The sequence below is a fragment of the Indicator indicator genome, chromosome 18, assembly GCF_027791375.1.
Source record: "Indicator indicator isolate 239-I01 chromosome 18, UM_Iind_1.1, whole genome shotgun sequence".
Taxonomy (NCBI): domain Eukaryota; kingdom Metazoa; phylum Chordata; class Aves; order Piciformes; family Indicatoridae; genus Indicator; species Indicator indicator.
In genome coordinates, this window is record NC_072027.1 from 3,689,677 (window position 1) to 3,750,769 (window position 61,093).

Consider the following 61,093-nt stretch of genomic DNA (forward strand, 5'->3'; position numbering starts at 1 on the left):
CACCTGGCCTGGCTGTGACCTTGGAGCACGCTGGCCCCAGGAGCACCCCTGCCTGTGCGTCAGTGTGTGCTGCCCAGCCTTCCCCAAAGGACCTGCCAGCCAAGAGCCGTCACCAGAGCACGCCTGTGCTCTCTGCAGGCACCTTCCTGACTTCCAATCAATATTGTCCACTGGCACCCAGCCCCACGGGTGCTGTGTGCTCCTGCTGAGGGCTGTCCTGGCAGACTGCAGGGAAGTGGAGGTTGACCATGGCTCAGCAAAGTCATCAAGGCATCAGGGAGGATGGATGCAGTCCAGTGGGAGCATCCTCAGGAGAGAGGGGAGCAGCTTCTGAAGGGATTTCTCCTGAGCTGTGATTTTATGGATGCTGCTTGGCAGAAGTGCTGGTTTGGGGCCTGGTTAGCACTTGGCAGGGCAGCCTGCACTCCCCAGAACAGCTGGTGGTTTTTCTGTGGTGAGGTGGTGCTACTCTCCTACCCACTTCAAATTCCCTGTAATGGGAAGCTGTCAAGGAAAGGGAGCAGCTGGCTGGTCCCATGGGGCTCACAGTGCAGTCGTGGCCAAATCCCACAGGGGAGAGTCGCTGCTGCCTCGCAGCTCTGCCTGATCCAGCATCACCCTCGTGCTCGTGGCAGGACCAGCACCTCTGCAAGGAAAATCTGGCCAAGCAAAGTGTTGGAAGGAGCAAAAGGTGGTGGTGAGGGGGTTTCAGTCAGGGTTTTTTTGGGTAGGAGTCCTGGTACGACCTGCTGGTGACAGCAGAGGCTGCTGCTTCAGCGAAATATAAAAATCACGTGAGATTGTTTTCCCTTTGTCCTTTTTCGTTTTTAAAATACTTGGAATTCAGGCCTTGCTTATCCAGAGAGGCCCTCTGGTGCTTGGAGAGCCACAGGAGTGGACATGGCACATCTCAAAGCAGGAAAACCCAATTCATTGAGTGGATTTCCTCCCCCCCCCCCCCCCCCCTCCGCCCCCTGCGAACCCACTTAAAATTCATGGAGAGTTTTGTCAGTAAGAACCTGTTTCAATTAACAGACAAAAGAAACTCTCCTCGTTAAGTGCCTCTTTCAATTAAGGTTTGGGAGAATTCCCCCAGCTCTGCTTCTGAGACTGTTCCCAAGGATTCAAGGGCAAAAAATACCCGGGAAGAGGAGCAACCTGTGAAGGGTTCCAGCCTTTTTTTTGAGAGGGGGAGTGGAGCAGCACAGCCTGAACCATAACCTGTGGTGTTGGGGTGTTTGGTTGGGACAGTGGCAGGGAGCATTGGTGCTGGAGGGTGGGCTGCTGAGCCTGGCATCCCTGGAGCACAGGAAAGCTAATAACTGCTGCTAATTGCTGGCCTAGTTTATGAAGGAGGCAGATTTTATGTGGGTGTTGGGAGGTGAGGCAGAGCACAAAGAAGCACTTTTCCAGAGCAAGGTGCTGAGGACAAGGCAGGTGGCAGCCAGCAGTGCCCAAGGATCAAAAATGGGGTGACCTCCCTGGTAGGTTCCTCTGTACAGCCTCGGTAGCAGGGGGACTGTGGCATCTTGGGGCTGGGAGCTGGGGGTTAGCAGAGACAAGGCCTGGGGAGTGGGGTTAAACCATGCTGGTCTTAAGATGGACAGGCTTGCCACCTGCTCTGCCATGGAAAAAAGTTTTAATCCTGTGTTTTCAGAAACCTCATTCAGTTCTTTGGGGATTTGTGTGCTTTTTTCATTTGTTGGTTTGTTTTTTTTCTCCCCTAAAAATTCCACAAATCTTTGCAGCAATTTGCTGTACACCAAACTTTGCCTTCCCATCCCTCTGCAGGGAAAGAATCATTTTCGTTCACACATCTCAAGTTCTTTCCCACAGGAGCAGGCAGGTGCTGGGCAGCCAGAGCTGGAGGAGAGGAAAGTGTTGAGGAGAAATTTAGTCCAGCAGCAGCAATCCAGTGGATGCTCTAACTGCTCATTCCTGATCAGGCTTTACAATCAGGTCTTAAAACAGAGCTGAGAAAAAGGGAGGAATTTTCTGCTGAAGTCCCCCACTCCAGGGTGCAAATGTTCCAGACATTGAATAAATCAGGGATAAATTTTCCCAATATTCCCCTGTGTTTGCTCCTACCCAGCCTGTGTTTGGATGGGGGAAGCTGAGCCAGGCAGGTTTGGTTGGGAGCAGCGCCGATGGCTGCCTGTCCCTACCTGTCCCGGGGGCAGCTGCCGAGGCTGCCATTGTCCTTCAATTTTGCACCTTTTGGGCAGCAGGGAAGCACGAGTGTCCCGAGGAGGGTGGTGCTGGGGCTGTCCCCCTGCCAGCAGCAGGGTTTTGTTCTCCCTGGCATGTTGTAAGTACTGTTTGCAAAGCGCTTAAGCAGCCTGTGTAATCTACCGCTAAGACTCTCCTTATCTGGCTTTACAAACCCGCAGCCTCGGCCCCAGTGGGCAGGCAGGACCAGCTCCTTGACTTACTGTGGGTTTCTCCTCTCTGCATCCCTCTCCCCTGCCCAGACACCCCTGTCTTTGCAGCCTGGCAGGAAGTGGCTGGATGCTCCTAAAGCTCATCCCTCCATCCATGTCTCTTTGGGTCCGTCCTAAAGGCTGGCAGTCAGTGGGGATCGCCAGGAAAATCTCCCACTGCATGGAATTGTAGAAAGGCTTGGGCTGGGCAGGAATTGCCTTCCACTAGACCACGTTGTTCAAGGCCCTGTCTAACCAGCTCTCAAGGAGGGGGCACCTGCAGCTTCTCTGGGCAACCTGTGCCAGTGTCGTACCACCCTCGCTGTAAAGAATATCTTCCTAATATCCTGTCTAAATCTCAAAGCCATTGCTCCTCATGCTGTCACAACAAGCCCTTGCAAAAAGTTCCTCCCCAGCTTTCTCGTAGGTCCCCTTCAGGTACTGGAAGGCTGCTCTAAGGTCTCCCTTGAGCCTTCTCTTCTCCAGGCTGCACAGCCCCAGTGCTCACAGCCTGTCCCCACAGGGAAGATGTTCCAGCCCTCTGATCATTTGTGTCTCTCCTCTGGACCCATGCCAGCAACTCAATGTTCTATGACATAAAAGCAGGTGAAGCTTTCATGCTGTGTTTTGCCTTTGTCCTGTCTGGTACAGGACTTCAATCCCTGCTCAAGGAGCACCTCAGAGGTGAGATGTGGCAGGAGCTGTGTGACCTGCTTCTTCCCACGCTTTGGTACTGGTGTGCATCATCACACCACCATGCACTGAAGCAAAAGAGTTCATCTCCTTCTGATGGTGCCTTCTTTTGGCCAGTGGATCCAGCCCTGGTCAGGGAGGGAGGTGATGGGGACAGGTACAGATGGTGGTCCTCTGCACATTGAGATGGCTCTTCCCCCATGCCAGTGCTCCCAGCTCTTTGCAGATATTTCTAGTTGCAGCTGCAGTCACTGCCATTCAGAGCTGATAAAGGCAGCAGTGCAGAGGTAGGTGTTTAAAGGCAGGCTTTTCACACCAGTTACCTTTTTGTTTTCAAAGCAAGCTCCCCTACCCTAAGCTCACCCTTGGATCTTGAATAATATGGTGGCATTAATCTCCTCTCTAAGGACATGCTTGGCTCAGTGGTTTTAGATCTTCAGCCCTCTAAATATTGCCAACAGAGTGAAAGGGATTCCCTCTAGAGGGATCTTAAACCTATTAACGATACTTTTGGCTGTCTTTTGTGCATCTCTTCCAAGTAGTCATGACTCCTGGGCCAGCTGCAGGGCACCATGCTGAGGATGCTGGTGCAAATGCATGAGGTGTGAGAGAGGTAACAGGTATGGTGAGCTGAGCACTGTCACCCTGCTGGGGACCAGGCTCCCAGCCTGTCTGAATTTAGACCTTCCAGTAGCCTTTTGCCATCCAACAACTGAGTGGCAAACAAAGCAGGGGCATCAGTGGGGTCAGGCAGTGATTGGATGTGTTGGAAGGGAAGTGTTGGAGCAAGCAGAGCCAACTGCAAACTGCTGAGCTGGGCACTGCAGTTTAGCATCCTGCCCCTAAATCCTCCTCCATCCAGGCTTAACCTGGAGAGGTGGAGGTGACACAGTGGTAACAAGGTGACAAGCCAGCGGCTGGCACGGTGGGACGTACCCCAGAGCGATGAGGAGTGAGGAGCAGGGGTGCCCACCTGAAGGGTGCTGCCAGGGGAGGACTGGGGTGACCCATCTGGCTGCAGTGTTCAGGATATGGCCCCATCTCTGTGGGCCAGGTGCTGGGGTTCTGTAAGATACTAAAGAGAGGGGTTGGGGTCCTTGCACATGCAAAGTCTTGGGGTCTGTTCTCTCTGAAGGTGGATACTTGGTCCCTGCCTTGCAGCCCTTTCCAAGGCAACGCAAGGGAGGTGCCTGAGCGATTTCTTGCCATGGTCACACCCGTGGTTTTGAGCTTACTTCCCATCGCTGGGCTCTGGGGTTGGGACAGTTTGATTTATCTGACAGCTGGGACTTGTGAACTGCCTCAACTTGCACCTGCAGCTGGACCTATTGCACCCCCTTCACCCCCCTAATAAATCAAATCCTGCTGTGGTTGTCTGCTGGGACAGCCCACCCCCACCCTCCCCCCTCCTCCAGATCTGCTTGCATTTCCTTGCTTATATTTAATCCTCCCATTGCAGCCCTGCAAAATCCCACCAGAGGTTAAAGGAAGAGCACTGCAAGCCACTAAGAGATGGTTTCATCTCCTCCAGTGCCCCTCTGCCTTTCCAGAGTAAGGTGGTACTACAAGGAGCATTTGTGGCCAGTAGCTCTGACCAAGGGGAAGCCACCACCCTCAAATCACACTGAGGGGGGGTTTAGAAAAGCTTTTCATTTTCCCTTTCCTCCAGCAGCTGTCTTAGATTTGAAGTGCTGATAGTGAAGGGCCCCTGTTGGGCTCCCTGCTTGCTCAAGGCTTGAATCCAGCTCCACAGGGTGCTCCAGGCTCCCAGCTGTGCTGGGGAAGCCGCTTGGATGCTGATTGTGTTTGTCAGGTCGGGTGGATTAAGAGTGCTGTGGCTAAGCTTCCTCACCCAGCCTCCTCTCCTGCAGAGCCTGGGCCAGTGCTTTGCTCAGAAACCTACCAGAAAAGAGCATTTTCCAAGGCTCTTTCTCCTGTGGTCCTTGATGTGTGGCAGTGGCTGAGCACCCGACTGTGCGATGGGAGCTTGCCAGCACTGTACAATGTTCCTGGAACCCTGAGGTCTGCCTGTGGGACTTCGGCTGACATTTCCAGCTGTTGCCTTTTAAATAACCACCACAGTTTTAAAAGGCACCTGAGCAGCTTCTAAAAATCAGGTTAAAAGGAAGTTTGACTTTGGTTGTCACCTTGCCAGCTCCTGTGGTTGGGTTTGTTTTACCATCGTGTTTCCCTTTTTGTTTTAGAAAAGCTCTTGATCTCGAGAACTTGTTTTGTGCTCTCAGACCTAAGCCTGCTTCCTTCTCCATTCTGGAGCTGTTTTCTCTGCCACTGCTGCCAGAGATGATAGAACCATAAAATATTTCAGTTGGAAAAGACCTCTAAGGTTATTGAGTTCAACTGTTAACCTAAGACCACCGTGGCCGTTAAATCATGTCCCGATGTGCCATGTCCACACGTTACGTGAACACCTCCAGGGATGGTGACTCCATCACTTCCCTGGGCAGCCTGTTCCAATGTCTGACCACTCTTTCTATAAAGAAGTTTTTCCTAACCTCCCCTGGCACCCTTTTTAGGCCATTTCCTCTCATTCTGTCACCTGATATTAGGGAGAAGAGACCAACCTCCACCTTACTACAACCTTCTTTCAGGGAGTTGTAGACAGCAATGAGGTCTGCCCTCAGCCTCCTTTTCTGCAGACGAAACAATCCCAGTTCCCTCAGGTGCTCCTCACCAGACCTGTTCTCCAGGCCCTTCCCCAGCTTTGCTGCCCTTCTCTGGACACGCTCCAGCAGCTTAATGTCCCTCCTGTAGTGAGTGGCCCAAAACTGAACACAGTATTCAAGGGGCGACCTCACCAGTGCTGAGTACAGCTGCACAAACTCCTGCTGGCCACACCACTGCTGGTAGAGGACAGGATGCTGCTGGCCTCCTTGGCCATCTGAGCATACTGCTGGCTCCTGTGTGCAGAGTTTTGCAGCCAGCAACCACTGGCATGGGGAGAACCCTGAGGCATTGCTCCGAGCCCCTCAGCATCCTCCCTGCAGAAGCGTTGCTCTGGCAGCCAACTGGCAGAGCAGGATTCCTGCCTGCTTCCTGCCTCTGTGGTGGCTTCCTGGGATGGGACGCTGCCTGTCCTGGGTCCTGGCCCACACCTGGCTGCTCCAGGGGTCCAGAGCTGGCTCCCTGCTCGGGCAGGTGTTGCCTTTGTGCTACAACGTGGTAGCCTCCCAGGGAGACTCAGCCAGTGTCTGCCTGGAGATGCTTTCTGCAAAGCCTGGTCATTAAGTGCTGTAATTAAAAACGCTTAGGAGAGGATGGGACTCAGGAAGTGCCCTTGGAAATGGCAGTGATGTAGGTGGGGGACCCTGTTCCCATGCACTCTGTGAGGATGGACACGATCCTGCCCGCCTGGCGTCAAACCCACTGGCTGTCACTTGCCTGCCCATCGCCATGGGAATGAGGCTGCCAATGCCCACTGCTTCCAAAAGATGAGCAAAGCAGGAGTGGGATGGCATGGCCAGGATGCTTGGTAATGTGGTCCTGGCTCTCTGCATCCCTAGGGATCGTACCCAGGGATCTTCCTCTGCATGGGAGCACATCCCTACAATTGACCTCCTCACATCCTTTTCCTTTCAGACCTGCCCCAAAACCCCAGTGAGAGTCTTCTCCTACGCTGAAGGTTTAGCGTAGCTGGAGGGGAGGAAGGAGAGAGGTGGGGCAGGGCACACTTCAGGGGGCTGCCTGGAGATCATCCATGTACACAAAGCTAAATGACAAAGCAATTAACAGAGGTGCTGTGCTGTGCCCAGGGTTGGGAAGTGGGGCCTGGAGTGGGGCTCAGTGCTGGGAAGGGCAGGGATGACAGGATTACCCTGCCAAGCCCCAGCCTCTAATCCATGGCACCGCTCAGCCAGCCACCTTTAATCCGGGTACGTACCCGGCTGGTGTCTGCAGGGTGGGCGCTCGGCTGCGGTGCCAGCAGGTTGCAGGGAGCTCTCCTCAGGCAGGAGCAGGGGCTCTTGCCCTTGTCCCCTGCTCTGGTGGCAAGTTTGGGGACAGTGCTGAGATGCACTGTGCCAACACTTTTATTTTTCCCTTAACATACAGAGTGTCCCATCCTGGGCAGCTTCATGTCCCGGCAAGCAGTGTCTACCCTTTGGTTTTCCTTTATTTTTCTATCAAGGCCTTTCACAGGGAAGGGAAAAATGTTCCCAAGGTCTCTACAGGTCCACATGGGAGCCCCCACGTGTGTGTCTTGGTGACCTTGGCTGGCAGCTTCTGGCTCAGCTTCGTGCTGGCCGTCTGCCCATGTTCCTCCCTGCCAGCTGGGAAGGGCAATGGGGGACTCAGACCCCCTACCTCCCTGTTCTCCTTGCCACAGCCTGGCTTCTGCTGGGCAAACAGGAGAAACAGGGCTGCTTCTCCACCTGCTTGGTGCAACAGAGACTATGGCAGGGCTGGAAGCTCCCCACTATAGCACCCTGGTGGTGCTGCCATGCCCTGGGCACACACAGCAGCTAGGATCCCATGGCGTATGTGTGTGCTGCACTCCCACCCCATAGCCAGCGCTGCTGGGAGCTCGTGGCACTCTCTTGGCAAGCCCTGGCATGCTCGCCAAGCTGCCAGGGCCATCATGCTGGCATAAACAAAAGCCTTGGTGTTGGTACCGATGCCAGCCTTCCCTGCTCATCCCGCCTCTCTCTCACAGGGCACCAAGTGGAGCTGGGGGACTGGGGCGCCCTGGGGAGCTGCCATGCCTGTGTGCCCGCCGCCAGCCGTGCCCAGGCCGCCCGCCGCCCCCTCGCCCCACTGAGGCCATGGGGCTGCTGCTGCTGCTGCTGCCACCGCTGCCAGCACCACGGGGATTCTGGCTCGGCAAGGAGACTCTGGGTGCCTCTGCCATGGTGACATGAAGCGGACAACGAGGGACGCCGGACTGCTGGAGGGGAGAGAGCCTGCAGAGGCAGCCTGCTAGACTTTTAATTTATTAGTAGTGTTCAACTTTCTTTTACCTGTTTTTGGTTCGTGGCTTGCTTGCTTCTTCCCCTCCCCAGGTCTCTCGAAGGGAGAGGGTGGGCAGGGGAGAGGGGCCCCACCTCACCCCACGGATGCAAGGATGACTGTGCTGGCCAGGGCTCGGCGGGGTATCCGGCAGCTCTCTCCGCAGGTGGTCTTGCTCCTGCTCTTTGCCTTCTGCCTGCTCAGTGTTTTCATCTCTGCATATTATTTATATGGGTGGAAAAGGGGCTTGGAGCCCTCCGGGGACGTGGTGGGGCTGGACTGCGATGAGCCCAAGGTGGCCCCTTCCCGCTTGCTGCCCTTGAAGACCCTGAAGGTGGCCGACTCCTCTCGCACGGACCCCTTGGTGCTGGTCTTTGTGGAGAGTCTCTACTCTCAGCTGGGCCAGGAGATTGTGGCCATTTTGGAGTCGAGCCGCTTCAAATACAGGACAGAGATCGCCCCGGGGAAGGGGGACATGCCCACGCTGACCGACAAGGATCGAGGACGCTTCGCACTCATCATCTACGAGAACATCCTCAAGTACGTCAACCTGGACGCCTGGAACCGCGAGCTGCTGGACAAGTACTGTGTGGAGTACGGCGTGGGCATCATTGGCTTCTTCAAGGTACAGGGGTGCATGGGGCAAGCCAAGACCCTGGGGCCAGGCTGGATGTGAGCAGAGGGCTCCAAGGTCCTGCTGCCCTGCAGAGACTCTGCCTTTCCCCTGGCTTTCTCCCAGCTGCCTGAGTTGGTGTGGAGCTTGGCATGGGGCACAGGCTACTAGCAGAGGGCACCATCTTAGCCCTCTCCCTGTGGAAGAGCTGGGCAGCTCTGGGATATTTGGGGGCGCTAAAAACACACCTCTGGGATGTCATCCGCTTGGTTTCAGCATCTGGTTTCCCAGCAGTGACCCTTGCTGGGGTTCACCAAAAGCATGATCAGGTATTTTACTTGGCAGCCCCCTCCCCTTCTCTGCACAGGGCTCACAGCCCCAGTGCTCTTTGCATGTTGAATGAGAATGTTCAAGGGGGACAAGGGCACCCCATGCTTAGGAGAGGAAGCAGGGAGACTGAGCACCCAGACCTCTGGAGGTGGTGAGCCACCTCCCCCCTTGCCATGGCTGTTGGTGCCCCTGGTGAGGCTCTGTCTGCACAGGCAATGTGGATGCTTGTCCCCAGTCTCCCGTCTCCTCTAAGCCTCCATTTCCCTCACACAGGCCAACGAGAACAGCCTGCTGAGTGCCCAGCTGAAGGGCTTCCCCCTCTTTCTCCACTCCAACCTGGCGCTGAAGGACTGCAGCATCAACCCCAAGTCTCCCCTCCTGTACATCACACGCCCCAGCGAGGTGGAGAAGGGCGTGCTCCCTGGTGAGGACTGGACTGTCTTCCAGTCCAACCACTCCACCTACGAGCCAGTCCTGCTGGCCAAGACCAAGTCGGCCGAGTCCATCCCGCACATGAGCGTGGACGCGGCGCTGCACACCACCGTCATGCAGGACCTGGGCCTCCACGACGGCATCCAGAGGGTGCTTTTCGGCAACAACCTCAACTTCTGGCTGCACAAGCTCGTCTTTGTGGACTCTGTCTCCTTCCTGACGGGCAAGAGGCTCTCCCTGCCCCTCGACCGCTACATCTTGGTGGACATCGATGACATCTTTGTGGGCAAAGAGGGCACGCGCATGAAGGTGGAAGATGTCAAGGTGGGGCTGTGATGTCCTGGCTGCGTGGACAGGGGATGTGTAGGGCTGTGCCTGCTCTGGAATGCTTCAGGGCTGAGCTTTCCTCTCCCAGAGCATCCCCTGGTGTGGTGGGTTGAAAATCCAACCCGCCCCGATGTTAAATTTACCAGACCAGCCCAGTTGGAAGCAAGTGAAGCTGTATTTACAGGCAAAACTGCAACCTACAATGAAATGCAGTTGAATATGTACAAAATATACAATATTTATAATGTTTACAGGTATTTACAATTGATAAACAGCACAAGAACCACCCCCCGGCCAAAACCCAGGGGAGTTGCTAATGGCTTCTCCCTTCCTCCCCCACTCCACACACCCCAGAGACATTAGAATTTAGCCAAAACAATGCTGCCAAGGTCAAACAGAAGCCAGCAGAAGCACAAAGTTAGTATCTCCCAGAGCAAAGAAGCCAAAAGAGAGAGAGACTGTTTTGTACAACTAGTTGAAGTCCCTTATCTCTCCAATGAGGTTGTTTAGAAATGTCATTATTTTCCTTTTTACACCCAAATAGTGATTTATTTACATTCTACCACTTCCTGTTCAAGATCTGTGGAAAATTTTAAAGGTACAGCCTAAAACTACCGCACCTGGCCACCTGGGATTCCCTCAGTGAAGCTCTCAGGGACACAAGTCCTTGGGCTGGTGTGGCAGCTGTCCCCACAGCCTTGTGCTGAGCACATCTTGCTTTGTCTCCTCCTCTCCCAGGCACTGTTTGACACGCAGAAGGAGCTGCGCACCCACATCCCCAACTTCACCTTCAACCTGGGATACTCAGGGAAATTCTTCCACACGGGTGAGGAGGGCAGGGGAATTGCTTTGCGTGTTGGTGCCATTCAGCTGGGGCACAAACCACTGCTCAAAGACACTGAGTCTGGGGCTGCAGAGGGTCCTCGGGCATCCCACCCTGCTGTCCCCATCAGCTGCTCATCAGGAGGGGCTGCTCCTCCCACTGTCCCAGCTACTGCCATGCAGCCATGCGCAGCTGGTGGTGACAGTGAGCATCATGCCCACAGGTACCGATGCTGAGGATGAAGGGGACGACTTGCTGCTGTCCTATGTGAAGGAGTTCTGGTGGTTCCCCCACATGTGGAGCCACATGCAGCCTCACCTCTTCCACAACCAGTCGGTTCTCGCTGAGCAGATGACCTTAAACAAGAAATTTGCTGTCGTGAGTAAGATGCTGCCTGTGGGGGTGCTTATGGTGGGGGAAGACAGGACAAGCAGGATGAAGAAACCTCCCCAGGAACCTGGGTGATGGTCTCTGCTAGCTGGGCTGCAGAGGTCCAATCCAGGGTAATGTGGGTTGGGTGCTCAGCCTGGTGTGGTGTGTTGCTGTGCTGGGCAATGGTGCTGGATCCTGGAGTGGTGGCCTGGTACCACGATCCTCTGGGTGATGGAAGCTCCTTCTGCAGGCTGAGCTGTCAGGGACAGGTTTGGTTTATAGAGGCAGGCTCTGACCTACAACTTGGTGATGGCTTGTTCATGCTCTTGGCATTTATATGGCCCTGATAAAGCCAACGTTGAGGCTTGGGGTGGGCAGCTGTCCAGCTCACAGTTCCCAGGCTGTTTTACATCTGCTGATACAAACCAATTTACAGTTCTGCACAGATGGGTCTCCTTGTTCTCCACAGAAGAGCTTTGCTGCTGATCCCTTGGTGACAGCAGCAATGGCAGGGGTGAGGATGGTCCATGTGAAACACAGCACCCAGCACATCTGCCTCTGGGCTCCCTCTTACAGAGACAGCCCTGGCTAGAGGAGGATGTGTGGGCACTGGCCCACACTGGCCTGGTTGCTCTCCAGAGGCATGAATGGACAATTCGTGGTTAGGAATGGGCACTCCCTTGGGGAGAGATGGGATTTAGCTGGAAGGTTGTGGGTTTGGTCACCCACTCCCCACTCTCTCTGCAGGAACATGGGATCCCCACTGACATGGGGTACGCTGTGGCCCCTCACCACTCGGGTGTGTACCCTGTCCACGTGCAGCTGTACGAGGCCTGGAAGCAGGTTTGGTCAATCAAGGTGACGAGCACGGAGGAGTATCCCCACCTGAAACCTGCTCGCTATCGCCGTGGCTTCATCCACAATGGCATCATGGTAGGTGGCCAGGTTTTATCTCGGGTGCTTCTCTGCTCTTGCCTCCTCCACCAAACCCCAGAGCCTCCAGGAGTGGTTTGTGGGCAGCTCTAAGTGCTTCTGGTTGTGGGGGTGGTGCCCTCTGCTCATCCTGTGTGGAGGGTGATTGTGTAAGGACAATTTTTGGCTTCTCCATCCCTTGTGGGTAGCAGGATTCAAGTAGAGGGTGATGAGAAGCAGTGGAGCTGGTCCTGGCCGCTGAGGGGTTGAGGACTCCCTTTTAGTTTGGCAGAAGGGGATGCTCCATCCATGTCTTTCTCCCAGGTACTCCCCCGTCAAACCTGTGGCCTCTTCACGCACACCATTTTCTACAACGAATACCCAGGGGGCTCCAGTGAGCTGGACAAAATCATCAACGGGGGTGAACTGTTCCTCACCGTGCTCCTCAACCCCGTGAGTACTGCTGCCTGCCTGCCTGCCTGCCTGCCCGCCCGGGGACAGAGGACAGGCACCTCCAGCACCACTGTGGGAGATGGCTCTGATCTCCTCAGCCAAGGTGGGAGCCCTTTGGATGGAACAGGTGCCAGGTGAGGCTCTGCTAACCCCTGCTGTGTCCTCTCTGCTTCAGATCAGCATCTTCATGACCCATCTGTCCAATTACGGCAACGACCGCCTGGGCTTGTACACCTTCAAGCACCTGGTTCGCTTCCTCAACTCCTGGACCAACTTGAAGCTCCAGACATTGCCACCCTTGCAGCTAGCACAGAAATACTTCCAGATCTTCTCTGAAGAGAAGGACCCGCTGTGGCAGGTACCCTTTGTGCATGCAATGGAGGAAATGGCAGGGGGGAGTGTTTCACCTCTTTATGGTGCTGTGAATGGTGCCAGGAAAGAGTTTGCCCCACAGATCTGCAGATAAGCCTAGTCCTTGCCCTACTTGCTGAGCAGTGTGGCCTCCCTGTGTGCCTGCTTTGGCTGGAGGGGCTGAGCATGGCGCCATCCAGGCTGTCCTGTCTGTTCCAGGATCCCTGTGAAGACAAAAGGCACAAAGATATTTGGTCCAAAGAGAAGACCTGTGACCGGTTCCCAAAGCTTCTCATCATCGGGCCTCAAAAAACAGGTGCCTGCCTTCACCCTTGGTGCCATGAGCATGTCAGGAAGCTTTGCCAGCTCCACCTGACACCCCCAAAGGGACTTCTTGCCCCGAAGGAGAGCTTGGAGGGAGGTTTGGCCCAAGTCAGCTCTTGCTTTTCTGTCTGTCTGAAGGAACGACTGCCCTCTATCTCTTCTTGGGGATGCACCCAGACCTGAGCAGCAACTACCCCAGCTCAGAGACCTTCGAGGAGATACAGTTCTTCAATGGACACAACTATCACAAGGGCATTGACTGGTAGGCCTCCCCATCCTGGGAGCTGAGCTGGGAGTGCCAATTCCTTTGGGAGCAGAAGCAGCAGTGTCATGGGCCTTCCCATCAGCCTTGCTGCCACCAGGCACTTTGCTGAGGGCACCTGGGTGCTGCAAGTGGGACAGATGCCCCTTCAGGCAATCACACCACTGTGGTTTATCCCTGAGATGTTGTTCTGCCCTTGGCAGAAGCCAGGCTTGTGTGCATCTGCTACCCCCTGGTTCTGGGGTCTGCTTGGGCAATCTGGTGAGGCCTGGTGCTCCAGAGTGGCTGGAGGGGATTGTGGAGCCCCAGGCAGCCTGTCAGACCTGGAGGGGCACAGCAGGCTTATTGCTTGGTACAGAATGACATGTCACTTGTGGGGAGGGGTGCTGGGGGCACCTCTTGCTGCCTGTCTGCCTACCTCACGCTGTGCCTCTCCCAGGTACATGGAGTTCTTCCCCATCCCCTCCAACACCACCTCTGACTTCTACTTCGAGAAAAGTGCCAACTACTTCGACTCAGAAGTGGCTCCCAGGCGAGCTGCAGCCCTGCTCTCCAAGGCCAAAGTCATCACCATCCTCATCAATCCTGCAGATCGAGCCTACTCCTGGTATCAGGTGAGCTGCCCACCCCTGCTTGAGGGGTGTAGTGGGTGGGTAAAGGGCTTCCCTCTCTCAGCTTGGTCTGGGAGGTGGGCTGGCAGGAGGAGATGGCAGGGGGGGTTGGACTCGATGATCTTCGGAGGTCCCTTCCAACCCCTAACATCCTGTGGTCCTGTGTGAGGGCCTGGGAGCCACCATGCCTCGTGGGCAGCCCAGGGTTTGGGCTGCCTCAGGAGCAAACCTGCCTTGCTCACTCCTGGCAGCACCAGCGAGCCCACGATGACCCTGTGGCCCTGAAGTACACCTTCCACGAGGTGATCACCGCGGGAGCCCAGGCCGCTCCGAAGCTGCGCACCCTGCAGAACCGCTGCCTGGTGCCGGGCTGGTATGCCACCCACATCGAGCGCTGGCTCAACAGCTACCATGCCAACCAGGTACAGTGCCAGCACCCCAGGGGAGCCTCCCTCACCTGGGCAAGGGTGTGAAGGGAAGAGGGTCCAGCTGTGAGAGTTGCTTTTCACAGGATCACAGAATCAACCAGCTTGGAAGAGACCTCCAAGATCATCAAGTCCAACCCATCACCCAGCCCTAACTAATCAACCAGACCATGGCACTAAATGCCTCATCCAGTCTCTTCTTAAACACTTCCAGGGATGTTGACCCCACCACCTCCCTGGGCAGCCCATTCCCATGGCCAATCTGTGAAAAACTTCTTTCTATGACCAAGCCTAAAGTTCCCCCGGCACAGCTTGAGACTGTGTCCTCTTGTGCTCTTGCTGATTGCGTGGGAGAAGAGGGCAGCCCCCACCTGGATACAATCACCCTTCAGGTAGCTGTAGATAGCAATAAGGTCTCCCCTGAGCCTCCTCCTCTCCAGGTTTTCTTACGCCCTGAAAACCATGGAAGGAAGAGTGAAGGTGCTTGGAGAACGGATAAAGGAGATACACTGTACAAGAAGGAAACCTTTGTAGTGTGAGGTTGGTGATGGGATGTGGGGCAGTGGTTTCAAACTAGAGAGGAGTAGGTTTAGATTGGATGTTAAGGACAAGTTATTTACCAGGAGGGTGGTGGAACACTGAAACAGGTTGCCAGGGAGGTAGATGAAGCTCTATCCCTGGAGATACTCAAGGTGAAGCTTGACAGGGCTCTGGGCAACCTGATCTAGTTAAGGATGTCCCTACTGACTGCGGAGGGAGTTGGACTAGATGATCTTTGGAGGTCCCTTCCAAACCAGACCATTCTATGATTCTATGGGTGATGCATGAAGATGTCCTTGTGCCAGTGCTCTGGCCAAGCAGGGTTGAAAGGGAGCTGTGGGGTGGAGGACTGCGGGTGGCTCTGCAGGGTCACCCACCACTCACCAGCCACTCTTGGCCACAGACTCCAGCAGGGCTGCCCTGTCTGATGTCACTGTGGCATTGAAGCAGGACAGAAATAGTGGGCAAAGCTGCCCATGGTTCGAGCTGCCTGCAGAGGAATGGAGCCTGTGAGTGAGTGAGGGGAATAAGCCAGCCCCACTGTGGCCTGCCCAGCAGAGCACTGCTGTGGTGCCTGGGCTCAGTCCCTGAATGATTTTTCCACCACCATTTAACCTTACAAAGTCTGTTAGTTGTCTGCTGCTGGGGTGATTGCTGTGATGTGCAGCTGGTGTCATGTGCAGTCCTGGCTGGCTGCGGGTTGGGTGGCCCTGAGCTGAAGCTCTGATGTTGTCCTGGATGGATCCTGGTCCTGCCTTTTATTTGCATTTAATTTTCTAACTCCCAGTATAAGTGAACCCTGGAGCACATTGGCATTCAAAAAGGGGACCCTGTGTGGGCCTGTGGCAGGTTTGGCTCCAAGACGGCAAAATCTATTGTTCCCCAGGAGAGCAGGGCTGGGAGCCAGCAGCACCTCACTGCCCTGCCTTGCTCCTTGCAGATCCTGGTCCTGGATGGCAAGCTGCTCCGAACAGAACCTGCCAAAGTGATGGAGACAGTCCAGAAGTTCCTGGGTGTGACCAACTTCATCGATTATCACAAGACCCTGGCGTGAGTCTTTCCCTGAGCTTCTCCTTCCTACAACCTGTCGTTGCTCCTGGTGCAGCAGGTTGCCCCTGGGGATGCCCAGTGCTGTCCTGGGATAGCCCCCAGCCCTGGGGCTCACCACAGAGCTGCTTTTGATCAGACCAGAGCTGTTTTGAATGATTTTTTTTTTTGCCCTGAGGCCAGAAGAGCAGCTCCTCATTGCTGTAGCCTGCACTGGGGTAGCTGCAAACAGAACTCGCATTCCACGAGCAGCCTGCAGGAGCACCGTGGTGGGACAGGGGTGTCACTCAAACAGCCCAGGAGCAGCTCTGAGCTCCTGGAGCAGAGTTCAGGGGTGTGTCCATGTTGTGTGGGACACCCCAGCTCCTCATGCACACACTACAGAGCAGCCCTTGCTGCTTGGCCATGTGGCACCTCTGTGAGTGTCACCTTCCTCTGAGCCTTCCAGACATTAAATCCCACTGGGGAAAGCAGGAACCTCCAGAGCTCCTACATAAATAACAATTTACCTCTGTGCAGGCCTTGCCCCTAAAGATGGCTGCTCTGAGTCTGCAGCTGGGTGCCATGGGGCTCGTGAGGGCATCCAAGACTGAAGGTGCCACAGAAAATACTAATTAAACCCAGAGGGAGCCTCTTGCCCCTTCAGCAGTGCTGCTGGCTGTGCAGCTGAACCTGTTGTACCAGGGGGGTGATAATGAGGTGCTAGCTGGGATGTGGGTTAAAAAGAGGTGGAAAAGTGCTCCTGTGCAGGGCTGGGCAGCAGTGGGGCTCGTTGGGCAGGGTGAGGTGGGGGATGAGAGGAGTGAAGCAGAGCTCTCACTTCACAGGTTTGATCCAAAGAAAGGATTCTGGTGTCAGCTTCTGGATGGAGGGAAAACGAAATGCCTGGGAAAGAGCAAAGGGAGGAAGTACCCTGAGATGGACTCAGATGTGAGTATGCAGAAGGTCTCCTGGGATGGTCTGGGGGCTGGGGGTTGGCCCCCCCTTGACCCTCCTCTCTGTTCTCTCTGCAGTCACGAGCCTTCCTGCGGGACTACTACAGGGACCATAACATAGAGCTCTCCAAGCTCCTCTACAAAATGGGGCAGACACTGCCCACCTGGCTGCGGGAGGAGCTGCAGAGCACCAGGTAGCTGCTGCCTGCTGCCCACCCAGCAATACCTGAGCAGGGGGGGACCCCTGCAGCTGGCAGGACCTCCCTCAGCAATACCTGGCCGTGGCCTTGGAGGGGACCCCCAGGAGTGGACACCAGTGCTGGAGGATGCCCCAGTGGCAGCCTGGCTGCGGTCCCTGTGCTGCTGCCTCCCTCCTGCCCCACCCCCTTCCTCTTTTGGTTCATTTTTCTCTTTCTCATTTCTGGGGTGAGGAGTTAAAGAGGTGAGGTCCCTTCCTGCCCTCCTCCAACATGGGGAAGTGGCTCAAATTCCCCTTTTCTCTGCCCAAAATGGGCTCCAACTCCCCTGGGCCTGAAGGTAGCATCAGGGCTGTTCTTCACCTCCTGGGCTGAGGGTGGAGGAGCCACTCCGGGAACGCTGGAGGTGACTTTGCTGAGCTGAAGCAGAGGAATAGAGGCTGGTGGAGACCTAAAGCACAGAGGGACCCTGACCTACTCCTGCCGTCACGCCCATAGCAGGCAGCCAGAAGGTTTGCTGGGTTCTCCTGACACCCATTTGGAAAAGCTGCAGACAAGCTGGATTTTTCTTTGACAGACTGGCGGCACGATTTCTTTTGTCAACCTCTGTTCATTTCCAAGCTCCTCTTCCTCTCCCTCTATGGGCAGCGTGGTGGGACTGCAGCTGAGCAGGAGAAGAGGCTGGTGTGCTGGCCCTGATGTGCTGGCCCTGGTGTGCTGGCCTCAGCGTGCTCCTGTGACCCCCAAAACCCACCCTGCAATCTTGTACACACGTGGTGTTTCCTGTGGTAAAGCCAAGTGGTGCCCAGAGTCCCCTGGCAGGGAGCAGAGCCAGCCTTTGGGGACAGGGTGAAGACTGGGATAATGGCAATCAGAAGGATGCTGAGAACTTCAAACCTCTTGAATATTACAAACAAAAGTATTTTAATAATGTTGGGGTGTGGGAGGTGGGGAGGGTTCATTTGGTTCCCCTTTTGCAGGGGGTTGGTTGTTTTTTCTTCAGTGCCAGAATTTGTACCTAAACTCCAAGGGTGTTACCTGGTCCCTTTGTTTGCTGGAGGTGATATGGACAAAGGTCAGTGGGGAGTTGGGGAATGGTTGCCCAGCTGGAGATGTGTCCTTATACCAGTGGTGCTGTATGGAGAGGCAGCCCCAGCTCTGCCTCTCCCACCCTGTCCCCTGGGTTTGCTGCTGGCAGATGGGACTGAACCATCACAGGTTTACAGGGATGAGGGCCCAAGTTTCCTTTCAGCTGCAGCTGCTCCACAAGGTGTGGGGTGGCAGCAGTTGCTGCTGGAGGTGGGCACAGCACTTGGGGTGCTGCCCTCGCCTCCAGATTGGTCTGGGGCAGCAAGGCAGGGCAGCATGGCTTTTGCCATGGGTAATGGAGGGGAACAACCCTCTGGTTCTCATCTGGTTATTTTTGAGGAACCTCTCTGGCCATGTATGGGGTCAGGGGGGCCTGTAGCTCCCCTCTGCCCTGTCCATGGGATTCGTTAGGAGGCTCCCAGGCACTGCTGTAGAGTCCTGTTGAACCAACTGCTAATAAATTGGGGGGCTCTGGTTTTACTTGATGGTTGTTGGCTGTTTCCTCTCTTTGCTGGTACAATCCAGCTGCAGACTCGCAGCATCTTAAGGGTTGGAAGGGACCTCTAGAGATCATCAAGTTCAACCCTCCTGCCAAAGCAGGGTCACCTAGGGCAGGTCACATGCCAATGGGTCTTGAAAGTCTCCAGAGAAGGAGACTCTACAACTCTGGACAGCCTGTTCCAGTGCTTTGTCACCCTCACACCAAAGTGTCTCCTCATGCTGGGGTGGAACCTGCTGTGCCCTAGCTTGTACCAGTTGTTCCTTGTCCTATCAGTGAGCACTACCAAAATGAGCCTGCCCCCTTCATCTTCACACCCATCCCTCAGATATTTATAGATATTGACAAGATCCCCTCTCAGCCTTCTCTTCTCCAGACTAAACAGTCCCAGGTCTCTCAGTAACCCCCACCCAGGGGGGTTCTGTCTGCCTTTGGAGGGTTTGGAGCCCGATTTTGAGGGAGATGTGGGAAGGAAGGGGGGATGTGTGGGAGCAGCCTTCCATTCACGAGGTGGCAGCAGTTGCCTAGCCCTGGATCCAGCCGCGCTGAGCCTGGCGTTCCCAGGATGGGCCCTGCAACCATCTGGGACAGCATCCAGCACCGACTGAGTGAGCACCGGGCAGAGGTTTGGGGGACCAGGGCGATCCCCACTTACTTTCTCCCCTCACTGCTCGATGTGCCGGTGGCTGCTTGCCAGAGCCTGCCCGCCTGTCTGCTGGCTCCCCACCGCCTTCCACAGCCTGGCCCCTGCGAAGCGCTGGAGGAAACGAAGCCGGAGCCTAATGAATCCCAGCCGGGGCTGTTTGAAGCTGTCCGAGTGACAAACGATGTGCGGGGCTGCGGCGCTGCCGGGGCCGCCAGCCCGAGGAGCGGAGGCTGCCTGCCTGCACCCCTGCTGCTGCCTGCACCCTGCTGCTGCCTGCACCCTGCTGCTGCCTGCCTGGACAAGGAGGCTTTTAATTTTGGCCCACGGTGGAGCAAAGCCAGGCGGTGCACCCTATGCCATTACCCCCAGGTTCCCTTTCTGGTGTCCCTAAGCCCAGGAGGGAGCAGTGGGGCTCTGCCTGGGGCTGGCCCCCAGTTTCTATGATGCCCATCCAGCCCCAGTGCTGTGTCACCCTCCCAGCATGGTCCTGGGGCTGCCACAGCTGGGACCCGCTGCTGCCCAGCTTGGCTGTGAGTTAATTGCTTGTTAATTAACGGGGCCAGGAGCACAGCTCAGCTCTGTGTGATGGCCCCAGAGTGATGGGGAGGATGAGGAGGGCTCTGCCCTCCCACAGCTGCAGAAGAGCCATGGGGGAGGAAGGCTCAGTCCCCCTCACACATGACCTGCCTTGGCACCAGTGATGTTTTCTAGCTTCTGTGACTGCTGAAAATGTGCAAACTGGGCACAATCCGTGCTGAGCTGGGCAAGGGCCAGGGGCTGGGTGGCCTACAAAGCCCCAAGGGCAGTAGGAGTCCTGGCCAGCATCCCTGCTTGGGGCTCAAATCCTCCATGCTTGGGCTGCTCCCCCTCCATGGCCAGGGGCTGTCAGGGCTTATCCCTACTGCAGCCCCTGGCCAGCACTTACTGAAGACTCTAAGGCAGCCCCTGTCCAGCTCTAAGCTGGGGGCTGCCTGGGGTAGCAGGTGGGAGGTAACATCTTGGGGGGGCCTGGATATCTCAGAGCTGAGTCCAAGCTCCTTGGCTGCTCCAAGTCCTTTGTAGCCCCAGCCCACAGGCAGGATCATGGTGACCATGGTGAGAGCTGGCTTTCCTGCCCACATGGTGCACTCCATCTGGGGAGCAGAGGGTGTGGTGGGACAAGGAAAGAAACCTCTTGGGTGACATGAAAGCCATCTCCTGTCTGGCAGAGGTGAGGGTGCTTGGCAGTTTTCTAGTGGGATGGGTTTGTCTTCCAATCATTCCGTGTCTGGTCATTTTGATCAAAAAAATGCTTAAAACATGGTTTTATGCTGGAGAAATCTCACTGTGACTCTCTCTACCTATTGCTGCTTCTCCAAAGAGGTGCATGGAAAGGGCCAAGACCAGCAAACACTAACCTGCCCAAGATCTGGGCTCTGGAAACCTAGAGTCAGGAAGAAACTGCTCCTCACAGGGAGAAGCAAGGGTAGGTTTGCACCCTATAAATAACAGAGATCACTGATGGTGGAGGAGCCCCTCTCCCCATCCCCCTCTTCCCCCCCAAGAAAGGCATCCCCAGACCAGATGGCTGGAGGTTAAAACCAGATGACGCAAATATTTCACACCACAGCAGGATTGTGAAAGCAGTGATGGCTTTGCCTTTTTGCCTCCAGGCTGGGGACCCCCTCCCGGGGTGGGGGGGAATTGTCCTGGAGTTGGTGTGTGGGTTTGACACAAGGGAGCTGCATGGCCAGGGGGGTGGCAGAGTGACTGCTGGTGGGGCTTTGGCTCTGGTCAGGCTTCTGCTGTGACGGTGGCACCCTCATGGGAAGTTTGATATGGGGCAGGCAAAAGCCTCCTTAGACCCTTTGAGATGTCACCCAGCAGTTCTGTATTCTGGGAGGGGACAGCAGCTGTGCCAGCCCTGCTGGAGAGCTGTGCCCCTCTGCATGACCCCTGCAGCTGCTGGACTTGACCTTGGCAGCTCTCCTTTCTGACCTTGGCACCTTCCCTTTCCAGCCCTGGTGTTGTACATCCTCATCATGGGACCTGTGACCAGAGCAGGGATAGCGCCTGGGTGGGGAGGTGACAGCACAGGTCACCAAGTCCTTGAATGAGAGCCATGATAAACATCTCTGCTGGTTCCTCTCGTGATTTTAAAGAGAAAATAATGTCACATTTCTGTGAGAAAATAATGTCACATTCTGGTGCCTGTCTTTGGACTACATATTCAGCTACCCCTGGATTCCAGAGCCCATAGAAATCTTTTTATTTTGGGTAGAAGTTGTGCATTTCCCTGTAAAGGCTTAGAAGTCTTGTTTTGAAGACCCAAAGGCAGAGAACGTCTTCTGAACAGGAGAGAACATTTGTGTGCAAAGATATTTACAACACCCGAGACTGTAAATACGAATGGCTCATTTAAATGTCAAAGCCTACACCAGAAAAGGCTGGGGACGTAAAATAGACTTGAAATGTCAGAGGACAGATGACAAAAAGATGTTTCTAGCATCCGGGAAAATTGTTTTATAACCAATTTCCTTTAATCTCAGCTTTCCGGTGGCTGTACTTAACCCGGTTCTGCCAGGGGCTTTTGTTTTAAAGAGGAGATGTGGTGATGGACAGCTCAGGGCTGTAACCCCATGGGGAGCTCTGCTGGGAGCTGGACCCCTTCACCCCCATGAAGCTCCTGGGCTGATGCCCCCCCTTAGCATCCCCCTCATCCCAGACCAATGTCCTGTGCTGTTTATTATCAAAACCAGGTGTTGGAGCAGCTCCAAGCCTGGGGTGGGGGGAGCTGGGGCCACTCCCCGGGGGTCTTGGGGCAGGAAAGCAGCAAGGCTGTCCCCCCCAGAGCTATAGGGGGATGAACGGGGAGGGGGGGTGGGGAAGAGGGGGAGAGCTCCATCTCCCCCAGGAATGGGACTTGCTGGGGAGTGATGGCTTTCTTGCTGCTGGAATCAGCACCGAAGGGGTGTCCTAGTGCCTTCTGGTTCCTGATGCAAGGGCTGCTGGCTGGCAAAGCCAGAACCAGGCAGGGTTTGCATGAGTGGAAAAAGATAGGAGCTGATAAGTCTGGTTTAATAATGCAGGGGACAGCTGGGAGGCAGGTGGAGCGAGGCTGGGTCAGGAGGCTCAGGGCAGCTTTAGGATGAGGAAGGGCTGCGAGGTGATGCTGAGTCCTGGAGAAAAGCAGAAGTAGCCATGAAACAAGGCAGGGAATGTAGGGGCTGAGGGGGGCTCTCCCCTGGCAAGGGGGGAAGAGGTCTCTAAGTATTCTTCCCTGTCTGCTCCAATGCTGGGACCCACAGCATGGTTCTTCAAGCCCCAGTGGCTTCAGCAGCTGTGGCTGTCCTTGGGGATCAATCACTCTGGTGCTGGTAGGGTGGGCTGGGAGTGAGCCTTGCAGCATGAAGGTTGGGTGCAGTCTGTGGGTGCACAGAGGCATTCATAGAGGGGGTTGTGGTGGGAAGAGGGTGAGGGGGTAGCATGGTGAGCTCCAGGCTGCCTCTGGGGTCTCTTCCCTGGGCCACACACATCCAGATGGCTATTTATACAGGACGGGAGAGGAGCATCCAGCCCCACACAACAGTGTCTCCCCCCAAAAGCCAGGCAGACCCAACACAAATCAAACGCCTTGGGGTGAGCCAGAATAAATATTTTATGGTAAATTACTAAAGGCTAATAATTATAAAAATCTGTATTTGTGACCTGGAGCCAGGGGAAGATTTCCAAGCAGCTGGTGACCACATGGGTGATGGATCCCCCGCTTGCTCCCTGGCTGGGCTGACAGACCCTCCCCGCTCACAGGGAACAGCCTGGTGGTAGGGACTGGAGGGGGTGTGGGGGTTGGTGTCCTTCCCTGGCTTCAGGGTTTGGGTTGCTGGGGGGTCTGTGAAGCCCCACGGAAGGGCTAGAGACAAGATTTCCCACAACAGCCATTGCTGCTGGGCTTTGGGGAGGGGATGACGGGAAAGGGCTCGGCTTCCCACCCACACAGCCCTGCTCTCTGAGAACTTGGGGTTATCGTATTGCTGAGGGACTGGGGGAAGACAGCTTTGTAACTGGGGGGAGGTGAAGAAGAGAGGAAGAGGAGGGACAACTCTGGCTGGCTATGGAGTGGTCTCCTTTTACCCACGACTTAGAGGTAATTTTTGAGGTGCCACCAGCCCTCCTCAGCTAGCAGGAACTAGCTCTGCCCATTGTCAGTGCTGCTGGGATGGTCCCTGGGGAGATGTCTCAGATCTGGTAATGCTTGGGGCTGGACAAGGAGCGTGCCAGGCGAGTGTCCCCATCCCTGCCTCAACGGGGACTACAGCCCAGGCAGGGAGGGGACCCGCAGAGGGTGTGTGGAAGCTCTTCCTGCTTCTTTTTCTTCTTTCTCCTCCTCTGAGCATTAGTTGGGATGAATGCAAGGAGAGCTTGGGCACACCACCCCTATGGCATCTGGTGTGACCTGCCCCCATCATGGGTCTCCACAGCCCCCTCCATCACCCTGCCCACTACCTTGGCCCCGTCTCCCTCTGGAGCAGTCAGAAAGAGAGGAAGTTTGAGCGGCCTGACGTCACTCATTGCTTCTCTGCTCCCCTTCAGCCTTTTTGCAACCCTCTCTGCCCTGATTCAGGGTTAAAACTCGGATGGATTTTCAGATCAAGGGCTCGGCTTCTCCGGGATGATGACTCAGCCGGTGGCGGCGGCATCCACGGCTCTGGCCCCTCTCCCGCCCGGCAGAGCTTCAGCAACAATGGTGCTGGCCTCGAGTGAGCTGGCGCAGAGCGATGGGCTCCCCCCACAGCCCGGGGCTGGACTCAGGGAGCCAGTGGGGTCAGAGCAGGGAGGGAGAAGCTGGGAGGGAGCCAGGTGGGGGACTCATCCCTTGCCCTCAGCTGGGGGAAGCTGGAAGGGTTTGAGGAACACCTGCATGCTCCAAGGGTGCAGGGGTGGGTGCTTGCTGGGAGTGGGTAGATGTCACCGGCCCTAGATCTCCACAGGTGGGTGTGAGCATCCTGCCTGCATCCTCTCAGTGCTGAGCCGCCTTGGGAAGAGCACCCAACCCCTCCCTGCCGACGGCTCCGAGAGGTGCCAGGGATGCCTTCTCTCCCCCAAAAGCCCTAGGAAGGCTATGGCTCGGAGTCTCCTGAGATCATTAACCCCCACGCCCTGGGTGAGCAGAGCTGGGCTCAGCCCTTCCTCCGCCTTACTGAGATGTGCGCAGGCAGCGGCAGCCCTTGGCTGAGCGCGGACCTTGGCTTCCAGCGATCAACAGGAAACGGGAGATGGATTTCTCGGCAAACTGGGCTTTCCATAAACAGTCTGAGGGGCCGACCCGCGACGGCGGGAGCAGAGCAGAGTCGGGGCTGGGCTTTACAGCTGTTTATCGCATTCTTATGCTCTCCTTTCCCCGCCGGCGCCGCAGCTCAGGGTTCCTCTTCTCCCGCGTGAAAACCATGGCTGAGCCGAGCACCGCCGGGCAGGCTGCAGCCATTCCCAACTTGATGCACCTTGGATGCTCCTCATGTTGCAGAATCAGAGCAGGCAGCATCCTATGGTTCCTACGCACCCTCAGCCTGGGTGTAAGGTGGCAGAGTCCCTCCCAAATCCTTTTCAAACCTTCAACTCAGCTCCTGTTGGGCTCCCTTTGCTTCGAAGCACATAACCCAGCTCCACAGCGTTGGGGCTCTGCCCAGGCCAGCCGTTAGCTGACCAGACCTCATCAGCACACAAGCCTCCAATTTCTTGGCAATCAGGGCCTAAGAAAACACAAGCTGACCCTGAGAGGTGAGAGAGGACGGGGGGAAGGCAAGGCTGGGCTCTCCGCCTGCTTCTCATTAGCAGCAGCTTGTTCAGCGCCATCCCTGCTCCCCCGTCCCGCCCTGGCCAGCTCAGAGGCTCCAGTATTTCCCAGTGGCGGTTTTGCCCTTCTCAAACAAACATGAGAAGAGAGATTAAGTAGTAGAGAATCCCTCTGTCCTTCTGCCCATCCCTCTGTATGGCTGCTCTATACCCACGCACCCTCTGTGACCCACCCCAGCATCGCTGGGCACCGATCCTGACCCAAGCAGTAGTGCTGGGGGAGGACCCCAGCCCTGTCCTTGTGCACGTCGTGTCCCACGGGACAGCAGGCTCTGTGTTTTTGGGTGGTGGAGGTCGGGGCAGGGTGTTGGGGTCAGCCGATGGCGTGGACCCCGTTTGTCGAGTCAAACAAAGAGGCTTTCTTCTGGAGTGGGCTCGGGGCAGCACAGCCTGGAAGCAAAGCCGCCTGCGTCAGAGGCAGACGGCGGCAGGACAGGGGGGTTCCTCCAGAGGGCAGGAAAAGCAGTGGAGGCAGGGCTGTGCCGGAGCCCCTGGGGAGCTGCTGCTGGAATCTTTGCAGGGGGAGACTCCAAAACCCTTGTGTCTCCCGCCCGATGTGGCCCAAATCCATTGGCAGAAGGATGCTGGATGCCCACAGCCTGTGTACGGACAGGGTCTTCATGCCATGATGCCAGTAGTGCTGCCAGTCAACTCCACGAGCCAAGCAATTCCTAATTTGCAAAATACTCCCCCCCCCCCTTTTTTTTTTTTCTCTGAAAGGCACAAAAAACGCTCCACAGAAAGGTGAGAGCAGGCACACAGACAGATGTTAAAGCAAAGAGTGAGAGACCTGGCACCAAACCAAATTTGACAGGTCGGCGTCGGATGGCAAGTGCCAGCTCCTGGCTCCTCCCCACCGTGTCAGGTAGAGCCAGAACCTGCCCACAAAAGCCAGCGGCGTGAGGCACCAAAACACAGGCAGCTCTGTGCAGCCCTGCAGGCGCTGCTGGCGCGGCCACCGCGCGTGTTTTGGCACCCAAATGCACATCCTACTTCCACGTGGTGGATGTGCCAGAGAACGCCTGCAGAGAGGGGATTGGGGGTGGCAGGATGGGGTCGGCAGCGTGGCTGGCAGGGGAGGTGGGAGGCTGGGGTATGGAGCTGGCCAAGGAGAAAACGCTGCCTGGAAACGGGCTCTGCTGGGCTGGGGCTGGGTTTGGAAGCAAAGCTGGTATGTGGGTGTGTTAGTGCATAAGGATGTGGGGCCAGGGAGTGTGTTGAAACAGAAGGGTTTGATTTTTTTTCATTTGAAATGGTATTTCTGATTTCTTGGAATATGAAATGAAACGTTGCCAAAGAGGGAAAAGGGGGGGGGGGGGAAGAAAAAATAAAAAGGAAAAAATTCTCTGATAACCATTTCTTCCCACCCTGGAAAGTCCCCTTTGCAGTCACATTCTGTGCTTGCTTGTTTATTTTTCAGCCTGAGGATGAAGATTTACCTCAGAGGCTCACATGTCCCTGCACCCCAGGCCGGGGATGTCCTTTGGGAAGCTATGCTGCAGGGATGCTCCCAGCCAGGGCTGTGCCAGCATGTGAGATGACAGCTGTCACATCACCCAGTGCTTGGAGGAATGAAGAAATCTCATGCATGTAGCTCAGGACCAGGTGTTACAGGCATGCAACCAAATGGTACCTGATCCTGCAGCTCAAGCACGGGGACTGCAAGCTGGTACCCCCAGCCCTCCACCCCAGACTGCATAAGGAGCAAGGATGGGAGCAAGCACGGGAGCAGGTGGGATGTTCTTAGGGGGATTCTTGCCATCCTGCCCAACCTGGCATGAAAACAGGGTTGTGCTTTGGGAAGCTCTTTCAGGATTCACTTTTGCATCAAAAGAGCAGCTTGACCCTGGGCCAGGACTCCTGGGGAAGGATGGGCAGGATGCTTCCAGCTGTGTGGGGCTTTTGGCACTCCATGCTCGCTTCTGCATGGGTATGAGTGCAGGCAAGGGCTACAGGTGCTGGAGATGCTAAGCCACCTTGTGGATCCCTGTCCCCTGCCTGTTCCTAAGCAGTAACCAAGATGGATTTGGCTCCATATCCCTATTCTAACAGAATTTTCCCCCCAAGATTCCCAATTTCTGGTAGTATTTGGTTTAATTTGTTCACCGTGAGGTGCCAGAGCCTGCTGGGTGGTGTGGCTGGAGCTGTATCTGCTGCTGTCCCACACCAGCTACCACATTCACCTCCTTCCAGCCCTCCAGTCTCATGAAGCAAGGGGCACCCAGGGGCGCAGATGCTGACCCCCCCCGGTGGGCACTGAGCCAGTCTGTTCCAGGCATTGCCTCATCCCCACAACTTCCCAGCTCCTTGCCAGCTCCCGGGAGTGCCCCGAGCCCCAGCCCCCGCTGATTAGAGACGTTTAACATTCCTCCCAACGCCAAAGGGATATTTTATCAGCGATTTTTTTTTTTTCCTGCAGACTATTTTCTTTTCATGAAAACATTAAATGGCCCAAGAGATAAGGAGCAAATTTATAGCAGTTCACACCGAAGCAGCCAAGACACTGGCAAGGAAAAAATGCCTTCCCTCCTGCTACCCGCCTTCCCTCGCACGCTCCCCACCCCGGCCGCTTCCTCTCATTCTCTCCAAATTCTCCTGGCTCCCACGACAAGCTCAGCCGCCCCGTCCTGGCTCTTCCTGCCCCACGGCAGAGCCTTGCCACAAGGTCACCCACGGAGCCAGAGGCTGCGGCATAAGGAGGTGCCAGCACAGCCCAGCTCACCACCACCCCCGGGGGATGCTGGTGGGGATTGCCTGCATCCTGGGGCAGCGCAGCCTGGTGCCTAGAGGAGATGCAGCCTGGATCCATCCTCACGCCAGGGCTTCTGGATCCTGACTGTGCCTCGCCTTCAGGTCTAAAATTGGGTTGATGTTAACCACAGGTCTGGGTGAGACCTGCAAGCCCTCCCTTTCCCTCCCCCAATAAAGCATGCCTTGTTCTGTCCCTGCCGCTGGGATCTGCTCCACAATCCATTCCCGGGGCTCACAGAGCTGTAATGTTTCACTTACCAAAATCTGCAATAAATTTTCCCGGCGGCCCCCAATCAGCTGGCCCCCATCCGCCGGCGCTGCAGGTTTACGAGCTCTGAAGAGCCATAAAGGCCTTTTACTGGCTGTGGGCTTTATTTCAAATCAGAGTGTGACTGGATAAAGGCTGGACAAAGCACCCATTTACCCTGCACCCTGTGCAGCGTGGGCCAGGATGTTCGAGGACAGGCTGAGCTGTGGCCCCACAGGATGGACAACATCTCCCTTCAACCCTGGCCAAGCTGGGCTGATGCCTTCCTCCACTGGCTGACCAAGAATATGAGGGCTGGGGAAGAGGAACCCACTTTGGGAGCCCTGGTGGGTGCCCAGGCAGAGGGGGAGGTTGTCTGAAGAGCCCCAGTGCTGAGGGGTCCACACAATTTGTGGGAAACAACACACCCTACTTGGAGGTTTTCCACCAGCTGTTGTCCTCTCCTGACCAGCAGGTCGAAGTTAATATCTGTTTTATGGAAATAAAGGAGGGATGCAATGCCGGGGACCCCAGCTGGCCCCATCCAACATCGAGGGGACTGGTGGGATCTGCAGAGAGCAGTGACAGCCACCATCTGTGCGAGGGACATGGAGGTGTCTCTTTGCTGCCCGCTAAAGTGGTATCAGCACTTTTTACAGGCACCGTGGTTTGTCCCCAGGTGCCTTGAAGGGAAAGGGATGAACATCATCAGGACATCCAATATGGACCTTTTCCAGTCCTTCCCTACCCACACCTTGCCTGCTTGCTGCTCTCTGGGATGCGGGAAGGGACACTGCCAGCCCTCCCCAGCCCCTCTCTGCCACCATTATTCACAGCTCCAGGGAATCATGGGGCTCTGCCACATCCCTGGGATGGGAGGGATGTCTGGGGTCTCAAACCCTCAGGGATGGCAGGCCCAGTTCCACCCCATGGGTGAAGACCCCAAAACAGGGACACCCCTTTCCTTGGCCTTGGGCTGGGGCAGGGGGGGTTGACTGCACTTTTAAGGGGGATGGAATCCTGCAGGGGGTTACCCTGGCGAAACCGAGCAGTTTTCCAGGCTGGAATGAAGGATTCTCCCCCTGCAGGGAGGGGTGTCGGGGCAGAGGGGCCGCTCGCTGCCGGCTCCAACCCCCCGGGACAGACACCATACCCCCGAGGCGGGCGCGGGGCCATGCTCCCAGCCGCTGCGAGTGCTTGAAGAATATAGGTGGTTAATGCCTTCAGCATGTATGAAATATCCCATATGCTGGGAAACAAAAGGGGCTCTGTGCTATTAAAGTTTCATTTCCCCACTCCCTTCCTCCCGCCCCTCTCCCCCCCGTTCACCCTGCCCTGCGCCGTGTGGCTGGAGGAGAGCAGAGGAGGAGACCGGGGCGCTGCTGGGCCCCAGCTCCCAGCCGGGACCCCCGGGCCCGGCCACTGCAGGAGGACAATGGATTTGACCCCCCTGGAGCAGAGGGAGAGCAGAGAGCTTTGGTTCCCCACGGGAGGAAAGAGAAGGGGATAGAGGTGAGCAGGGTGAGTACGAGCATCTCTGGGCTTACTGGAGTTATCCTGGGCTCTGTGACTGTCCCAGCAGGATGCTGGTCAGGGACAGCTCTTGATGCTTGCAGGGACAGGGAGGTGTCACAGGATGTGAACCTCTGGCGTGTGTATTGACAGACTCCAGAGCCGAAGGGTCTCTTCGAGCAGAGTGGAGAGTGGAGGGGGGCTTCTCGAGACTCCTGGCATGTTTTTCCCGTGTTTTCCCCTCTTGGCTCCTTGGACCTGCCCGGGATGTGGTGCCTCCCTGCCAGCGTACAGCCTGCCCATGTCTGGGGTGGGATAGGAATTTGGAGTGGGGAGCAGCCCTTTTCCCCAGGAGCTTCTGGGGAGAGGATGAGCTGCCACGGGACTGTGCTGGAGGGTGAGGGAAGAAGAAAGAGAGCAGCGCTGGGCAGAGGGTCTCGGGAAAGGATGAGCCAGCCCTGTGCCCTGGGAGGAGGGGAGCCAGGCACCCCCATTGTGTTCCCCCCAGGGACAACCTTCCTCCGGGGTCTGCAGCGTTTGGCTCCAGCAGCTCCCAAGGCTTCCAGTGTTGGTCTCGTGGGCTCTCGAAGGGGTTAAGAAAGGATAGGAAAAGCGGAGAAAGAAAACAGAGGGTTGAGAGAGAGCGGCTCGGTCAGGGGCTGTTTGCTCTGGCTTGGATGTGTCCTCGGCGTGTTTATTCCTACTGCACAAGGACTTTTGCTGGAACGAGAGTCAGGCTGCTGGGAACACACACACAGAGACACGGACACAGGCACAGGCACACAGACAGAGACGCAGGCACACAGACACACAGGCAGACACACAGGCAGACATGCAGACACGCACACACTGCTTCTGTCGCTCATGCGTGCAGAGCCCCATCCTAAAACGCTGCCCAGTTGCACCCTTCCCCTTCCACCTCCTGCCCGTTTCCCGCTGCACTGCAAATTGCACACGGGGGACTCCTCCAAGTAGTGATGGTTGATGGCCGTGTCCTGGCCTCGGGAACTCTGCTCTCCTGCCTTGTCTGCCTCCACCCTTGCAGCCTTGGGCGAGCCGGATGGGAGCAAACCTCATGTCCCATGGCCACCAGCCTGCTGTGCCGTTGGAGCCAAGGCCTTGGGAACGGGCATGTGCTGGGGTTTGGCTGCTTTCCTGGGCTGGAAAGAAAACAGTCCCCTCCCCGGGATGCTCTTTGTTTCCCATGGACAGATCCGAACACTGCCCGTGGGGCTTGGAGGGGCCAGACCCTGCACTCGGGTGCACTCACTCCCTATTTTCTCACTGCTCTACTAAAATGTCCTTTATCCTGGTGGTCCCCGGGCTTTGTGCATCCACCTCTCTTCTCAGGTCCCATCCTGTGTCTCTGGAATCAGAGCTGGGGACCAAGGGACTGGCCAGGGCTGCGAGTGTGGGAGCTGGCAAGGAGCAGCTCCCCCTCTTTTAGCAGCCCAGTCCCAGTCCCCATTTGCCTCCTCCAGGCTTTAGGGCTTCAGGAATGGCAGGTGGAGGGGTCACAGCAGGAGAGTGGGGTGGAGGACAGGGCTGCTGAGGCTTGGCAAACATCTACCAAGCCATTGACCTTGCACATATGCGTGGGCAGGTTGTGTACACTGATCCCTGCAGTCCCAGGTCTTGGCCCCTCTTTTGTCGGCTCGGGGGGAGCTGGGGAGGCTGCCACAGCAGCAAACGTGGCTGTGAACTCAGGCAGTGGCTCACACTGCCCCAGGAAGCTCAGCAGCCCTTGGACCCCGGGAGGGCTGAGATGTTCTGGCTGTCAATCTCAGAGCTTGGCAGGCCCTGAATAGGCAGAGGTTGCTCAGACTGGCTTGTTGAGCCCATGTGGCTTTTTCTGCTTAGTTAATGGGTCGTGGTTTCTGTTTGCTGAGGCTGAGCTCCCCGGGGCCGACATGGCTGAGGCATGAGCCCCAACCCCGCTGCAGAGTCAGCCCCAGCCCCAGCCCCTTTATGGGAGGCTGCTCTGCCCTCCATGCTCACCTCCAGGAGTGGGATTTTGTCTAATTAGCTGGCATCACCCCCTAGCAAATGCTCAGTGGTATCACTTAGGAAAGGCATGAAAGCACAGTGGTGCCAGCCCTCCCTCTGGCATCTGCTGCTGGAGCTCTGTGGGGAAATTTGGGTGTGGGACCTGCTGTGCCAGTGAGCCGGTGGCTGTGCAGCCAGGGCTGCTCCTGTGTGGTGGATAACAAAGGTGAGGTGCCCAAGGCAGGCAGGGATGTGTGGAGATGGGGAGACAGGAGCTGCCAGTACCCAGCTTGCCAAGCCAGCTGACTGTGGTGTTGCTTGGGTCTGCTCTGCAGCCCAGAGCTTGATTGTCTTTTCCCTTGGGCCTCTCTGATTTTACATTTCATTTGAGCTTTGGAAAGGCTGAGCTGCATTTTCATCCTTGGCTTCCCACAGCAATCTGTCAGGTCTCCAGCTGACTGCCTGTGTCTCCAAGCAGCAGCAGCCAGGGTCCCTTGGCACAGCCTTCCCACCTTGGTTGCACCTTTGGCTTGCACTGGGCTGCACCTGGTGGGACCTGGGGTCTGTAGCACTTAACAAATCTGTTGCTTTGTTTCCCAAAACTGCACTGAGAATGGCTGAAGGCAGCTGTGACGGCCAGGCAGGGGCTGTCCTCAGGCTCAGAGATGCAACAGCTGAAGTTGAAGGGAAAGTCCAAGATTAAACAAAGAGCCATGACCTGCCCTGTGCAGGGCTTTGCCATGCAGCCAGGGTGTGGGCAGCTTCTGGGATGGTTCATATGGGACCCTCAGGTCAGCTGGCCCTGTTAGGGATGATGGGATGGGATCCACTGACATTTGAATCTGTCTAGGAGGGCTGAGCAAGGCCAGTTTCACTCAGCTGGAGTGCTCAGGCTGATGTTTGATGGATGTAACTCCTCATGGAACATCAGAGTTTGCTGGAGCTCACCCCAGCCTGAGGCTGGGAGGTGATTTGAATGGTGGGAGGAAGGGAGCAAGTTTGCTGAGTGCTGCAACCAGACAAAAAGCACCCCCAGGGAGCCAGGGCAGTGGAGGGGGTGGAAACACCCACTGGGGCTTGATATGGGATGTTGCATGCAGCAGAGCAGCCCCTGCAGCCACATCCAGACCTTGCTTCCAGTGTGGGGTGGAGTAAAGAGCGGATGTGGTCCAGCTGTCCGAGATGCCACTGTCCTCCTCTTCCCTTGCTCTCCTCACTGCTTAGTCAGGACAACTCCTCCAGTGCCCCCACGCTATCCCTGGGTGTTTCTCCTGCTGCTTCTCCCCACCAGCTGATGGCAGGGGATGGGGGTGCAGCTCACTGTGGGCATCTGAGTGCCAGGACCGGCAGCCCCTTGTCCCCACAGGCAGGCCGGGGCACTGGAGACCACGGGGGTTGGATGGGGACAGGCACTCAGGAATGTTGTTTTTTCCATCCCTGTTTCCATCCAGGTACTAAATCAGTGCTGCAAAAGGCTTTTGTTTTCCTCAGCATGCTGCCGGCTGCAGTGCCTGCCAGCCTCTGCCTCCCCTGCCTGAGCCGGGGTGCAGCCATCCTTGCCCACACTGCCAGAGCTTGCTCTGGGGACACAGCCTGGCCTGGCCTGGCCTGGTGAGACTGGGGACCTATCATGCCAATGGAGGTGACCTGCCATCTCTTCTTTCATCCTGACAGGGATTTCCAGGGAAGCAATCACATCCCATCCTGGTTCCCTCACCCCCCTTCCCTGGATGCTGGACCCCTGCAGAGACCTCTTGGGTCCTTTGGAGAAGGTTTTTCTCCACCCATCCCTCACTGCCCAGCCCCATCCCTCCCGTTGCCATCCCCTCCTTGCTAGGAGTCGTCCCTGTCTGCTATGAAAGGATGTTAGGGTGGCACGGGGGGACACCCAGCTGGCCCCAGCCCTGCAAGGTTTGGGGGTTTAGCAGTGGGGGTCATGCAGAGGGGCTCACACAGAGGGGGGTCACCCTGCAGGCAGCTCTGCCATGCCTCACCCCAGCACGTGGCTGTGCAGCACATCCTGACCAGGTACCCAAGGAGCCAGGGAGGGATATTGGATTGCAGCAGATGGGAGAGTATCTGGGCACAGGGTGGTCCAGGCACAGCTCCAAGTGCCTGGGTGACAGCTACACCGCAGAGACATCTCCTGTATCAGCTGTGAAGGCAGCAGTCCCTTAAAGAAACATAGGGCCTTCCAGGGACGTGTGGTTGCCCCTTGGGGATGCAGCTGAGCCAGGCTCCTCGCCCTGTGTGACGCCACGGGGTGGAAGGTGCCATGTGGAGAAGGTGCTGTGGAGGGAAGGTGCCACTGGGTGCCCCCAAGGGGACATTCAGCTGCTGGCATGGGAAAGGTGTGAAGATCCCCAGATTTATACATTGTGGCTGGGCTATTTTGGAAAGGGATGGAGCTGATCTTGTGACTGGAGCTGGGGAGTGCAAGTCTGGACAGCAGAGTCCTGCCTGAGTGACAGCGACCTGCTGCCTGACCTCGGGAAACCGGAGAGCTCCTGCTGTGCTGGGGACATCTTTCACGCCCCTTCCCCCCCGGCCCGGCCCGGCTTGTTTAACGATGATGAAAACCAAGCGTCGGGCAGCGATGTGCCTGGGGACAACACGGGAAACCAGGGATGGAGCCCCGGCCTGGGTACAAATCTGACCCTTACTCCATGGCACACCGGTGGCCAGGCCACCTGCAATCCCCAGGGCTGTCCCGGAGGTCCACCCCTGGAGGTGCCACCTCCTGCCCCTGCACTGTGGCTGGCATAGAACCAGTCCAGGCCACCGTGGTCTCCCTGGTAGGTGCCAGCAGACAGAGACGAAAATTTTCTTCAGGTCCTGTCTCCCCTGGGCTAGGCAGCCTGAATGCCAGCAACGCCTGCCAAAAATATTTGTGTGGGAGGTGGAAAGTTAACTTTAGTTTTCCTTTCCTCAATGGTAGGGGGGTGGCAGGGTGTGAGAAAGGCAGGCAGTGGGGGGAGGGCTGTGCATCACCCGCCAGCGAGTGGGCAGGGAAAGAGAGCTGAGCAAAAGGTCTCCCTGCTGCCAGATTTCAGCACTTTGGGGATTTAATTACTTTTGTATTTGTACAGTTATTACTATTAATTATTATTATTGTTCCCTGCTCTGGCATAATTTTGCAGCTTCTTGCAGGGACTTGCTGCTTGTAGGGACTGCTGCTTGTGGGGACTTGCTGAGGAGGAGTATGAAGTACTTCCCCGAGGCGACCACGGCCAGACAATGGTTTGCTGGGGCTGTTAGCTGGGCACCAGTACCTGACTTGAGCATCCCCCACTCCCCCAGTTTGGTGCTGCACCCCTGAAATCATCCCCAAAAAAGTGACCCTCAGGCCTCACTCTTCCTGCAGGGGTCTGCACGGGCAGGGGGTTTATCCCAGCCTGCTTGTGCGGCAGTGGCTGGCAGCACTGCTCCTCGTAGCTGGAACGATGCACCCGGGGTGCATACGCCCGACCTACCCAGCCAGTCTCAGAGCAGCCAGGATCAGTCCCGCAGCTGTTGCTGGAGATGCTCCTTACCCATAAACATTCCCTCCCTGAGCCGTTGCAGAGCCCAAGAGCCCTGTCCCAAGGGGAAGGCGGCTTCTCCACCGGCTCCTCCGCCGGCAGCTCTGCCGTCGCGGTGCCAGGCTCGGGCGGGCCCCCCGTGAGGCAGCAGATGCGTGACTCGGTGTTTCGGCGGCGTGGGCGGCCCCCCGTCCTCGGGGAACGCCGCTGCTTGGGGCTCGCCGAGGAGGGGTTTGCCTGGAGACGCCGGGATCGTGGGCGCCCGTCCTCGGGATATGCCCATCTGCAGAAAGCGCTCCCGAGGTGGAAGGGAGTGGCTCTGGGAGGTGGTTTTCAGGGTGGTGCAGGCTCATCCAGCCAAGGCAGATCGGGTGTAGGATGGGTGAGAGCCGTGCTGCTTGAGAAACCTTCTCCCTACGGATGGGGCGAGAGGGTGGGAGCAAGGGAGAGGACAGACTCTGAGAGGATCTCTGCCGACCCGCACTGGGCTGAGGATATTTTCAGCAACTTTGTCTTTATCCTCGTTTGAGATAAGCCAGCACCGTCCTGCTCCCACCACTTGCCATGTTTCTAAGGCAAGATGTGGGTGGCTTCCTGCAAGCACTGGGGCCCTCAATTATGTAAAAAGCAGGGTGAGATTCCATTTTCAGAGAGAAACATTGAATTTCCCCCCCCAACCCCGGAACTCATTGTAAATCCATGTTGAATAATTGCAGCAGAGCAAGGCAGGAGGAAGGATTTCACAAAGAACAGAAGGTTTCCTTTGGGCATTCCAAAAAAAAAAAAAAAAAAAAAAAAGGCAGCCTTGCTTTTGGGGACTGCCTGAGTGCCTGCTTGGCAGCAAAGCTTTCACTGATTGTTCTCAAACCTGCCTTCACCTCCAAAGTAACTTGCTAAGGACAGGGGAAGTTTTGCAGCAAAGCTGTGCGAGCCCCAGATGAAGCTGCAGGGGCTGCTGCTGCTTGAGTTCACCCTGGTACATTGTCTCATTTCACTGAAAGGCCTTTGCAATAACTCAGGAAGGGTTTTGGGTTGTGCAGGAATTGCTATTCCTCCTTGGCCAGCTGTTGGGTTGGGGAATCCATCACGGTCCCTGTGTCATGAGCTCCATGTCTCCCAGCAGCAGGGATGCCCAACAGGATCCTGCCTTGCAGCAAGCAGGGCTGGGTGACACTGAGCAGGGCTGGGTGATGCTGAGCAGGGCTGGGTGATGCTGAGCAGGGCTGGGTGACACTGAGCAGGGCTGGGTGACACTGAGCAGGGCTGGGTGACGCTGAGCAGGGCTGGGTGACACTGAGCAGGGCTGGGTGATGCTGAGCAGGGCTGGGTGACACTGAGCAGGGCTGGGTGACGCTGAGCAGCACAGCGGGGTTGGGTGATGCTGAGCAGGACTGGGTGACAGCAGGATTGGGTGATGCTGAGCGGGGCTGGGTGACAGTGGGGTTGGGTGATGCTGAGCGGGGCTGGGTGACAGTGGGGTTGGGTGATGCTGAGCAGGGCTGGGTGATGCTGAGTGGGGCTGGGTGATGCTGAGGGGCTGCAGAGGATTCACGGTGCAGGAATTTCCCCCGCATGCTCTACCTCATGTCCTGCCCCAGGAATCCCCTCTCCCCATCCCCTCTCCCAGCTCTGTCCCTGTGCTGTCACCCGGCAGGATTTGTGCTCGGCAGAGGGGAGTGGCTCTGTCTGTGCTTGTCCTGGCGCCGTGTGAGTCACTCAATGGTTAAACACAGTCTCGTTAGCAGGATGCTGGGAATTTCGGATGGAGGTGGGAGCCGGGGCTCCTGCTAGCCCTGAGCAAACCCTGTCCTAATGGAACAGGCTTCCACCTCCCGAGCAGCAGCTGGCCACAGACTCGGGTGCCTACGGCAAAAGGAGCTGGGCACTGGGTTCTGAGCCATAGTCCCTAATGTGGGGACAGATGGGTGAGGGTAGGGGGTGGTGAGTGTGGTTTGGGGGGGGGGAGGGCAATCAGTTGGGGGGGATTTCCAAATTAGCTGTTAGGAATTTTTTGCATCTCAGGGATTTCACCCTGATGGGGCTAGCTCAGGGTTGGGAATACTGGGAGCCACTCTTCTGGCTGTGTCCAGAGGGACTCAGTGCATGCATAACCATCCCTATGTACAAACATCCTCATGCATAGGTATCCTCAGTGTTCCCTTCCCTTTCCACAGGTCTTTAGGCATCTCTTCTCTGGCCACCTGGACAAGAGAAATTCCTACAAAATCCTCTTTGGTGACGTGTGTCCTCCAGGCAGATTCCTCCAGCTGAGGCTCTGGAAGCTGCCTGCTGCTGTAGCATCGTGCCTGGTCCTGCCTGCAAGGAGAGTGAAGCTGGGCTCCTACCTGGCCTGTGACCACCTTCCCTCTTGGACACAGGCTGTGCTTCGAGAGATGCTGCTAGGGAGGAGCCAGCTGCTCACCCAGACAGACTGGGTTTGAAAGGCCGTGGAGTGTCACTGTAGGCAAGTGGCAAAGATGCTGAAGGCAAGGCTCCAGCAGCCCTGTCTGAAAACCCAGCCCAGCTACCCCGTGCCTGGTGACTCTGCACAAATCCCATGTGTCTGTGTGATAGATGAAGGGGACACTGAGGGGGACACCAGCTGCTGGCAGGAGATAGGGAGCAGAGGAGGGCAGAGGTGCCATCATCTCCTGGATGCTCCTGCCTCCGAGGCAGTCCAGCAGGAGGAACGTATGGGGCCACTGGGAGGGAAGGAAAATGAGAGCTGCCAGCAGCAGCCCGAGGGGCTCAATGGGAACACAACAGGACCCTCACTGCATGATGGCAGCCTGGCCTTGGTGACTGATCCTGCAGCCCCCCAGAAAAGCCCCAAGTCTGCCCTAGAGCTGCCCCCCACAGCATTCAGTCTCGAAGCTAACTCCGACCAGGAGTGGAAAGTGGTGAAGATCCAACGGGTCCTCATTGACCCCACCAGTGAGCCGAGGAAAGCAGGTAAGAGAAAATCCCTTTGGCCACCATTACCCTACCCCCAAAAGTGCTGCTCTGCTTCTGGGGCTGGGGCTGCTGCTGCCCAGCTTGGTGGTGGGAATGCCTGGCTCTTCCCAGGGTAGGATCTCTGCTGGGTTAGAGGTCCCAGGCTCCCGGCCGAGCTGCTGGGACTTTTTTAGCTTGAGATGATCTCTCTGGCCCTAAAAATAAGGAGGAATCTGTGGCTTTTCTCGGGAAGGGGGTGGGAAGGCAGAGGGTGAGTTCCCACAGTGTCCAAGTGCTCAGCTGAACCCCAAGTGGGGCATAAGTGAGATAGCTTCCTGGCCCTCATCCTGGCCTTGGGGTTCAGTGGGACCCTGCCCTGCTCAGGGCCAGTTCTTGGGGTGCTGCCTGTGACAGGGGCACTGCTCCTGAGTCAGACAGAGCAGGGATGACCAAGCATCTGTTATGTGGCTTGGGGCCATCTTTCTAACAGCCTCTGCTTTGAAACTTAAGCACTTTATTTCAGGCTGGTTGCTTCCACAATGCTCTCTGCCGTTGCCTCACTTCACAGCCCTCTGTGCCTGTCCCTTCAGCTACAGTGACACAAATACAGGCACGTAGATGGGGTTACCACAGACCTCCCCACCCAGGGGAGATAGATGCTCCCGCAGGATTAGACCCCTCCTCTTACAGGCATCAGATGTATTTTCAAACTCTGCTTCCACCCTTTCTATTTTGCTCCTGCCCAGCTGTTATCTCAGCTGCCATGCGGCCGGGAGGCAAGCGTGTCGCTGTCCCCATGGGAGGGCGTCATCGGATGCTGCCACTCAGAGCCTGGTTTCTCCAAAGCAGCCCTCAGGATGGGGAGGGATGGGAGCGGCTAGGGATGCTCAAACGAACTCGGTGTCCGGAGTCTGTCGTGCCCACCCCTCCCCTCCCTGCCGCCCCGCTTCTTTTTGAAGTCTCATGTGTCCTCAAAGCCAGCGGCTCCCGGGAAGGGATGAGGACTGGGAATATCAGCCAAGCGCCTTGGCTCACTGCTGCCCCAGCAGCTCTCCCGGCCATACGGGCGTCATGTTTCAGAGCTCAGCACGCTGAAACCAGATGGATCCAAATACTCTTCCCATTCCTCACTCTGCTCCGGGATGGCAGATCTGCGGTGGAGAAAGGTCAGGTCCAGGCTCAGCATTTTCCTAACCCGTGCAGCCATCCAGCACTTTTGCTGCCAGACTGGAATTTTAAAGTAACTCAACAGGTTTGTTGGAAAGACTTTGTCTGTCCCGTTTCCTCCCCCTCCAAGTGAGATCACCACCAGCCACTGCCTGCGGGATCAGTCAGACTTTCCAGGGCTTCCAGGCAGGATGTCACTGAGGGTCCTGAGCGCTGGGAGCATTGCCAGGACCTTGCAAAAACCCTCCAGGGTTGGTTCAGAGCAGGAACAGTTGCAGAGGAGGGAGGGAAGAGCAGGTTCCCGTTCAGATGTCATCAAGCAGTGGCAGGGTGCTTGCAGGAGCATCCCCAGGAGGTGTCAGGGATTTGTTCCTCTTCTCTTTGTAGGTGACTAGGGATAAAATACCCTCCTCTTCCACACAGCTCCTGTGAATGAAAAGGGTGCATCCACCTGCACCAAAAATCATGCTGTGGTGGCCTTAAGAGCTGGGAGCAAAGAAGATTCTCCCTTTCCCCACCCTGTGCCAAGCAGTGCAGACCCACCCAGGCAGGACCCGGGTGCCCCTTTGGTCCCCATCCAGCAGCCCAAGGCCAGGCTGGCTGCTCCCAAATATCCTGCACAGCGGCCTCGGCTGGTTGGCACCTCTAGGAGTGAGCTGGGGAGTGAGCCCCGGGTAGAGGCTGGCAGATGCAGGAGGCAGGACTGGTTTCTCTGTCTGGTGTGCAAATAAACGGAAGGTTTCACTCCCTGGGGGCTGCCAAGCCAGTGCCAGCCTCCCTCAAAAACCAGAAAAGCACCAAAAAAAAAAATTATTAAAGAAGGGCAGGAAGAAAGGAAATTAGAAAGGCAAAAAAAATAAGGCCAAGAGCTCATCCTGTGGTGTGGACAGGCATGGGAAGAGGGTGAGGCTGGTCCTGCTCACAGCCATGCCCGGGAGCTTGGCAGCCCCAGTGATGGAGGTGGGAGGTGATGCTGGTTCCTGCAGGAATCATCTCACTCAGCACTGTGGTCCCCTTGTCACTGGGAGCAGGTCACCTGTGGCAGAGGGCTGTTGGTGCTCTTCTTGGTGGAATCCCCAGGGTGGTGACACTGGATTCTTGTCCCATCCCAAGCACCCTAACTCTTCAGGCAAACTGGCAACGAGGGAAGGCTCTGCTTCCTCACTGGTGTCTGAAACCTGAGGTGGCTGCAGGTCCCCAGCTGCACTGGGAGGATGGAAGGGGGATGAGGACTGAGGTAAGAGGGGTGCACAGGACTGGGGTAAGGCAATGTGCAAGGCTGGTTTTAGGGGATGTGCAGAGCTAGACCAGGCAGATGTGCAGGGCTGGAAAAGTGGGATACCCCAAGAAGGAATAAAGCTGGGGTGAGTAAGGGCATTTTATAGGGCAGGGATAAAGGGATGCACAGGATTGTGCAGGGGAATACCCCAGATGGGATAGTGGCATGTCCCAGGCTAGGAAAGGAAGATGGCCCAGAATGGGATAAGGGGATGTGAAGGGCTGGGCAGGGGGATGCCCTGGACTGGGAAAAGGGGAAGCCCCAGCAAGGAATAATGGGGATGTCGTGGGCAGGAGTAAGGAGATTGCTCAGCATCAGCTGAGGAGACGCACAAGACTGGGCAAGGGGGATGCACCGGGCTGGGCAAAGGGATGTCCTGGCTGCTCTCACCTCGGCAGCCCCAGCTGGGTTGGGAACCGGCAGGGCAGGGCCACCGGGGGCAGCCGGGGCGGCAGGGCGGCTGCCGATGCCGCCGGGGAAGGGTGACCCGTCCCGTCCGGTCGGGCAGGCGGTGCTGGCAGGGGCAGGGCCGGCGGGACCCATCACCCCCAAGCCCCGGCCCCCTCCCGCTGATCCCCCCCCCTCCCGGCCCGTTCCGAGGGCGGAGCTGCCGCAACTTTCCTGCCCGCCGCCTCCTCCCCGGTGCAGTCGGGCTGCGAAGGGCGGCGGCGGCACCGGCACCGGCACCGCGGGTAGGGCTGGGGAGGCGGCGGCTGCCCCTGGGCTGGGCTGGGGGGTGCCGTGGCAGGGACCGGGAGACCGGGGGGTGCCAGCGCAGAAGTGGGAGTGGGTGGGAACGGAGAACGGGGTGCCGGGGGCGGTGGAATCGAGGGATGTCCAGGGCTGCCAGGGGCTGGCAGTGCAGGGGAGGGAGGAAGGGGCTGCACAGGGGGTATGAGGATGCAAGGCAGACAGAAGGTGCTCGCCCAGCAGCCCCCGTGGGGTGCTGATTGCGGGTGAAGGGCAGGAGAGTGGAGTCGCAAACAGCCCTGGGGGAGAGGAGGGCTGAGTGGGGTTTCTCTTTATAAATTAGGGGAGTGGGTGTCGGTTCCCTCTGCCCACACCCAGGGGTCCGGCATGGGGCATGGGGGCACAGCGTGAGGATCTGGAAGTCCCCCTTTGGTCTCTGCTCCCAGCACTGCAGAGCGTCTTCCCAGGCAATGTCCCCTCTCCCGCTTCGACGACGACTTGATCTCCCCTGGCTGTGCCACCCCGCGCAGGGGACACGAGGTCTGTGCCTCTGGCTTGGCAGCCAGGGGGATGGATCCTTTACGGGTTGTGCAAGAGACGGGCAAAGGCCCCGTTTCATCCCGCTCCCCTCCCCGCTCCGTCCATCCGACAGGGACGAGCCGAGCCAGGTGACCTTCTCTGGCCAGAGCAGCTCTTCTGGCTTGTGGCACCAGCCTGGCAGGGCTGTTACTGGGTCCTGACAGCCCAGGAGGTATCGTGGCAAGTCCAAGCACGAGCAGGCATAGGGAAACTGGGACTCACCTGTGAAGCAGGATGTGGTCCCTGTGGTACCTGGCCATGGGAGGGGTGGGCTGAGCTGTGCTCTGGGTGGAAGGGTGTCAGAAGGTCTGGTCAACTCCAGCCTCCTTTTGCAATGCTAAAATCTTAATTTTAGCCATCTAGGGGAAGATGCTGCCCCCACTTTTGTGGTAGCAGCAGCCTCTTCTTCTTCAGTGTAGATGCCTGTGGGGCTGGGGCTGCTCCTTTCATCCCCTCAGCTTCCCCTCAGGGAAGCAGGGCTGGGCAGGGGCAGCCAGCCTCCATTAAAATTTAACACCGCTCTCCCCAGCCTCTTCTCCTCCTCCCCCCGGGTGGGAGATGGGTGCCTCAGGGTTTGCTGCTCGGAGACTGTGGGGCCATTTGGGGCAGGATTTGGATGCTGAGTACCGGGCAAAGCAGGGGCACAGCTGTGAGCCAGGCAGGAGGAGGCAAAGATCTCCAAATCCAGCAAAGCCCTCACAAACAGAGCACAGGGAAAACTTGCAAGCGCATCGAATTTTCTCGCTGTGCCAGATTTTGTCACTGGCAAAGGCACCAGTGAGGAGAGGCCCAGCGTGGTGTGCCCTGCCAGGCAGCAGAGCTTGCTCCCACCACAAACCCACCACTTGAGCTGGAGTGTTTTGGGTCTGCAGGGACTGCCTAGGTAGAAACTTCCTGGAGGTTCCTGGAGGTAAAGGAAAGTGGGAACAAGGCAGAAAAGAGTCATTTTAAAACCCCTGCATTTGAATCAACTCTGTTGCTAGCTTACTCGACAGCCTGCCTGTGCCACCTTCCTTGTTTTCCTAGCAGCAGGTTATTTGGGATAAGTCTGGGAGCAGGAGGGGAGCACAGAACTTAAATGTGTGTGAGTTAGAGAGCACTGCAAAAAAGAAAGAAAAAAAAGAAAGAAAGAAAAAAAGAAAGAAAGAAACAAAGAAAGAAAGAAAGAGAAAATCCTGCACAGCTGTAGCTGGGGCAAAAGGCCAGCTGCTTTCTCTGCCAAAAAACCTGCTTACATTTCCTCGGTGTCCAAAGCCCTCAGTGTCTGGGTGAAAGCACTGGAGCACCCCCCTTCCCCAGCACTGCCAGGCTGTGGCTGTGCATTCGGGTTTGTGGCAGGCAGGTGACACGGTGGTGGCTTGTGTCCCTCTGGACAGATAGGGTTTGGTCTCAGCTTAGTGCTGGGTTCTCCCAATGGGATTTTGTCAGCAAGAGGCACCGTGTGGGTTGATTTGCTGCAGCCCAAGGGATGATCAGGAAGGGGGGAAATAGCCTGCCGGTTGTGGATGGTAGCTGCTGTGCTGTGTGAAGGTGGATTTGGGGTTTCTGATCTGTGCTCTGCCTGATGTTGGAACAGCCCTGGGAGCAGAGGGTGGCTCAATGGCATCCTGGGCTGCAGTGTCAGGTTGGCTAATCATCCAAAGTAGAAGCAGTTTAGGGACAGAGCCCCAGCTGAAGATTTTGGAGTCACCTGAAAGCCTTCAGTCCAAGATTTCACATGGCCTGTTGCATTCCACTGGCCCCACCTGCCCTCTGGTACCTCTTAGCTTCTCCATACGAGGACTTCTTGTCACCACACCCAGTGCTCGCAGCCACCCACAGCTGCAAGATGACAACTTCCAAGTCACTGACTTCTTCTTCTGACACTGCAGCCACATTGAGTCCAGCAATTTCCATGCTGAGCCAGTCAGCTCAGAGAGCCCTGGGGTGTCACCCCTCCCTGCAATCTGGGGCCAAATTCTCCTATTATTCCAGCTCTTGGAGTCCATATCAGGACAGGGTGGGCCACAAGCAGGGTCTGATACATCTTTCATCATCATTTGGGGTTGGATGGTGACTGCAGCCTTCACTGGCTGCACTTCAGACGCTCTGCAGTAGCACTGTGTGTGGGGACTCATCCTTTGCATGGAAAGCTGAGATGGAAGGAATTTTTTTTTTTCCCCCATCTGGCCAGGAGGGGAGAACTTGAAAAATGCCTTTCATCACCCTCGTCATCCTCACTCTGGAGGAGAGAGCACAGTATGTGCTGCAGGAAGGATGACTGATGGCTTAGTAAGAAGCTGTTAAGCCCTGCACTTGGGGGAGGTGGTTGGAAATCACCCCTGGAGCAGTGGGAAACTTAGGGAGCAAGTGCCTATATAAATATATAGGTAGAGATCTATAGGCTCCTCTGGCTGGAGCTGCAGTGCATTACATTGAAACAGCACTCATGGGCTGTTGGTCACTGCTGTTTCAGTGGATCCACCACTGTGAGGCCTGAGCATCATCTCCTTCCTTGGCATCCCTGGACCACAGGGCTGGGGGCTGGGGTGGACCCCCTAGCGTGGGGATACAGCAGTGGAGCAAGCTGGCAGAGCTGGATTCATTGTTCTTGGAAGAAGCTGGGACATTTGGAGAGGAGAGACATTTCCTTCCCGAAGGGCAGTGTGGTGGTGAGCTAGTGTGTGGTGTGTGAAGGAAGGAAGGAAGAGTGGAAGAGTACGAGAAGAGCTGATCACCCTTCAGCTTTGGCCTGGACTCCTGTTAATGGGCGGAAGCTGGTGTCCAGTGCTGTGTGAGCCTCTGGCGCCTTCAGCCATGTAGAGCTTTTCTTTCACCTCCTCCTGTGCCTGCCTTCAGCCCTGTATCCCTCGTCCTCCTCCTCATTCTCCTCCTCCTCCTCCCTGGCACCTGGACATCTGCAGCTCATTGAGCTCCCTCGCATCTTCTTGGGACTAGGGGAAAGTAAGACCAGTAAGACCCCAGCCCAGGCTTCCATCCATGTATAAACATTGGGTGTGAGGAGCAATTCTTACCCCCAACATCCCTGTTAGCATCCTGAGGGATTAATTTCCAGCATGTTCAGGTGGAGCAGCCCAGGAATGGTGGGTACCAGGTGGGCAGAGGGGCTGCTAGAGGAGTGTAGGGGATGGGAGACCGCAAGGTGATGCTGGGAGCAGATGCCAAGTTGGGCATTTCAGGTGGGGAACTCACACCCAGCATCATGCCCTGTCCCGGAGGGACGTCTGTGCCCGGAGCAGCAGCGAGGGATGGAGATGCCTCTGGCAAAATCCCGGTGCTGTTCACAGCTACGTAGGGGCGCATCCGGTGGCTAGTCCAAGCAGGAATGGGCTGGCCAAGAGCTGAGTCATCCCTCCAGCACGGAGGAGATCTCCCAGGGTCCCTCAGTTGCTGTTAAAAGGCAGTAGCAAAAAGGAGAGGCTGCGAAATGGCTCCATCGAGAGCTTGGCTTCTTAGGCGGCCTCAGCCTCCGAGGAAGCAGGGATGTTCGGCACGGAGCACGAAACTCGCAGACATCTGGAGCCTGTGGCTTGTTTCTCAACAGCTCCTGGGACGTGTTTCTCCTCTGTTTCGGAGATAAAGGCGGCGGGGGTGACCCCGCGGAGCGGGAGCAGCGGTGCTGGCCGCCCTCCAGCCAGTCCGGCCAGAGGAAACCGCGGCCCCGCTCTGTGCCACCGCCAAAGCAAATAGAACCCCGGGCGCTAAACAATGCCGGGCGCTAACGGGGGGAGGTGCTGGCCGCCGGCATCGCCGCTGCGGACGGGGTCCTTGTCTCCAGGAGAGATTTTTCTACCTCTGCCACCTTTCCCCCATGCCCAGTCCAAACTCAAAGGTTAGCTCAAAGGTTGATGTCTTCCTTCTCCCTCGTCCTTCTTCTTTCCTTCCAGTCCTCGCAGGCAGGAGGTCCGTCCTACACACCTTGGTGGTGCTAGGACACGGGCAGGAACTTGTTGTGTGCTGAGGGAGGTGGGAGGGATGAAGGGTGAGGAAGAGAAGATGCCCAACTTGCAACAGCCTTCCTGCTTCACCGTGGGCTCGCTGGAAGGATTTGGCTTAGTCATTCATCCCTTCCTTTGCTGTAGGCTGAGCCACTGCTGAAAATATCCTGGAAGGCTCCCAGACGGCACAGAAGGCAAGAAAATGAGAAACACATGAAGGGAAGAAGGGAAAGGATGGGAAGGGGAGCAGGTGCTCGCAGCATCCGAAGGAGTGGGCAGACCTGGCCACCCACCTCCCTGCTGGGGCTGGAGGAGGGACAGCCCACCACAGCCATCCCAGCAGTACCTTTGGGGAGCAGGTTGTACACTTGATGGGTGATGCTGGTGCTCTGCAGCAGTGTCTGCCCCGAGCAGTGGCCTCGGCATGGTGTGGGCCGTTGGCTTTCCCCAGGTGCTTCGGGGTGAGCTGGTAGGAAATGTCTCACCCTGAGAAAACGCCTTCCCGGCAGCTCCATACCCCTTTGGCCTTCGGGAAGGGCTGGTGCCCTGACCTTTTGGCCAGCAGACGAGAAGCCCAGCAACACTCCAGGTGCTCACCACAGAACTTTCACTGGACTTTCGGCACTTTGCTTTTAGTTCTAGAGTGGCCTCCGAAGGCATGAGGTTGGCTCCTTGCTGTGTTTGCGTCCGGCGGGTCAGGATCTGCACAGCTTCTGTCGGCTGCTGCCATCTCGTGTTGCTGCATAAATCAGTCTCCAGATGGGGGCCACCCACCGGCCTTGCCAGGAGGTTTCCTGCCCACTCGGAGCTGAGCGTGTTGGGATTGGGGGCAAGGGGCTGGGAGACAAGTGCTGACCCCTTCCCTACCCACTGCCTCTTCAAGCTGTGGGCAAACCTATGTGAGCTACAACCTGAGACCTGAGAAAGCCCTTGGAGAAATTCCTTTCCCATACGGTCACTGCAGTGGGTGCAAAGAGCCCAGCTGAAATACAGGGCACAGTGGGAGAAAAGGTCCTGGGTGTTTCCCGGTCTTTGTCGTCTGTCTCCCTGAGGTGCAGAGCTGCAGTTCAGCATCTCGGTGGGGGCTCTGCTCATCACCTTTGGACTGCAACATCCCCTGTGCAACCCAGCCCTGGGGCATCTCTCTCCAGGGAAGGGGATGGGCTGCTGGGGATACCTGGCAGTCTCACACCCCCTCTCAGCCCTTCTGACCTCACTTTCCTTTCTGCCCAGGTCTCTCCCGCAGTGCCAGCCTCTCAGAGAAGGAGCTGAAGGAGGCGAAGGCACGCAGCCAGAGGATCGCAGAGCAGCTCACCACGGCACCCGCCCCCAGCTCCAAGGGCGTGCTGCTGTTCAACCGTCGCAAGCAGCGCGTCGATGGGCTCACCGGGGCTGGGCACGGCGGGGCGCTGCCGCTGAGCCCCGTACCTCGGCCCCCGCCAGCAGCCATGGAGGAGGGTGAGAGGCAGGGGGTGAAGCCAGAGCCTGGCCAGCCCAGCACCCCAGGAGAGGGGCTACGGGTGGACACCTCCCCTTGCCGGGAGCTGCCTGCAGAAGCCCAACAAGTCCCACTCAGCGTCTACCTGAAGGAGAACATGGCTTTGGCTGCCACCAACGGTGTGCAGGAGCGGGCAGCCAGCAGGGTGGAGAGGCTTGAGGATGCAGCAGCCCCTGCGGCGTCGAGCATGACGACTCCTGTCCTGCTACAAAGCCCCGAGGAGGGGAAGAACAGTGAAGTGCCCGGAGATGTGCCCAGCGAGGTGCCCAGTGCACCAGCAGGGACGGCCACAGGGATAGCATCACCAGCCAGCCAGCAGCAGAATGGGGCACAGAACCGGCAGTATTATGAGGTCCACCTCACCCTGGCCAAGCCCAAGCCCGTGAAGAACCGCACAGCCAGACCCTTTGGCACCCAGACATCCCCCGCCAGCAGCCAACCTGAGCAGGGACCCCCTGCCACTGAGCTGCCCCCACCACCCACCTATGCGGAGACCCTGAGTAGCCCTCCACCACTCACCCGTGTCCGCTCACCCCCTGCCTACTCAGCCTTGTACCCTCCCTGGGAACAGAAGGTGCTGCCAGGTGCCCCCCTGGGCTATGGAGTGAGTGGGCCAAACCCCCTGCCCAAAACAGGGATCCTGGAAGAATCAGCTGCTCGTAGAGCCAGCAAAAAGCCTATGTTCACCTTCGTGGAGAAGCCGAAGCTGGGCCCCAACCCTGATCTGCTGGACCTGGTACAGAGTGCAGATAGCAGGAAGAAGCAGAAGGAGCAGGGGGAGCCCAGTGTTGAGGATGAGTCCTTTGCCCTTGGGGCTGAAGCTGCCAACTTTGTCCCCAACAGCATGGCTAGGAGTGGGCAGCATCTTCCAGTGGCTGATGATGCTCCAGCTTGGTCGTCTTGCCTCAAGTCTCCTACCATCAAGCCCAAGCCAAAGCCACAGCCCAGCCACAACCTCACTGAAGCCAGAGGGAAGGGGGCTGAGCTCTTTGCCCGCCGGCAGTCCAGGATGGAGAAGTTCGTCATTGAAGCTCCCTCCCAGCCTGAGCTGCTGCGGTCCCCATCACCCACAATGTCCCTACCTCCCTCCTGGAAGTATGATGTCAATGCTTGCCTGTCACCCATGGTCTCCAGACATCCCTCTAAGAGTCCCTCCAGACCTGCTAAAACCCCCCCAGCGTCTCTGTATGGTGGCAACCTGATGGAGAATGAAGTCTCGCAGAAGGAGCTGGAGATCTCCAAACACCAGCCCTACCAGCTCCAGTCTTCACTCTTCATCCTCTCCCCATCCAAGGGGCCAGCTAGGTCCATGCCCCAGGAGGTGCCTCCACCCAGACCCTCTCTTCCTGATGCCTACCCCTACTCCCAGCAAACTTCCTGTCCGACCTCTCCCTTACCTCCTTCCCCAGTCTGGCATCCCCCCGCCATGCCCAGTGCTGGTCAGACCACCTCCAACCCCTTTCCCGGAGCGGCTGGGGCTCTGCCCCTGGATCACAGCAGCCATGCCAACCCAGGAGCCCCGGCCGAAGTGCTGCTGGCCTCCCCGTGCCGCCTGCTGCCACCCCGAGCCAAGGCAGGCTTCCAGGCGCCCCGGCCCTCCTACTCCACCAGGAACGCCGGCATCGAGCCACAGGTGTGGAAACCTTCCTTTTACTACAAGTAGTGACGGCAGAGAGAAAAACGTGGAAGTTTTAGGCTTCGCTCCACTGGCCGAGTCCTCCCTAACTGCTTGTGGGTATGGCAAAAGGCAAACCAATCATAAAAAAGGGGGAAAAAACCAAAAGGAAACAGAAAAAAAAAAAGAAGAAGAAGAAGTAGCTGGGAGACTGCAGTGCTGGGACACTGGGTTAGATGGGCACTGCCAAGCTCCTGGTACAGTGGGAGCCAAAGGGTCTCAGGGAGGTGGCAGGAGTTGTGCAGATCCCATGGGATCCCAAAGATCCGTTGTGAGCCTGTCCCATGGGGCCACCGGTGCTTTCTCTCTTCTCTCACCTGAAAGCTCTATGGAGCATCTCTGGCTCCACCCTTTCCTTGCCTCCTGCCTTTCCAGCTCTCACACCCAGCAGCTACCAGCTCTGCCTGCTCACCTGCAGCCCCTCTATCCTGCTGGCTGCTACTGGTCTCCTACCAAAGCAAACCCAGAGGGGATCCTCTGTTCTGCCTCACTGTGCCTGCTCCTGACTCTTCCACTGCTTCTTTGGGATCTGTCCTTATTTGTTTCCACACTACAGAGGAAGAACCACACCCCTGAAAGGACGGCAGAGCTCCACAATGCTGGGACTAAGGACACTGCAGGGCCCTCCCTCTTGCCACGCTCGGTGCCAGAGCTGGGGACAGGCAGCACTGCTTGGCATGGCTGGGAGCAAAGGATGTGTTGGGCAGAGAAGGGCTGGCAATAGCAAGGCTGCTGGGTGATGCTCAGCCTGATGCTTGAGATCCAGCTGTCCCTCTGCCCAGCCCTCACTCCCACTTCTCTCCCCACAGTGAGAAGCTGCCTTTCAAATGTGCTTTCATTTCTCCTGTGTCTCTATTTTCCCCCTCTCTTTCTGAATACACTCTCTGCACTGCCAGGCCTGGCTTTTCTCTTTCCTGCTGGCTGAGGGGCAATGGACCCCTGGGGGCAGTGCAGGGAGACCTCTGTTCCTCACCCAGAGCAAGGCTTTAGGAAGCTGTAGGTCATGAGAAGCCCCAAATCATATTTTTGGGCAGGGATGATTAACTCTAGGCTCAGTCTGCCCTGACAGCTTTGGCTGGCAAGGAAGGATTGCAGAAGCAAATGCATTTTTGGGGAGCCCTTGCAGAGGGTGCAATGCATGAAGATGCATTCACTGCTCCTGTGGGGCTGAGCCAGCATGAAGCTTGCCCTGGCACCAATCCTGTGCCTGTCCCTTTGCTTTGTCCCCTTCATCCCCTGGCACTAACCTGCTCTCTGTCCCCCTCCAGGAAAGGCGGCCGTCCCTTCCCGCCTCGCCCACCTGGACCCCCCGGCTGGCACAACGCCCGGGCAGCCTGGATGGCTGGGCCAGCCCAGCCTCCGTGCCCGAGCTGGACGAGGGATCTCCCATGTCACCTCCGTGGAGCGAGAGGTCCCTGTCCCCGCTGAGGCAGGAAGCGGACCCCCGGGCCAGCCGGCAGCTGCAGGCGCGGCTCGCCAGGAACATCATCAACGCTGCCCGCAGGAAAAGCTCCGAGCCCGGCGCCACGGGGCCGGAGGGCTCCCGGCCCTTCATCTCCATCCTCTCCGGTTCCCTCAGCCTGCCCCAGTCCCCCCGGCCAGCACGGCTGGAGGGCTCCAGAGCCTTGGCACTGCAGGCTGCCAGCAACGTGCCCGGGAGCCTAGGCACCCCCTCGCCCATACACAAAAGCCCCTTGCGATCGCCCCGGGCAGATGTCCCCCAGTTTTGTACCTCCCCTGGGATGCCTCGAGCTGCCTGGGCAGAGGGTCGCAGACTCCTGGTGCAATCCAGCGTGTCCTCCTGCTCTGTCCCCAGGCTGTCCCCCAGCCCCAAGAGCCCCCTGCCATCCCCCGTGGTGGGTGGGCGGTCCCCGGCCAAGCGCTGCACCTCCCGGTCCCCGTCGGACTCGGACGTCTCCCTCGACTCCGAAGACTCGGGGACCAAGAGCCCCGGCATCCACAGCTTCAACCTCTGCCCCCGGGGCTGGACCGGCAGCCTGCGCCTGAAGCCGGGGGGGCTGCCCTCGGGGGCCCCCTGCACCTCCTAGACCGGCCAGCCCCAGCCAGGTCACCCTCTTCCCGGTGATGCCACCTGCTGATCCCACACCGGGAACACCCCAACCTTCGGGGCTGAGGTCCCCACGAAAAACTGGCGTCCCCACTCCCCAGCGGAGCTGCCACAGCTCCTCGGCGTGCCAGCGGTGTCAGGTGCCTCCTACCCGCCCTCCATCCCATGGCCCACTCTATTTTTACCACCCTAACCTTTCGGGGCAGGACTGCGTGGTCAGCAGGCAGGGCAGGCAGGGTAGACAGTGGGGTGTGCCCAGCCCCCAGCATAGTCCCCTCCCTCTGCAGCTCCTGCCCACCAGCTGGCCCCATACCTCAGGGCCAGCATGGGGCTGGGCTTGGTGGTCCCCTGTGAGGATCCCGTCCCCCGTGGCAAAGTGTCAGCCCAGGATGTCACCTCAGTTCTGCTTTCCTGGCTGTGCCACCACCACAGGTTGGGCAGCACCAAGTGGGCAGGATGGCCAAGCACCCTCTCCCAGCCTCCAGGTTTGGCTGGTTGGTTTCAATTTAAACCAGAATTATTTTTTTTTGGGGGGGGGGAAGAAGTTTTTTTTTTTTTATTATTCCTGACCTCCCACCCCACCCCCTTCCAGTTCCTCATTGCTTTTTTCTAAAAAAAAAAAAAAAAAAAACAAAACAACAACAAACTTTTGACCCTTTCTCAAAGGAATTCCCCCAAATCCTTCCCTGGTGTCCAAGAAGAAAGTCAGAGTTATTTATTGCCTTGTCAAGGGGACCGTTTACAGGTATCCTCCCACCCTAGCCCAGGCAAGGAGTGACAGCCTCATCACGTCCCTGTCACTGTCCACATTCCCAGACTCACCCCATCCCTGTCCCCACTCCTGCGGGATGGAAGGAAAGGAAGAGCAGAGAGGGTGCTGCGGCCGCCAGGGCAGGGGAGGCGAAGGAAATGTCACAGGTTGCAGAGGGTCTGAAGGATGTGTTGGTGCAGAAGGCAATACTGAGAGCGTCTCGGGGACGAGCTGGTGTCCCCACAGGAAGCCCTGCAAGGGAGTGGAGGGACAGGTAGAGGCCACCTGAGGGCAGCAGTGCCAGAGAGAGGTTTGGGAGCCGTGACAGGGAGAGGAGGGGGTCAGAATGGACACAGTTACATGGCAGAGCCTGGGGAGAGCAAGGAGGGCCAAGGGTCCCCAAAGCACTGGGTTCCCTCATCCAGGGGTGAGCAGGAGCCAGCTGTGGTGCCCGGAGATGCTGCTTCAGTGACTGCAGCCACCCACCCAGAGGACACGGCCTCAGTGCCAGGCAGACCAGCACTAAGAAAAGAGGATGTGTTTGGGCTGCCAGTGCTCTGGCACCTTTCCCGTTCAAGGAGCCCTTGTCACCCCTTGCCTTTCCCGAGGACACATTGTCAGAGCCAGCCCAGCCCCAGTCCCACCCTGCAGCTACCCCTCCCAGGGCACAGCCCCCCCACCCCTGCTCCACCTGCCACCACAACCCTGCACCACACAGCTGTATACCAGAAATAAACTGCCGTTATCCCACCTACCTGGCTCCGACCTGTCCCCGAGGTGGCACATGGTCACCTCCTGATGATGCTGCACAGCCACCACCCCAGTCCCCAAGGGTCAGCCTTGCTCCATGACACAGTGATGGCATCCATGTCCCCAAGCGTCATCCCTGCTCCACACCAGAGTGCAGCATCCCAACCGCCAAGTGTTAGCCCCGCTCCGTGTTGGGATGACGACATCCTGGTCCCCAAGGATTATCCCTGTTTGATGCCGGGATGACAGCATCCCAGTCCCCAAGTGTCAGCCCCACTCCGTGCCGGGATGACAGCATCCCAGTCCCCAAGTGTCAGCCCCGCTCCGTGCCGGGGTGACGACATCCTGGTCCCCAAGGGTCAGCGCTGCTCCTCCCACTTCCTCAGCCAGAAATAACTGCTGTCCCTCAGCAGGACCTTGGCATCTGGGCTGGAGCTCAGCACGGGTCAGGGCGAGAGGCAGGGAGCCCGGGGGTGCCACGGAGGGCTAGCTGGGGCCACCGAGCACTGGCGGCCACCGCTTGGCTTCAGCTTCATCCCCAGCACAGGAGGAGAGCATCTTTGGTCCCCAGCATCTGGGCTATCCACTGGCCAGGTAGGGGAGGTGAGATCCCACATTGGGTCAGAGGGTGAGTGGGTGAATGGGGCTTGAAAACATCACCACTGGGGGGGGGTCAAGGTCTCCTCAGGGTGGGGGCATAGGGAAGACAGGGCATGGATCCTAGACTCACCATGCAGATGAGCTCGGAGCTGCCAGGGAGCTGCACGCCAGGGAACCCACAGCCCTGAGGGACCTCCTACTCTCCAGGGCTCTTAGGGGAAGGTGCACAGCACCAGCCCAAGCTGAGGATTATGAGGTGTGCCAAACAGGGCCAAACTTTGCACTTGCTGAACGGAATGGGAGGGTGCTGCTGTGGGTGCTGCTCACAGGGCTCAGACCAAGCTGGTCCCCAGCTGCCTCCTTGTGATGAAGCTGGAAGCTAAGGAGCAACCCAGCCCAGCAAGTGGGGATGGGGACCCCATGTCCCATCTCACTGCTGTCTGAGCTTGCTAGCTCCCCAGCAGGGTCAGGGTTGCACTCCCTGAACCCTTGGGGCCAGCAGCTGAAAATAGCTCTGCTGAGGCAGAGGTGCTGGCTGGAGGGGGGGGGGTGTGTGCAGCAGAGCCTCTGCTGGCCTGGCAGCCTGTGGGCAGTGGGTGCTGCTGCAAGGGGCCTGTGGACATGAGGACGTTGGCTCACTGCAGGCAAGGACAGAGCTGGGGACGTTTTCTTTCCTAAAGAAAGGCAGAGGAAAGACAGTGAGCAGGGGCTAAGGGATGGCATGCATTGGGCATTTCCCTACACCTACTGAAGGGAATGGAGAGTAGCACTGGGGATGATGCTGACCAGCAGAGGTGTTCAGAGGTGATGCTGGCTTGGGGAGATGCTCAGTCAAAGCCTGGCCTCTGTGCATGGCACACCTAGGACTGACACATTCTCATGCTTGGTGTTACCCCAGGGCTACCTCTCTCTTCCAGCTGGGCAGAATCTGTTCCTCTCCCACGGAGCTGCCCCAGGAGCGCAGCGGCAAGTGATGGCCATCATGAAATCAGGCCCTGGAGATGGTAAGGGAGTCTGGGGTGCTGCTAGTCCCAGGGTAGTGCTGCCCACCCTGCCTAAGGGCCAGATTCTGCTCTGAGTGGGGCCACTAGCCTGACTCCACAGGCCCTCTGCCTTCTTGGTCCCCTCTTGCACTACAGCCCCAAGAGGCAACACTTGCATGTTGAAAGCTGTAGAGGTCCTTGCAGGGGGACCAGGAGAGGCTGCTTGAGCCTCTGGAGCTGAGACACTTCCCTGACAATCTCCCACACTGAGGAAACACTGGTCCCCAGTGCAGCTCTCGGAGCGGGCACACAGCCCACCCACGTGCCAAGGACCCCATAAAGGGGACACGACGTCCTTGTGCTGGGCACGGGGCTCTCCAGCACTGCAGCAGCCTCAGCTGTGGCTCTGTTCTCCCCTGGCCTTCCCAGTGCCCCAGCTGGACCTGGGCAAGAAGATGAGCACCCCGCAGGACCTGATGATCGAGGAGCTCTCCCTGCACGATAACCGTGGCTCCCAGCTCTTCCAGCAGCGCCAGAGGCGGATGCAGCGCTTCATCTTCGAGCATCCCAGCGGCTACAGGCAGGTGGGTCTGGGGCACAGCCCCTGCCTCCCAGCAGGACAGCCCTGCCCTGGCTCTCACAGCCTTTGCAAGGAAGCCAATTCTTGGCGTGGTTCAGGGTCTCTCGGCAGGGCGGTCCCACTCAGCTGCCCAGCGTGGCAAGATGGAGAGATGGTTTGGTGGGCTGGGCATGGAGATGGGCAAGCAGCAGCTTCAGCAACCACTGGAGAGCAAAGAGATGGCACCAGTGTTCTTCTGCACCCACTAACCCCTCTCCTCACTTCCTGCAGCTGTCAGGAGCAAGTGGCTCACAGCACGCTGGGAAAGGTGACCCAACAGCAAATGAGTGGCCGGTGAGTAGGTGAAGGAAGCTGTGAGGGTGCTCTGAACAGCCTCCCAGGTCACAGCTCCCAGTGCCCACTGACTCTCCCCTCCACAGGCAGGGGAGGACCAGCCAAGTTTCCACTCTGAGCTCCATGTGGCAGCTTCACCCCAGGGTGGCCCCCCAGCAGTGCCCAAGAAGACAGAGAAAGTCTTGCAGATGAGCAAAATCCTCAACCCCGATGCTCTGGCACCAGGTAAAAGCCTCCTACACCCCAGAGCTGAAAACCTCTGTGATGTGGGGCTGGAGACAGCAAGCTGCTGCCTGTTCAGGTGTCCTCCTCACCTGGTTTCTGTATCTATAAATATCTAACCTGTATTTATGGTACACACACAGAGTCCTGCCCCCAGCAGCAGGGCCTCCATGGCCACGTGAAGCAGGGCTGTTCCCAGCCCCCTGTCCTCTGCAGGCCACGCTGCCCCAGCCCAGCTGAGGCCACAGCAGCCCATGCCATCTCTCCCCCCCACAGGGTACTCCAGCCCCCTCAAAGAAATCCCCCCAGAGAAGTTCAACGTCACTGCCATCCCCAAGGGATACCGCTCCCCGTGGCAGGGGCTCCTCGGGCACGTGCCCAACACTGTGCACTTCGAGAACCAGATGCCCATGAGACCCTACCCATGGGACTTCAGGAGCTTCAACAGGTAATGCTGCCCAAGGGGCAGGCACTGCCAGCCTGTCCATCCCTTGGCCAAGCCCTTCAAGCTCAAGCAGCACTCACCATCCTGCCAGGGAAACACAACAGCCCATGCCCTGCTTATACCCCTCAGGAGCTCCTCCTTGGCTCCTCTGCAAAGGTCCCCACCTCCAGCAGCAACCCAGATTTCCTCTCAGCTCCAACACCCAGGTTGTGCATCCTTAAGCAGCTTGATCTTATTGGGTAGCCTTGAGGGATGAAGCCTGGGAGGAGTAATTCTCATACCCGTGGTCCTGAAGAAGGACTCGCTGGTGTCACCAGCCAGGCTCAGCTCTGGGTTGGGTGAAGGAATGCCACACACACTGCCAAGTCTCTCTCCTAAATTTAAGGTATCTGCTGGAAGTGCTGGGAGTACAAGGTTAATCTTCCCACAAGGTGCTAAGAGGTCACCAGATTCCTTCCAAACACCTGCTTGAGATTGATGTCTCCAGGCCAGGGAGTTTCTGGTGGCTCAGCCTGGCAAGTTCCAAGCCTTGTGGCTGCTTCTAACAAAGCACAGCTGCTGTGTCTCCTCACACCTTCAAATTATGCTGGGATCAAGGTTGGGAGCAGAGACCAGCAAGAGAAAAATCACCTTTCTGGAAAGGTGCTTGGTGGGGATCCAGAAGATGGAGATCTGGCAGCAGCAAAGCAGCAGCAGCCCAAGGTAGAATTAATAACTGAACTTGTAAACTGAACATCATCTGCAGCCCAAGGTCCTGGCTCTTCTCCTCACTGAAAGCCTCTTTCATGAAGGCACATTACCCTTGGTGGCCCAGTCCCAGTCCAGTAAGCAAGCTCCCACCTGAGCTCCCTACCTGGACAAAGCACTGCTCCCCATGAGACCATTTGCCATGGCGCTGATCCTCTGCAGGCAGCAACTGTCCTGAGCCTGTGCCAGGGCTGGATTTGAGTCATGGGGAACAGGACTACAACCCTTCCACATGGGAATGGCATCCTGAAGGGCAGAGGCCAGCCTGACCACCAGCAGGGCTGAGATGTTACTGTCACCACCTCCTTGCTGCTCTTCTCTCTCAGCCCTGGGGCTTTGCATGGGGGCTGGCAAGGTGCACAGCAAAAGGCTGCTGCATACTGAGCTCCCCACTCCGTGTTTCCCCTCCCACACCAGTGAAAGTGTAATAGCACACTGGTCTGTACTGGAGTGGGGCTGAGAGAGAGTGAGAAGAGGCACTGGGGTGAACAGAAGGAACAAGAACCTAGGGACAGCTATTCCCTCAGGGTCTCCTTCCCAGTTCCTCAGCCGCTGTGAGCTCTCCTGGAGCAGGAAGAGTTGAGGAGGTGCTGTAGCAGGAGAACAAGGAGCTGCTGCAGAAATTTGGCTCTTTTCTTCCAACATTTAGCCATGTTCCTGCCTCAGTTTTTATTTCTGGCCAGGGACTGAAGCAAGGGCATGTTTCTGAATAATGCCTAACCCTGCACCATTTCTCCCCTCTCACACGCTGCCTTTCTATTTAAAGTCCTGAGCTGTTATTCAATACAGATGGATGCTAACTTAACACCAAGCCTCTTGCCACCTCCTCTAATTCTTCACTGAGGCATGAAGCTTCAGAGTCTGCTTTTCACTGGGCTTTTCATGATCTTCCAAGCTTGCTGGCTTTCAAATCGCTTCTTGGTTCAGGCAATGCTGTAGAAAAACACAAGCTTCTGGGAACAAATTGGCTAGCAAACAGCCAGTGGCCTTGCCTAAAGCTAGGTGAACCCCAGCACAGCTCACATGGGTCACAGGGCAAGTTCACCATCCCAACTTGTGTTAAAGCAGACTGATTCATTCCCAACTTTCAATGTTCAGGCTGTGGTACAAAGCCTAAGGTGAGCTGTCTTAAGAGAGAGTAAAATCCCAGCTTTGGAAAGGATTGGTTTTTCCCAGAAAGGAGAATAAACCTCTGTCCTTTACCTTTCCCCCCCTTATTTCTCCCTGTTGCAAAACTGTGCCACGTTTCTCATGTTTGAGCAGCACTTCCCAAGGCAAACATTCCCAGCTACGCCTCATTGGCAGCTCAGCTTCCATGTGCTGCTCCAAAACCAACATTCTTGGCTTTTTTGGGGGCTGGCACTCTTCTTTTCCAATCCCTTTCCACATTTCTCTGGGAAGGGATGACAGCTCTTGCCCCCACACTGCTCCTCTTGTTAGTCATAGTTCAAGAGAAGCTGTCCCAGAAGGCTGACTGGAGCCAGGGCCGAGAGAGAGGTTTGCCTGCACATGTGCTGGAGCCATTCATCAGCCCCAGCCCTCTGCAGAACACATCAGCTGTGGACAAGTCACTTTCTAAAGACCAGGGAGTCTGTCACCATCACCTGCTCCCTGTACCTAACCCCTTCAGGCCCAGCACATCCCTGCTGCTGTGGGCAAAGCCCATCAGAACAGACTTCGGTAACAGGAACACTTCCTGCCTCCCCTGCACAGCCCCTGACACTCAGGCACCAAACCCCAGCTCCAGGCTTGCCAGAGCTTGAGTTGAGAGCTGCTCTGTTCAAGAATCTCACTGGGCTTGCAGAGGCCCTGATGGCCTCCTGGTGAGGAAGAGGAGGCTTGTCATGTCCTACAGGCATTGCTGGCTGGCTGCTGGGCTCGCAGTTAGCAAACCCAGACCTCTCTCCATCCCCTTCACACCTCTCCTTGAAGCACTAAACCTTCCTCTCCTGCTGCAGGACTGCTGCCCCCTTCGACAGCACACTGGTCAGTGACCTGTTCTCCGTGCCTGCCGTGGAGCTGGATAACCTGAGTGCTCTGGAGGTGATTTCCCACAGACCCAACTTCAACAGAGTGGCCCAGGGCTGGGTGCGGATCCTGCCGGAGAGCGAGGAGCTGTAGCGCTCAGGCTCCCTGCCCAGCAGCTGCTTCTCTCCCCAGGCTCCAACATGCTGCCCAGGGGAGGGGAGAGGGGAGGAAGTGTTCTTCATGAAAGCTAAGCTGGTGGTCTCAAGTCATCATCCTCTTCAGTGGGATTTGAACAAGCTCAAGTCTGGGACCATTTTGAACTCTCCTCACCCCAGCAGTTGTCCCCAAGGGCGTTTAGTGCTAAGCTGTCCGGCCAGGCTCTTGTTGTTAACATGAGCAGATCCTGGTAAGCTCCCATCCTGCCTGTCCTCTTCCCTGCCTCATGGAAAATGGCAGCACCACCAGCTGCAACACACCCAGGTCTCCTGCTCCTTCTTCACTGACACACAAGCCCTGCTTGAACAGCTGCTGTCTAAGCAGAGAAATTCCATCCTCAGGACAACTCTGCATCTGTCATTCCGCTCAGGACAGCGGGAGGAGGTGATAATTGAAGAGCAGCCACAAAACACGGACTGGAGGCACTGGCATGTTCAAAGCAGTTAACTTGGGCTTGGCTGGGCAACAGATAAGGAACTGGGAATCTGCCCATTTACCAACACAGCACAACCAGGATGTAGGGGAATGCTGGGAGTTGGAAACTTGTGCCCCGTTTTCTGCAAGCTACTGGCACTTGGCAGCTGCCATGTCCCCTCCCTGCTGCTCCTGCGTGCCTCACTTAAAACACCTCAGCCCTGGGACTGCCTTATGCCAGGGCTGCTTCATCAGCAAGGACCAGGCCCTGCTCAGACCCACTGCACAGTGGAATTGCACCAGTCTGGAGGTACCACCAGGGAATTCTGTCAGTCTCAGCATGAGGGGGAAGGAGAAGCAGTGCAGATGTGACCCCAGAGCAAGCACAGGCTGCTGCAGCAGTGCAAAACCCAGCAGTGGGGATTCAACTGCACCAATGCTCCCAGCAGTGACACACAGCTAAGAACAGGCACCAGAACATCTGCTAGCTGCTAGCAAAAACCTCCAGCTTCACACAGGCTTTTTTGCAATGGCTTTTGTCAGATTTTTCATGTCACCCTTAGACAATCTTGCAAAAGCAGGAGAGTCAGGGCAAAAGTTTCTTTTTCCACTGCTGTGGTTAAACTGGGCAAGGAAATTTTGTGGTAAAAAGGTAGTTCAGGGTATCCTTGCTTGTGAAGTGACTTTGTGATGGTGTGTAGACATGCACAGAGCAAACCTCACACAGGGATTCTGCTGCCACACCATTGAGGCAGGAAACTTCCATTGCTCTCTTTTTCCCACTGAAGTAGAAGGAAATGGAAAAAGATCTGATCCTTTATTAAAGTTTTATGATTGCTGCCCTGTTCCAAACCCATCTCTCCCCTCTTTGTCCAGCAGAAGAACCTGCGCACCCCTGGGGCCTGGCTGGGAATAATAAATAAATTGCAATCATGTAAAGCCTGCTTGCATTTGAGATTGGTCTGCACAGCACTCACAGGCTCCAAGGGCACAGACTTGGAGGGCCAGAGCAGTGGCAAATGCTGCAGCCCTCCCCCACGCACCAGTAGGCTTCTGCCCACCCTCCAGCACTGCCCTAAGATGGCTCTTATCTGACAAAAGCTAAACCAAGTGCCTGTGCCTACAACTCTGCTCCTTCTCCAAAGGCAGCCTGCCAGGCATACCCTGGTGCTCCATGTGCTGTGCCACCTCCAGCTGTCTGGCAGGGCTGGCAGTGCCTGTGGGATCCAGTGGCACTGCACAGGGTGGCACATAAAAGTGAACCTGCTGTCACTGCCTAAAGTCACCTTGGCTTTGGCAGCAGCCTAATAAAATCAAGGTCCTTGGTTGCTGTGCTCCAGGAAGTAGCAGGGTCTAAGCAGAGTGTTGAAAAAAGTCCAGACATTTTAATGTGTATTTTTTAAAACAAGCAAAAGAAGCTTCAGAGCAGGTCCCCATCATGTTTTGTTTTACAGAAAGATATCCACAGATCCACTGCATGAAAGGAGCTGACAAACAGACGAAGTTAAACTCCTCCAGCCACATGTACACACACCTCACCCAAGGACAGCCTCCATGCAGGACATGGCTGCTCCAGGGCAAACACTACAGATGGAGCACAGAGAGGGAAGTTTCATGTCTTACCTAAGCAGGATGAAGTGGGCTCCACCTCTGTATGAACAGGCCTCTAAAGTCCCAGTCATGGTCCAAACATACCCCAGAGAAGCTTGCAGCTTCCCCCTGTCCTCCTCTCTGCATCCTCATGGGCACCAGCCACCACAGAGGCCACCACTGGGGGGCCTTCACCCAGCTAAGGCAACTGCTGACCTGTCCTTCCATGTCACACCTGCACTACCTGGGGGCTGCTCACCTCTCCTAACACCTATCTTGCTCAGGACACGCAGGATTGCAAGTGAAAGCATCAAAAAAAGCTTCTGTGGGGTTGTGTTGTTTTTTGGTTTTTGGTTTTTTTTAAGCAAGAAGTCAGGGAAAAGGAGGAAAGAAAATTCTGTGGCTAGAGTAAGGCAAAGCCATGGGGTTGGCACATCTGCTGAGGTTGTTTTCCAGCTCTGATTCAGTCTTGGTTTAATACTTCATGAGAATAAAAAGTCATCAGTTACCTGACAGTCTCTGGTAACACTTAAACAGTCATAGAATCATAGAATGGT

The 61,093-nt window shown here is 56.9% G+C and overlaps 3 protein-coding genes across 3 annotated transcripts; all 3 read left to right on the plus strand.

Moving 5' to 3' along the window:
* The first annotated feature begins 8,190 nt into the window (after positions 1-8,190).
* Positions 8,191-17,030, plus strand: NDST1 (N-deacetylase and N-sulfotransferase 1). The gene is made up of 14 exons (XM_054388926.1): positions 8,191-8,700; positions 9,292-9,774; positions 10,516-10,603; positions 10,824-10,978; positions 11,720-11,905; positions 12,209-12,337; positions 12,513-12,695; positions 12,908-13,004; positions 13,151-13,274; positions 13,714-13,888; positions 14,137-14,307; positions 15,791-15,900; positions 16,725-16,827; positions 16,911-17,030. Exons 1-14 carry the CDS (start codon positions 8,191-8,193, stop codon positions 17,028-17,030), a joined length of 2,634 nt encoding a protein of 877 aa, XP_054244901.1.
* A 2,152-nt stretch (positions 17,031-19,182) lies between these two features.
* Positions 19,183-50,917, plus strand: SYNPO (synaptopodin). Its single transcript, XM_054389360.1, has 7 exons — positions 19,183-19,446; positions 23,833-23,999; positions 24,455-24,677; positions 35,153-35,401; positions 37,782-38,061; positions 46,930-48,827; positions 50,138-50,917. Exons 1-7 carry the CDS (start codon positions 19,183-19,185, stop codon positions 50,915-50,917), a joined length of 3,861 nt encoding a protein of 1,286 aa, XP_054245335.1.
* A 1,555-nt stretch (positions 50,918-52,472) lies between these two features.
* MYOZ3 (myozenin 3) lies at positions 52,473-59,852 on the plus strand. The gene is given in 9 exon segments (XM_054388902.1): positions 52,473-52,531; positions 52,715-53,024; positions 53,026-53,032; positions 53,956-54,042; positions 54,451-54,605; positions 54,872-54,934; positions 55,021-55,159; positions 55,433-55,604; positions 58,307-59,852. Coding segments are annotated over 9 exon segments (1,155 nt in total). The 3' UTR covers positions 58,470-59,852.
* The last annotated feature ends 1,241 nt before the right edge of the window (positions 59,853-61,093 follow it).

Excerpts from the sequence above, each read along its gene's own strand:
- NDST1 (XM_054388926.1), top strand. The coding sequence starts at position 8,191 with ATGACTGTGCTGGCCAGGGCTCGGCGGGGTATCCGGCAGCTCTCTCCG. Across the intron at positions 10,604-10,823 it reads AGGGAAATTCTTCCACACGG|GTACCGATGCTGAGGATGAA; the intron begins GTGAGGAGGGCA and ends TCATGCCCACAG. Across the intron at positions 10,979-11,719 it reads TAAACAAGAAATTTGCTGTC|GAACATGGGATCCCCACTGA; the intron begins GTGAGTAAGATG and ends CTCTCTCTGCAG.
- SYNPO (XM_054389360.1), top strand. The coding sequence starts at position 19,183 with ATGGGCCCTGCAACCATCTGGGACAGCATCCAGCACCGACTGAGTGAG. Across the intron at positions 19,447-23,832 it reads CTGTCCGAGTGACAAACGAT|CCTTTTTGCAACCCTCTCTG; the intron begins GTGCGGGGCTGC and ends GCTCCCCTTCAG. Across the intron at positions 38,062-46,929 it reads CAGTGAGCCGAGGAAAGCAG|GTCTCTCCCGCAGTGCCAGC; the intron begins GTAAGAGAAAAT and ends CTTTCTGCCCAG.